Below are 72089 nucleotides of genomic sequence, written 5' to 3'. Positions count from 1 at the left end.
GACAGATTATTTCCATTTTCAATCATCTCAAACTGAAGTTAACTTTTGATAATCTGTATAAAGTGTTAAACTCTATTAGAAATTCCAATCCTTTTCCACCAAGTGCTGCCTACACACTTACTCCTCTTTGGTTTTGCTTTCTCCTCCAAATACTTTGCCTTTGGTTTTATTGAATACGAGCTTGATAATTTTATATCACTTCTCCAAGTTATTAAAATCATATTGAATTTTCACACTGTTTCCCAAAGAGCCTCCTCACTTTCCAGAAACTCCCACAGATTTTTTTAACTACTCCCTAATCAGCCACCTGATTTAAAATTATTAAAGAAAATACTGAACAAGACAAGGAGAAAATCCCAAGGAACATCAACTACAGAACTTGAATACTGACATCAATTCTTTGATATACATCCTTTAAATATATATTTTTAACCAGTAATGACTACATTGATTAGTTTATTCAGATCTTATTCTTTAGTTTTCTAATGACATACAGGGCTGTACCAAAATTGCTACTAATGAAATGACAAGCTAAAATCAAATTATCCATTTGTTCTCACAAACTAAGAAGGCAGGTCTGTTAAAAAAAAAAAAGAAAAAGAAGAAAAAAAACTCCTCTACATTCATTTGAGGTAAGTAGTTCTTGACAAATCCATGTGGGCTGTTTCTTTTTGCATCACCATTTTCTAATAAAAAAACGAGTCAGTTGTAATGAATACCATATGAATCTTATGAAGAGGCAAACAGGATATTGAAGGTTTCTTTCAGGCTTTATAACATTTATACAAATTAAAACTTTCTGGTTTTCACCAATAATGAACTATGGAAAGTCTCATGTGGTCTAACTGCAAATAATAGTTACTTAGAGTATGGTCCAGGATGTTGACAGAGACTGAACAATGAGATGCAGATTCAGTTTTCTACTTCCTTCAAGACCGGATATAGAGCCAGAATTGTCACCCTTATGTTCATAGCAATAGACCAACTCCTTTCTGAAAAAAAAACAAAGTCAACATCATTAAGAAGCTCACGGATTTGCAGCCACATACATTGAGTCCTAACAAAGTTTTTTACTAGATTAATGGAGCTTCATCCAACTTCCCACTATCTCTTCTGGTACTAGTTACTGTTGGCATGTCCAGTTTAAAAAAGAAACCATTCTGTTACTTTTTTAGTACAGTGTAGGATGTGTTCAGGAGCTTGGCCACGTGGTAAGATGTCCAATTTGCAGATTTGTCAAACACCTCATTAAGAAGAGCCATAGAGTAACCCAATTTCTTAATGTACTCAAGACATGTTAAGATGAAAACATAAATGCAAGTCTTTTTTATACTATCCAAAACAGGTGACATTGTCACAAGTGTTTAAAAAGATGTAAGTAAAAAATACAGTAAAAACCGTGCTGAATTTTCTTAGAAAAGGTTATTTTAGAAATCTCTCTCATTCACCTCATTTACTGTTTTCCTTCTGACTAGCTGCTAGTAATAGCTTTTATATCTAACCTTTACTTTGTTCATTGAAGGGGTCCAGACCTGTTTAATATTTGTCCTGAAACTCCTTCTATCAAGTTCTAAATTAAATGTAATTTAGAAATAATTAGAATAAAGGCTATTTTTCTCCACAGATATATAAATGCATTTTAGTTAATTGGGAATAATTTAGCTAGTAAAGTATTCTCTGTTTCAATGAAACGTAACTCTAGCCTCTTTAGTGGTTATTTGGCCTTTTTTCCAGTGGTGAATGTGTATTTCACTGGATCTTTCATTACAGGTCAGCCAATAGAGGTTACAAACACCTTTACTGACTCTTTGTATATAGTTTAGTAGATCCTAGACTGATAGAGACCAAGTGTGAATGCAATCCACCACTGTAGAGAGAACACTAATGACATCTGACTGATATTTTTTTTTTAATCTTTTCTCCAAATTTCGACCTCTTTTAATACTGTTCACAGAATCACAGAATCACAGAATCACAGAATCACAGAATGTTAGGGATTGGAAGGGACCTCGAAAGATCATCTAGTCCAATCCCCCTGCCGGGGCAGGATTGCCTAGACCATATCACACAGGAACGCGTCCAGGCGGCTTTTGAATGTCTCCAGAGAAGGAGACTCCACAACCTCTCTGGGCAGCCTGTTCCAGTGCTCAGTCACCCTCACTGTAAAGAAGTTTTTCCTCATATTTAAGTGGAACCTCCTGTGTTACAGCTTGCACCCATTGCCCCTTGTCCTGTCAAGGGATGTCACTGAGAAGAGCCTGGCTCCATCCTCTTGACACTTGCCCTTTCCATATTTATAAACATTAATGAGGTCACCCCTCAGTCTCCTCTTCTCCAAGCTAAAAAGACCCAGCTCCCTCAGCCTCTCCTCATAAGGGAGATGTTCCACTCCCTTAATCATCTTCGTGGCTCTGCGCTGGACTCTCTCTAGCAGTTCCCTGTCCTTCTTGAACTGAGGGGCCCAGAACTGGACACAATACTCCAGATGCGGCCTCACCAGCGCAGAGTAGAGGGGGAGGAGAACCTCTCTCGACCTGCTGACTACACCCCTTCTAATACAGCCCAGGATGCCATTGGCCTTCTTGGCCACAAGGGCACATTGCTGGCTCATGGTCATCCTGTTGTCCACTAGGACCCCCAGGTACCTTTCCCCTATGCTGCTCTCCAACAGGTCTGCCCCCAACTTGTACTGGTACATGGGGTTGTTCTTGCCCAGATGCAGGACTCTACACTTGCCCTTCTTATATTTCATTAAATTTCTCCCCGCCCAACTCTCCAGCCTGTCCAGGTCCCTCTGAATGGCTGCGCAGCCTTCCAGCGCCTCAGCCACTCCTCCCAGTTTTGTGTCATCAGCGAACTTGCTGACAGTGCACTCTAATCCCTCATCCAAGTCATTAATGAATATATTGAATAGAACTGGTCCCAGAACTGACCCTTGCGGGACTCTGCTAGACACAGGCCTTCAACTGGACTCTGTCCCATTGACCACCACTCTCTGGCTTCTTTCCTTCAGCCAGTTCACAATCCACCTCACTACCCGATCATCCAGACCACACTTCCTCAGTTTAGCTGCGAGGATGCTGTGGGAGACCGTGTCAAATGCTTTACTGAAATCGAGATAGACCACATCCACAGCTTTACCATCATCTATCCACCGGGTAACATCCTCATAAAAGGCTATCAAGTTGGTTGAGCATGACTTCCCGTTGGTGAAGCCATGCTGAGTGCCCCTAACGATCCCCCTATCCTTGATGTGCCTAGAGACAGCATCAAGAACAAGTTGTTCCATCACCTTTCTGGGGATGGAGGTGAGGCTGACCGGTCTATAGTTACCCGGGTCCTCCTTCTTGCCCTTTTTGAAGACTGGAGTGACATTCGCTTTCCTCCAGTCCTCAGGCACCTCTCCCGTTGCCCACGACTTAGCAAAGATGATGGAAAGTGGCCTAGCAATGACTTCCGCCAGCTCCCTCAGCACCCGCGGGTGCATCCCATCAGGGCCCATGGATTTATGGACCTCCAGGTTGCTTAATTGGTCCCTGACCCAGCCCTCATCAACCAAGACAGATTCCTCCTCTATCCTGACTTCTTCTGAGGCCTCAGGGGTCCGGGGCTCCTCAGGACAGCCTCCAACAGTATAGACAGAGGCAAAGAAGGCATTCAGTAACTCCGCCTTCTTTTTATCCTCTGTCTCCAGGGTCCCCACCTCATTCATCAGTGGGCCTACATTGCCTCTAGTGTTGGCTTTACCTGCAATGTATTTGAAGAAGCCCTTTCTGTTGTCCTTGACCTCTCTTGCAAGGTTTAATTGCAAGGAGGCCTTAGCTTTCCTAGTTGCCTTCCTACATCCTCTGACAACAGACTTATATTCCTCCCAAGTGGCCAGCCCCTCCTTTCATGACCTCTACACCCTCTTCTTCCACTTGAGGTTGCCTAGCAGTTCCCTGTTCAACCATGCAGGTCTCCTGGTACCCTTCCTTGACTTCCTACCTGTTGGGATGCTCTGATCTTGAGCTCGGAAGAAGCAGTCCTTGAATGCTAACCAACTATCTTGAGCCCTTACATTCTAGTACCCTGTCCCATGGGATTTCCCCTAGCAATTGCTTGAAAAGGCCGAAGTTGGCCCTCCTGAAGTCCAGGGTTGTGATTCTGCTAACTATTCTGGTTCTGCCACATGAGATCCTGAACTCTACCATCTCATGGTCACTACAACCAAGGCTGCCCTCAACCTTCACCTCTTCAACCAGACCCTCCTTGTTAGTGAGGATAAGATCCAGCAGCGCTCCTCTCCTAGTTGGCTCATCCACCATTTGCATCAGAAAGTCATCATCAACGCATTGGAGGAACCTCCTGGACTGGGGATGGCTGGCTGAGTAGGCCTCCCAGCAAATATCAGGGTAGTTGAAATCCCCCATGACAACCAGGCCCTGTAATTGCGAGACTGCTCTCAGCTGCCTGTAGAAGGCCTCATCACCCTCCTCATCCTGATCCAGTGGCCTGTAATAGACACCCACAACAGTATCACCCCTGCCAGCCTGGGGTTCTTTCACTTGTTTTCACTAGTCAGGGCATGAAAATATTTTCTCCTTAGTCTTTACTCATTTCTTTCTTGCTGATGTTTTAAGATACAAGAAGGAATCAGTTCACAGCCAATAAAGCTACATAGCTAGCTGAACGTCTCTTTGTGAGCCTCATAAGCATTCCCTTTTCACTATTGTCTATGGAGGAAATGGCAGACTGCTTCATTAGGCATCTAATACTTAAGTATACATATGCATCTTATTGTGCATAACCTCTGAATCAGTGGAATTGTAATATGCATAAAGCAAAATCTTTCATTTCTTTTATTAATTTGAAGATGAAATACATCTGTAAGGTTTGGTTAGCTTTTGTTTGGTTTGGTTTGGTTACTTCCAGAAAGCTCCATAAGTAGTTGAAAGCTGATTGACCAGAAAGTTAAGAAGTCAGACAGGATCAGACATTCACATTTCCGTTCACTGTTTTGTAGAACTGCTGAATGCAAAACAAATGTAATTTATGCTTGCTTTTTCTCCTCATATTCAGTTCCCATCTCCTGCCAACCCAAGTATATTTGTTCCTGCTGCTGTTGTTGCTTCCCTCCCCCTGATTGTTGATGTGCTCCTAAATGATGTTACAACACAGATGCCGACAACCGTCCACTGTTATTCCCATTAGAAAGCACTATGCAGCAGATCGTTCAAATGGCCCAGTATACATTTACTGGAAAGAGGTAAAGAAGAGCTGCCAGATTGTTGACTTTTTGGCATTATAGCACATGGTACAAATGACAGGTTGGGGAAACAGAGATTATACAGAAAATAATTTAATTTTTTAGTGATGATTTGCCACTGGACTTGATTGGTTTGTTTGCTTATTCCTTTATCAAGACTATATTGGCAGCATCCTATGTCACAGTCTATTCCTCAATAGATCTAGCTTTCTGATCAGTTCTATGTTTCTTAAGAAATAGAAGGTACACTTAATATCTTCAATTCTATACAAGTGTTTTATGTGGCCTTTAATTAAAGTTATGGATATACTATTTCATCTTAATTAAGTGTCATTGAAACAATGCAGAAACTTAGAATCATGGAATAATTCAGGTTTGAAGTAACCTGAGGACATCTTGAATACAACCTCCTGCTCAAACTTGTCAGTTATGGGTCAGACCCGGTTGCTCAGGGTTTCATCCTCTTGGGTCTTCAACACCTTGAAGGACAGAGACTGCACAACTTCTCTGGGTAACTGGCACCACTGCAGGACTGTCTGGTGAAAAAGGTTTTCCCTATATCCAGTCTAAAACTTTTTTGTTTCGATTTATGCTCATTGTCACTTGTCCATCCACCTTGTACAACTGTGTAAAGATTGGCTCCATCTTCTGAATAACCCTCCTATAAGCACTGGTGGATTCCTATCAGGTCCTTTTTGTTGCAGAGGAGTGTTTAAATAAAAGTGCGACAGAGTTCAACGGCAAGGTTCACTCTATTACTTACTACATGGAGGAAACATACAGAGGGAAAATCGTGTTAGAATCAATTTAGAATGATTGACACAAAGACTGGAGGTAAGGGTGATCCTCCCATTGAATCACAAGGTTCTGGATGGACCCCCTTGCTTTCTAAACTCCCTCTCAGAGAGTAGTCTAGGTGCAGCTAGATCCAAACTTAGTTCCAGACTTGGTCAACAGTTTATATCTAAAAGAGATACAAAGGGTAAGGGTTTATATGTGTTTATAGCTAAAGAGTTATATGTGCACACCTAAGATTTGAAATCTTACCTAAGATTTCAAAGTTTCATCATGTTTACTCCCACTTCACTTACATTCCATCTGGGCATCTGGTGTTAGTTTGCTCCGAAGTTCAAACCCTAGGTTTCCCGAAGCAGACTCTCAGGTATTGGATTTTATATAACAAATAATTTAATAAAGTGGTAGAGTCATCTCGTGTCTCCAGAGAAGGGCTGAAGGGCCGAACAAAGAAATCCCTGGGCAATTATACCTCTACAGGCTATTCACCTGCCCCTCACATAATGGTTTGGTCCAGTAGCAATATTTACGTGTGGGGTCTTCTTGTTCCGCATTGGATTCAATCACTGTCTTCAGACAGGCCATTACCTTGTCTAGTTGCAGCTGCTGTTGGTGGTTTGTAGCTTTGAAGCCTCCGTACCTTCTGATTTATGCTGGCTCAGGAGGCCCAGTTTTGACTAAGTAGGAACATGTTCAGTAAGCCTAAGTGGAAATTTATAGCATGCAACCTAAGGCTTCAGCAAATCTAGATACTCATGCTAAGTAAGTAAAGCTAAGCAAACAGTATACTAAATCACACAATATTATAACTCTAAGTGATTCATTCTATTGAAAACTTATTTATTTAAACAACTAATATCTCTCAACATTGAGAGGTGTCCCTGCTAAAGGGAAGAGTTGCTTGGTGTTCACCCCAGTTGCCATCCTAGGATAATTCAAATTGCGCTCATCCAGCTATCTGTCGTTGGTAAAAGATCTCGTTGCTTCAAGGAGCAGCCTTGAGAGGTGTCCTATCTCAAGAGGAGATCATTGCCATGCAACCACGCTGCCTAGCAGGGTGAGCTCAAAGAAGGCTCACTTAGGCTATCATATTTACGGGACAAAGTAGTTGGCTTTTAGTCAAATTGCATACAATGTGAAATGTGTGCAGGAGACTCCTTGTACCCACAATTTATCAGTGCTCACTTTTTCGCTCTGCTTCTTTATGGGTTTCCTAGAGGAGTTCTTGGCCCAGCTACAGCTCAGGCCTTCAACTCCTCTGGAGCCTGTACCAAACTGCTGCAGGTTTGGTTAAGGGAGGGGTCAAGTGCATCTGTCACACCCCTCAAAGCCCTGTTTTTTCCAGGCTGAACAAGCCCAGCTCTCTCAGCCTTTCTTCACAGAGCATAGTACTTGTGGCAGGAGTGGGGGTGGCTAAAACAACGTTCTAGATGAGATCTAACAAACGATGAGTGGAGGAGGACAATTTATTCCTCAACCTACTGGCTGTGCACCTGCTGAAACAGCCCATGATGCTGCTGGCTGTCTGTGCTGCAGGGCCACTGCTGGCTCACACTCAGGTTGCTGCCCACCAGCACTCTCAGGGCCTTTACTGCAGAACTGCTCCCCAGGCAGGCAGTCCCCAGCCTGTATCGTTGCCATGGGTGCTTCCTTCCCAGGTTCAGGACTTGGCACTTGTCCTTGCTGAATTTCAGGATATTCCTGTTGTCTCCAGCCTATCTAGGTACATCTGAATGATAGACCTGACTTCAAGTTTATTAACTGGTGTGCCCAAAGTCATGGTTAAAAAAATAAAAAATCTGTTCATTTAATACAGGTGAAAAAAAATGTTGTTTTCAAGTTGTTTGAGTGGTTGCCACTGTTTGATTTTCATTAATTGAAAAGCGTACTTGTTTTTAGCAAAGAAAAGAGCTTTTATGAGAATGTTATTGAAATCTTTTCAGTTAAAAAAGAAAGAGATATTTTGGTGTTATTTTTCACTAATCATGTTCTTACAATATGATTGAATGCGTTGCCTACATGTTTTTAAAGTTGAAAGTTCGAGTCTGATGTGCCAGCAGTTTGATTGGGGAATTTGTTCTAGGAGAAGGTATGCTTTTTTCATGCAGCTTTGTTAAGTTTCAAGCAATGGTTGTAAAACTCATATATTGTCCCTGTCTTTCAAATCCCAAATGTGGCAAGATCTTTACCCTTTCTCCAACTGATGTTCTTCACTTACAAAGCTCTCCTTCATAAACGCTACTGCACCATGTATTCTCCCATAGACTAGCACCAGTTGTGTGAGTCTGATGGGCTGACAGCTGCTTCCATCACATCTTGGATCTGGCATCTTCTGCACAGTCATAGAAGTAAATTTTACTTCTGCTTCTTCTATTTCTATTCTGAATACTGACAAACTCCATTCCGCCTCAGAGATACTGTTTCACAGATTGTTTTCACAAGCAGGAAAGGGGAATAAATGGATCTATCACAAAACCACGTTTACATTCTCCAAATAAACACAAAAAAAGGCTGCTATTTCAGGCCAGCATCGGTGTAGTGTCACATGTTATGACTACACTTCAGAATATGTAGCATACCTGAAAGAATCTGTATCTGTCTAATTATCTGTCTACATCTACTAATATAAGGGTCTAAATCCATCAAAGAAAGGTGAGTTTTTAGGAATTATTGGATCTCACTGGAGCACACAGAAAATGAACAATTTGTACTTTTGGTTATTTGGAGTATCAAGATTCATCGTATCACGATTCAACGTATCACGCTTCATCATATCACAAGCATCCTATCCAAGATTGCACCAGTGAGTTTCTGCATAATGGAGATTATAGCTACCTAGCAAAGATATTTTAAAGATGAATATATTCCAGTTATGTACAATCTCCTCAAATTCTGCAATACCCAAAAGCTTATGAGTACATTAGAAAGAGGATATAATGCAAGTGTTGTACCCAAAAGCTTATGAGTACATTAGAAAGAGGATATAATGCAAGTGTTGTTTTATTAATATGTTTAGTGTGCTGGAGAATTTGAACTTTTTGAGGCTTTTTTAAAGGCTTGTAGACAAAATATGTCTTCAAGATGTGTTTGAATAAGGAGAGAGAAGTAAACTTCTTACACATGCCAAACAGATGTGTGGAATGAGAAAGAAAAAAGAGATGTCTTTTGGGTGATACAGGTGAATGTCCACTTAAGACTGCCATCACAAAACAACATTACACGTGTGGTAAGAGTTCTTGAATAGCTAAGGAGTTTTTTTTATTAGTTGAACATTTCTGTCAGGTTTTCACTATGTTATTCATTAATACTTTTTTTTTTGTTATACAAAAAGTTTAGAAGTGGTTGAAAAATGCCCATCAAATAAAATATTGGGGTTTTTTCTTCTAACTGATGTATGTTTTCACTAGTTGTTTACTTCCAAAGTTAAGGATTGTAAGGGTGGTCTTGGTGCCTTGATTTTCCTTTAACTTTTTCTTCAGTTCTGGGTGGAGGTAGATCTTTAACAGTTTACCAGCTTACATCTTATGATCAAATACATAACTACTAAGTACTGATAACTGTAATTCTTCAGTCAGTTCAGTCTCAGACACTTTCATTTCAGTTGCAGCTGTGACGATTCCTCTTCTCAAGCTCTGGAACTGCTCTGCAAGTTGAACTAGTGCATGGTAAATGGGGTTGATGGAGAGATTCACTTCAAAAGCAGGCTGCTCATAGCATTTTATGTTTTGGTTGTTTTAATCCATGTCCTCCTCCAACTGAGGGAAGTGGGGAGGAAAATCTAATTTCTGTATGGCATCATTTTTGCTACGTGAGTGTTCTCCTCAGTGGATACTGGTGGATTTTCCTTCTCTCAGGAGTTCAGGGATTCCTGAAACTGAAAAAATCTTGAGTCTGCTCATGTCAGCAATAAATTTGCCCTTTAGATTCACTGAAGACAGGATTTCACTAAGCATGAGGAAACTTTAGCTCCTAAGTCATATCATATTCTTTACTTATCTTGAGTGCATCTATATCTGTCCTTTACCAAGGAGAGGTGCACTTTAATCCAATCTGGGAGTTAATCTCCCAGTAGTCCTTGCAGACTGTACTTTGGTTCAGAGCTGCTCTTGCTGAATGTATAAACGGGTTGTCTTTTTGAACAAAGCTAGACTGGAAGATGCCTTGAACAACAATGTCTAACATGCTCCAGCTACTTATGGCCATTCAGTCTGCAGGAACAGACTACAGCTAATCTCAAGTAAAAATGCCCAGAAATGTAGTGTGGATGCCTGGTTCTCTGAAATAGCTATCTCACTCTATGGGTATTATGCCACACTATTTGTTAGTATAGACAGAAATATTTCTGGTTAAAATATGATACTGCTTAATTCCAATGGTCAAAAGTCACAGACGATGATACAACTATCACTAGTGTTAAGCTAAATCAATAATTTAATTTGGCTAGAGAAAACTAGAGGTTTTTAATTATACCCATTGTTATTGTATCTTAAATACCTCAATGTGGAATAAACTGCAAACAATGAATTCTCTGCTGATTTCAAGGAGTGCCCAGACCTTATCAGGTTGTAGAAATATCTGTTTGTGGCTTGTTTTTTATTTGTATATACTTTTATATATATACATACTTAATTATAAATTAATACCCACTCAATTACGACTTATTTTCCTTTGCCTGCAGATGGAAACACAGGCAGGAGCAACGTTTTTTTACTTCTACTTATATTTCTTGGCTGTTTTCCCTGAACTAAACCTTAGTAACCTAAGTAATTTTTCACTCTGGTCCATGATTGACAAACTGAGTAAGGGATCGAAGAATTTTATTATTTTCTAGTGCTGACCAGAAAACGATTTTTCAATTCCATAAAAGAAAAGAGAAAGAGTGCAGTTTCAGAATATTTTATTATTGTTCTGATGTAGAATCAAAATGACACTTTTGGAGAAAGTTTTTGTGAGAAGGGTGTGATAGATACTATCTCAGTCTACCCAATGCCCAGACAATAACCCACTGGCTAGAACATTTAACGTCAGTGTGGGAGTTACTGATCTGCTTGTTTATGACAGATTAGGCTCCCACAGACTCCATCCCACATACGAGGCAAGTTTCTTGCTCACCAAATTATAACATCAGCCTCTTTTAAAATGTCAAATTCTACTCTTGCATATCTTCCCTTCTACATAAACAGCTAAATAGAAGACTAATTCTACAGTATGGTGATTATGGGTGATTTGTAAAAAGAGGAGCCATATTCCAATGTCGGTTCTATCTGATTCAAAGCAGAGATTAGATTTTAACCTCTCTATGCCCCTTGAGTATTTTGTGACTTTTTTTTTCCCCTGAAAATGTTCTAGCCTGAAAGAATGAATTGAAACATTTCAATGCAACTGTTCTTACTTTTTTTTTAAAGGTGGTGAAAAATGTCAATTTCCGTAAAGCTACCTCTCCCCTTTGATAGGCCACTGTGATATTTGTCTCATCTCACTGCCTGCCAAAATGGAATCCACAGCCATTATTCCTGCATTATTTTGTAATGTTTCAGCAGTACTAAGTTTATGCACATGAATATAGCAGTGCCATTCTCTCCCGAAGCTAAAGTAGGTCTGAGCTAATAAGGGAAACTAGAAGGTTTATGAAAATGAGCTAGTGATTATTCTAAACATCATTAACTAGTATGTATACCACAACAAATTTCATGTCCTGGAATGTATATTAATAAATGGAAATGTGATTAAAATGTTGAAGCTGTGACTGGATACAGATGCATGTCATTAACAGAACTTTACTGAATGTGGCACTTGTTAGTACAATCTTTTCTTTAATGTTTATAGCAAACATCACTGTGTAGGTTAGCAAAGAGGTATTCCATTGCAAAATAGGAAAGGACATAGGAAAGTCCATTAAAACAGACACTGAACAAATGGTCTTCAAGAGCAAAACATCTGTCTTTGAAAATAAAAATTGCAAAACAATCAAAATGTATTTTTACAAAATATTGTATCAACACTAATCAAAAAACAGAAGAGAAAGACAAAGAAATATCTTACAAATACATAGGTAAACACTGTTGAATAAGTTAATGCCTCATACATAACAGGGTGGTTAAGTGCACAGAGAATACGTAGAACACACAGAATGAAGACAAATTGCATAGTCCTGTGATTGTCATTTCTGGTTTCAGCACACTGGTAACTGGCAGGAGAAAATTAAAAATTAGCAACTAGCAATAGCTAAGGCAAATAAAACTAATAGTAAAGAAAACAGACACTGTATATAATTCTTTCCAAATTACCTGATGTAGAACATGCTGCCTGAAATGGCCTTGAGACAGCTAGCTCAAGCGTGCTTCAAATACAGATATATAATAAAAAAAAAGGAATTACCATCAATTCAAATGCGAAGAAGTATAAGAGAAGCTAGCTTCTGAAGTCAGTTGAATGGCAAAGGAAAAGAAGATGAAAAATTACCATTCAAAGGGAACTAACTGGTATGTTGTTCAGACATTTTTGTCTCCTAACAAGCACAAGGGCCCATTTTCCACCTTTTTTCACGTTGGCTCTGTGTAAGTCTGAAAAACAAGTAGTCCAGTTGTGCTCTCTTTCTCAGGCAATCGACTATCTACAGAATTCAAAGTGGAGCAAAGGGCTAAAGCTGCAAAGCAATAATACTCCTGACATGAGATGTCTTGGCTAACATAGAGGGCTATTTTCAGGAAAGACTGGGGTGCTGAGCACATTATGAAACTGCAATCTAAGATATCGTGATAACAATTCATAGACATACAGTAAGTATCTCTCAATCGTGAAATTTAGTTCCCTGGTATAATGAGGACTGCAAATAAGGCAATTATTTCCTCTTTTAAAAAAAAAAAATCAGGGTGAGGTCTGAGTTCTTCAAAACACAAAGGACTTGCAGTAATTTGTTTAATATTTAATTTTTGTAGGGAACAACATGTTATATTTTTACTTCAGAACACCAAATATTTAAATTAATATTAAGAATTTTTCCATTGATGTGTTTTCTAAAACAGAAAATGCCTTTTTATGAAAGAAATGTCCACAGGAAAATTTCATAGATGCAAAAGTCATCATCATCATTACCATCACTTTTATGCCCAGCTAGGAAAAATACACTGACATCTTCTTGGCTGCCCTCCTGGAATGGTCTTGTCATTTTCACTTTCTGCTAACAGGGAAAAAGCAAAGTGAACACAAGCCTCCAAGGCAGGGAGCCACAAATTCACAACCCACTTTAAGCAAAGGAACCTGGAGGGAAGCCCTGTACTGGCAGTCAGGCTGCTGGCTTGGCAAAGAGGCAGGGAGCCCCTGTGCCTGTCCTGCAACTGTCTGCCTTGGGGGTCCTCCTCAGCCACACTCTCCCTCCCTGACACTAGAGAGGTGCTCACTAGAGTCTTCCAGGATGGTCCTTGTCAAACCAGCAATTCATTTTGGTTTGCTCAGGAGTAAATCTGTTCTGGAAACCCCAGCGTCTGAGGAGAGTTGATTTCCCGCCACCCCCTTCTCTGATTTTAATCTTTGATATGGACTAGGGATATAGTTCATCTCTTTTTTTCCTTCTTCCTAATAAGAGTCCTTAAAATGTCCAAAGTTTTCTGTTTGTCTAGTTTTACTTTGTTTTCGGAAACTTCCTATTTGTGTGGGTCATGTGTGTATACATAACGTGCACATATTAAAATATACATATATGTATGTCCTGGTTTGGCCCAAACCAGGCCAATTAGTCTTAGAGAAACCAAGGTCACTGCTAAATTCCTCACTGCTTATGAGTGAAGAGCCGAAGGGGGTTGTACCTGCAGGGAGGAGTGGACGGGGCAGGTGACCCAGGATTGACCAACGAGGTATTCCATCCCACACATGTCATTCTCACTTTCCTATTTATCACTAACCCACTGCCTCCTGGAGGTGGGGCCCAGGAGGGAGGGGCCCTCCTGTCTCCCACTGATTGCTACCAGCTTTGCCAAATCTCCAGTTAAAAGCCTGCAGGTCTGATGGCAGGGAGAGCTATTGCATTTTCCCCTCTGCCCGTGCTGGGTGGAGCTACTGCATTTTCCCTTCTGTCTGTGCTGGGGGGAGGTACTGCCTTTTCCCCTCTGCCTGTACTGGGGGGAGCAACTCTGCCTGAGGAGGATTTCCAAGCTCTTGATCTTGGTTTTGTACATATTTGTATATATTTGGTTATTTCTATTATTATTGTTATTATATTCTTTTTCATTATTATAGTTTATTAAAACTGTTTTAACTTTCCAACCCATAAATCTCTCTCCCTTTTCCCTTTCCCTTTCCCTTGGTGGGGGGGGGGTGGAGAGGGTTAACAGAGAGCATCTGCCACCTGGTTAATAGCTGGCCCAGCTTTAAACCGTGACAATATAAAAATATATATATTTATTTATAGAAAATAAACTTGTACACTGATGAAGGGTATTATATCCATACACCATATCATGCAGTTTCTACATAGATCTTCTGGTGTAATGCTTGATCCATTACAGTTAGTATGACTTTTACTATTGGTGCAAATGAAGCCAACATCGAGAACTTTATACTAGATCTGAAGAAATTTCTTGATTGATAGCCATCTGAATATGAGCCAGCAGTGTGCCCAGGTGGCCAAGAAGGCCAAAAGCATCCTGGTTTGCGTCAGAAATAGTGTGGCCAGCCGGTCTAGGGAAGTGATTGTACCCCTGTACTCGACACTGGTGAGGCCACACCTCGAATACTGTGTTCAGTTTTGGGCCCCTCACTACAAGAAAGACATTGAGGTGCTGGAGAGAGTCCAAAGAAGGGCAACTGTCACGGTTTAAAGCTGGGCCGGCTATTAAACCTGTGGCAGATGCTCCCTGTTAACCCGCCCCCCCTGCCGAAGGGAAAGGGAAAGGGAAAAGGGAGAGAGACTTACAGGTTGGAAAGTTAAAACAGTTTTAATAACCTATAATAACGAAAAAGAGTATAATAATAATAATAGAAATAATCAAATATATACAAATATGTATAAAACCAAGATCGAGCTCCCCCGATGTCAGCCACGTCACCACCGGCACTGCAGGGCAGGCTCCGGGAAGGCCCAGCCTGGGCCTAGCAAAGGTCGAGAGCTGGATTCAGGGATGCATGGATCGGGATCGGGAGCAGCAGGAAAACGGACAGAGTCCTCTTCGGACACCAGCCATAGCAGAAAGAGAGCGAGACCCTCGTGATCCCCCGCTTTATACTGAGAATGACATGTATGGGATGGAATACCTTCGTTGGTCAATTTTGGGTCACCTGCCCTGTCCGCTCCTCCCTGCAGGTGCAACCTCCCCTTCCGCTCTTCACTTGTAAGCAGTGAGGAATTTAGCAGTGACCTTGGTTTCTCTAAGACTAAGTACAGCAAGAGCCTTTCTGCATAACATCCCTACCGGTGCCTCAGCGATAACTACAAACTTCGAGCGTTATCAGTTCTGGAAGCAGACACTGTCTGCGAAAACATGCAGTTAGTTTCAGAAAGTGCAGTTACTTACTTAAAAGAGACTTAGCTGAAAGTAAAAACCACTGAAAGGAAAATCAGCCTGGTTTAGGCCAAACCAGGACAGGCAACGAAGCTGGTGTAAGGTCTAGAGCACAAGTCTTATGAAGAGCATCTGAGGGAACTGGGGTTATTTAGTCTAGAGAAAAGGAGGCTAGGGGAGACTTATCGCTCTCTACAACTACCTGAAAGGAGGTTGCGGTTATGCAGCTGTTGGTCTCTTCTCCCAGTTAACAAGCAATAGGACTAGAGGAAACGGCCTCAAGTTGCATCAGGGGAGGTTTAGGTTGGATATTAGGAAAAATTTCTTCACAGAAAGGGTTATCAAGCAGTGGAACAGGCTGCCCAGGGAAGTGATTGAGTCACTATCCCTGAAAGCATTTAAAAGACATGTAGATGTGGTGCTTAGGGACATGGTTTAGTGGTGGACTTGCAGTGCTAGGTTAACAGTTGGACACAACTATCTTAAAACTATCTTAAAGGTCTTTTCCAACCAAGACAATTTTATGATTCTATGATTCTATAAATAATATTTTAGTTTAATGAGTTAAACTAAAACTTAGGGAGAGGGCATTGCTTTATGTCAGAATACCTGACACCTTACTTGACAAAATTCAAAATACAAGAATAAGATGACGTGCTTTCCTCATGAAAAAATTGGCCAACTCCAAATATTATCATAGAATAGAATCATAGAATGGTTTAGGTTGGAAGGGACCTTAAAGATTCCAACACCCTTGCCACAGACAGGGATACCTTTCCTCTAGACCAGGTTGCTCAAAGCCTCATCCAGCCTGGCCTTAAACACTGCCACAGAGGGGGCATCCACAACTTCTCTGGGCAACTGGTTCCAGTGTCTCACCACACTCACAGTCAAGAATTTCTTCCTAATATCTAATCTAAATCTACCCTCTTTCAGTTTAAAACCATTCCCCCTCGTCCTGTCACTACTTGCCCTTGGAAAAAGTCCCTCTCCAGCTTTTCTGTAGGCCCCCTTCAGATACTGGAAGGCTGCTATGAGGTCTCCCCAGAGCCTTCTCTTCTCCAGGCTGAACAGACACAACTCTCTCAGCCTGTCTTCATAAGAGAGGTACTCAAGCCCTCTGATCATCTTTGTGACCCTCCTCTGTATTTGCTCGAACAGCTCCATGTCCTTCTTATGTTGGGAGCCCCGGAGCTGAATGCAGTACTCCATGTGGGGTCTCACGAGAGTGGAGTAAAGAGGCAGAATCACAACCCTCGACCTGCCAGCCACGCTTCTTTTGGTGTAGCCCAGGATGAGGTTGGCCTTCTGGGCTGCAAGCACACACTGCCGGCTCATGTTGAGCTTCTCATCTACCATCACCCCTAAGTCCTTCTCCTCACAGCTACTCTCAATCCATTCTCCACCCAGCCTGTATTTGTGCTTGGGATTGCCCCAACCCACATGCGGGACCTTGCACTTGGCCTTGTTGAATTTATTGCGGTTTGCACAAGCCCAGCTCTCAAGCCTGTCAAGGTCCCTCTGGATGGCATCCCTTCCCTCCAACGTGTAGACCACACCGCACAGCTTGGTGTCATTGGCAAACTTGCTGAGGGTGCACTCAATCCCACTGTCCATGTAGCCGACAAAGATGTTAAACAGGACTTGTCCCAATACCAACCCCTGAGGAATGCCACTCGTCACTGGTGTCCACTTGGACATCAAGCCGTTGACCGTAACTCTTTAAGTGCGACCATCCAGCCAATTCTTTATCCACCGAGTGGTCCATCCATCAAGTCCATGTCTCTCCAATTTAGAGACAAGGATGTCATGCGGGACAGTGCCAAATGCTTTGCACAAGTCCAGGTAGATGACATCAGTTGCTCTTCCCCTATCCACCAGTGCTGTAACCCCGTCGTAGAAAGCCATCAAATTTGTCAGGCATGATTTGCCCTTGGTGAAGCCATGTTGGCTGTCACCAATCACCTCCTTGATTTCCGTGTTCCTCAATACAGTTTCCAAGAGGATCTGCTCTGCGATCTTGCCAGGCACAGAGATGAGACTGACTGGCCTGTACTTCCCTGGGTCTTCCTTTTTCCCTTCTTGAAGATGGGGGTTATGTTTCCCTTTTTCCAGTCAGTAGAAACTTCACCAGACTGCCACGACTTCTCAGAAATGATGGATAACGGCTAGCAACTTCATCCGCTAGTTCCCTCAGGACCTGTGGATGTTCTCGGTCTTATTTCACAACTTAAGTATTACTTTCAATATTAGTATTAATAATAACAACACTAAAAATGAAAAAGCAAAAGACACATTTCACAGTAGAAAATAAAATATTTGAGCATTGTTAACATGAAACATTCATTTAGAATATGACAAAATGGAAGATTTTCAGATAAATTTTTTGCTGAGTGTGGCATAATTGCTTCCAAACTCCCAGTGATAAAATTCAGATTGACTGGAGAGGAAAGCTAGATTCAAACTGTGTCCTTTTGAAGGCATATTCATATTTAGCTGTTTACTGTACTAAATATCTGTGCTCTATAGATAAAAAGGATAGCTGTCATCATTATTTTTAGTTTCATTTTTTGTATTGTTGATTTGGGCTTTTTCTGTGGGCAGTTCATTTTGATTATGAGTAATTTTATTCACATACATTATATGAGTAATTTCAGCTTATTTTTAGCTTGATAAGCTAGAAGTGCTTCCATATTTTATATGAAGTGTTAACATCTGATGATACTGTCCCTTTGTTATCTGTAGCTCAGCAGTGGTAAGAAACATTTATCATCATCAAAGTAATAAAAATATATTTCTTCTTACAAAATTCTGTTATTTTGGAAGTGATGGGACTGCTATTTCTACTATTAAGCAAAAGCTGATTTTTGTGCAACTAGCTGTCATGTAACCTCACAAAACCAAGCCAGACCAACTAACAAACTAGAAACAGGATTTATTTTTACAAAATGGTAAGAAAATCAAACTAAGTTTTACTCTAATCAAAATCACTTTGAGACTCCGACAAACATTAACAATCCACAGGTTCAGGATGTCATTTGGGATTTAACACTACACAACCAACTTAAGAATCCTTAAGGTTTACGGCCAATGACCCAAAATGCACAGTCAATCACTCACATAATAAAGGGAGGGCTCTCAACTTTGAGGATTTTCCTTGGGTGGCATCTCCACCCGAGGGGAGAGCTGCCAACTGCAGACCTGCTGCTCAGAGGAGGACCAACTCAAAATGGCTCCCTGGCAGGGCTCAGTTTACACACTAGTCGAATCTGATCTGTGGTCAAATATGGTCATGTAGACCCTGCATTGGCTGAAGACCCCAACTTCCTCAATTTTTGACTGAAATGGGTAGGTGCTGACCACTGCTGTGTGGGTGTGAGAAGCACTGTGGCAGGAAGTTTTCGCAGGCTTTTATCCGGTCACTGTCAGGTCCTTGTCAGGGTGAGTGCATCTGGCACATTAGTCTTCAATATTTAATTACTGAGAGAAGGAACAAAATTAGAAAATTTATAAAGTTTTACCAGCAAAGTCCTTACAGTATAAGGAGTAGCTCTTTCATACAGTAAAGTGATGGAAAAAATTTTATATTTTGTTCTTATTTTCATTATATTGTTTGTTTCTTAGTGTATTAACAGACTAAGGTGGAAAAAGGGAAGGTAAGTCTACACTATATGTCGAACACAGGTTCAGCTCTTTGCTCATTTCCAAATTCCCTCTCCTCTGGAATGTATAGATGGAAGTCTACGCTGCTTGAGATTGCAACATCATATAACAGGATCATAATGGTGCATATGACCAACTATGGACATGCTGAGCACACTATGACAAGCTTGATTATCAATCTGTCATGTCCCACCTACATTTGTAGTGCGGCCCAAGAAGGTCTAGTGTCATTGCTAGAAGAACATATGATTTGTAGGCAGTGGTTCTCATCTGCAGGTACCCTATAACAGCAGTACTAGGATTTGAGCTTTACAACTTTTCTCCAGCAATCTCTTTAGACTATGCTAAAGTGTCAAGTAATTACAAACAAATAATTTGATATATTGTTGGCAGATGACTCAAGCCCTACATTTCAGCACTGTGCTAACACAACTGTTGACATGGCTGTAGACACTAAAAACTTCATTGGAGTAGAGTGGGCTTCAGGGTACTTTCCACCCTGCCCTGGATTCTCAGAAGTCCTTGGGCATAATGTTATCTTTGCTGAGCTGAATGGGAAACACACTGTAAAAACTTGCTTTTTATGTACAATATATATTGTTACTGTTATCAGCATAACACACAGAAAAGCTAAAGCAAGATTTTACAATAAAGTTGTCTTGCTTCATTCATTAAATAGATATACAGGCTGTGATATCCAGAAAGAAACAGGTCAATCTGAGCTATTGTGCTTTCTTCAGACAGAACAATGTGTGGTTGAAGTACTTAGTCTTTTTTTTATTATTTTGGCAACTGTCAAAATTTGACAGGTGGATCCATTGTGCAAGTCCAGAGTGGACCATTTCTTTAGTATTTTTTGTTCAAAAAAGTCTTTTTTCTCTCAGGTAAGTTGAAGTACTTCAAATTCTTGGAGGCAATTTTGCTCAGAGCAGTACTGTATGAGGGAGAATAAGTCAGCCAGCTGAAGAGCAGAAATAAAGGCTAGCAAGCAAGCTAACAAGCAAGCTAAAAAAAAAAAAAGATTTTTGTCTTTCATATTTAGAAAATATGCACCAAACCCATATTTTTCTTATCAAGAAATATTTTATGTGCTTTTTATATGTGTGTATTCATGATCTGTGAAGGATTTTTTTTTTAACTAGGAAAAACAGAAAAAATAAATGGAATTAATTCTTTGGCAAAGTATTTTCATTTTCAACATTCAAAGAGTGTTAGAAAAGTAAATTAATAAGCTGTTTTATTATTAAATGTGAATGGTAGTATAAGGAAATATATGAATGCTAACCTGTATGCTTCATAAGGTAAGAATGCTACAGCTTCATTAATGGTCTGGCTAAGGACTAAAAGGAATGAAAGAACAAATTTCAAAGTGGCATACTAAAAATCAAAATCTAATGATTTTACTTGGACTTTAAAATGCAGGTAGGAATGTTTGTACTTTTGTACAGTTTTAGAAGATTACTTTCTTATTTGAAAAAGTCTCCTAAGAAGAATATATTTCTCCCTTTACTTAAAATAATCTCCTCCTGACTAATATTGTGACATCAGAAAACAGAAGGCTCTTCTCAACACAAGAAGTCAGGAGCATAAAGCTACTGAGCCTTAGCTGGTTGAAAAAAAAAACCCAAACAAATTGAGACCTGAGTTACAGACCATTTCAGAAAAATTGCAATTTAGAAGTTATGGAAAACTCTATATGGGCTCTCTGCAAGGCAAATATGTGCGTGTAGAATCACTAGACTATATTTGTCCAAACACTAAATAAACCAAGAGATCATTTCGGAGGTTAAGTTCTAAAGATTAGTAAAATATTGTCATATCTCAGTGTATCATAAAGTTATTGCCTATGTATCATTTTATGTGTGTTCTCAGAAATACAGAGTCACAGAATCACAGAATGATTGAGGTTGAAAGGGGCCTCTGAATGTCATCTGGTTCAGCCCCCCTGTTCAGACAGGGTCACCTAGAGTAGGTTGAACAGGTCCATGTCCAGATATCTCATGAATATCTTCAAGGATGGAGACTCCACAACCTCCCTGGGCAACCTGTGCCAGTTCTCAGCTACCCTCACAGTGAAAAAGTTTTTCCTGATATTCTGATGTAACCTCCTGTCTTTCACTTTGTGAACATTACCTCTTGTCCTGTCACTGGGCACCACTGAAAGAGCCTGGCTCTTTCTTCTTTACACCTTCCCTTCAAGTATTTGTACACATTGATGAGATTCCCCTTTGAGCCTTTTCCTCTCCGGGATGAACAGTCACAGCTCTCTCAGCCTTTTGTCATAGAACAGATACTCCAGACTCTTAATCATCTTCGTGGTCCTTCACTGGACTGTCTCCTGTGTGTCTTTCTTGTACCGAGGAGGCCAGAACTGGACACAGTACTTCAGGTGTGGCCTCACCAGTGTTGAGTAGAGGGGAAGGATCACTTCCCTCTAACTTCTGGCAATGCTTTTCCTAATGCAGACAAGTATACAATTAGCTGCCTTTGACAAAAAGGCACATTGGTGGCTCATGCTCAGCATGGTGTCCACCAGGATCCCCAGGTCCTTTTCTGCCTTTCCAACTGTGCAGCCCCCAGAATATACTGTGACCTCGGGTTGTTCTCCAGACACACGACTTTACAATTCCCTTTTTTTGAACTTCATGATATTCCTCTCAGCCCATTTCTCCAGCCTGTTGAACTTGATCTGGATGGCAGCACAACTCTCTGGCGTATTTCTTTTTCTGGTGTATATATTTTATTATATATTTGTACAAAAATAATTGATCCAGTCCTTTCATTTCAGGTTATTCGAAAAGTTAATGTACATGGACACTTTTTCATGTGGTATGTAAAAAAAAATAAACGAAAGTATGTTTAAAATCAATTTTTGAATCTTCAAAGTACAAAATTCAAAACTAACACTTGTTATTGTTTCAAGATATTCACAGTGAATATCTTTACAGTGATATATTTAATCATACAGATTTTAAAAAGACTACATAGCTACAGTACAGGAATCTTAAAATTGATTGTGCACAAAAGTCTCTATATTCTAACTTTTGTGATCCTTACTGCTGCAACAGAACTTTCAATATATTATGCTAAGGTCTGGGCTATGCCAATGATAAGTAAAAAAACACAAACAACAAAAAATTATAATATATCATTGAATGCAGCCTGCTACTTTGTTGGAGAAACAGAGCTTAAATTGTTTATTATAATACTTCACAGTATATTAATAAATGTATGGTAGTATATTTTGTACAGGTGATGAAGCCATAATTATATACAGCCTCTTCACAGCACATGCAATTAAATTAGTACTGAGGAAGATATTGTGTAGGCCAGGTTTTGTGTAAGAATTGTGCTTAAAGGTTAGTAAAAAAGAAAAAGAGAAGCTTTTTAAATTTAATTTTCAAAGACTTAATAGATCAACATTCTTTACTGTTTTACAGGTTAAATAGAAATTCTAATATATCATATCATGTAGAAATCTGGACTAGATACCTTATAAAACATTTCTTCAAACCTTTGTTTTAATATAAATTACATAGCATATGTTTGAGCAGTTTCAGTCAAGAACATTTTTTTTAATAATGTTGATGTCATAGTATTCTAAACTTTTTTAACTTCAGTAAAATATTTGGGCTTATCTTATAGTGGCTGACAGCAGCTTTGTTCAGGCATTGAAGAAGAGTTACCTGTCCAAGGCACACACCTACTGTAATGAAGGTTAGTAATTTTTTAATGCATTCATTCTTCTGTGAGCCACTTTTAGAGCTGAAATAATTTATTCAGTTTTACAAGATACATTTGTGTTCGCAAACATAAACTTAACGGCAGTTGCCTTGAAAGCAGTAACATAGTTTGTCATTTTTTAGATCTTCCTTCTGAAATGTTTGTATAGGTTTTCAGTAACTATCCACACAGTTATTTATCACGATGAGAACAGTTAGAATACAAAATGTGATAGACAGAATTTCAGAGTTTTACATAACATACATTCACCCAATAAACTTAAAACTGAGCTGAAAACCCTTTAACTCACTTCAATCTTTATACATTAGCAGTTGAACCCATTCTTATATCAGAACTTACATGAATGAGAAATAAACAGTGAAATACAAAACCCTGAGCCTCGAGACTTAGCAGAACTGATTTGCAATTATTTTGTTTTGAAGATACGTATCAATATTATTTATAACTTTTGTTTCCTCCCCTGTAGACATGGACAGAAAGTAAAATAAATGGAAAAGTATAAAGAACTTATAGCCTATGGAATAAGAGTACTCAGACAAAAAAGAAATAGCTAATTTATTTATTTGTGTTAAAGTCTAGATGTGGGAATTTAGAATAATTCCTAAACACGTGGTGGAAATGGAATGGGGACAAGACAGGCACTGTGTCAAGGTGAACTTGGGAGCTGTGGAAAACAAGACTTGCACTGAGCAAAAGGATTTAGTTGAGGCATGGTCTGCAGGTGCATAAACAGCCCCAAAAGTACACAAATCTCTGAGTGTGGTGAACCATCCCTGGGTTGCAGTCATTCAACCCAGCTGTAGATGTATCTGTAGCCTTTTGGTCTGTAAGGCTCATGCAGTATACACATCAGAAGATGACTAAGACAAATGCCTCTAAATCCACTACTAATTTCCTGTCCCCAGCTTTCCATTGAAATAGGAAATGTTAAGTATGAGGGGAAAAAAAAAAAAAAGATCATTTTGAGATATGAGTGACATGAGTGGAAAGCAGACTTAAGGAAATATTTTCCTAATATAAAGTCAATGCCAATGAAACTCACCCTATGATTTCTTAAGATGCTTGATTTTTTTTTCTGTTCTCATGACGCTGAGCGTTTTCTCTCCCCTCAGACACTAAGATGGATATCTTTGAAGTTTTGAAGTTGCTTCAGATTTTCAGGGGTTTTTTTGTTTTCTTCTGGATTCCACTTTAGCAGAAGAGAAGAAATATTATGTTTCATATGCTGTACACAAAATGATGGTTACATTTATTTGGTCTTCCAGTTACATGCTTTAGATGCCTAATAATTTTACTACATTTGTAAAGACATATGACATACTTAGAAATCAAGCTGCAGATGAGTTTATGTGAATACCACATCATTCATTTTCTTTTGAAGATTATCAGCCACTGATGTAAAGTGAAGCTGAAAAATTCTGCAGTGCACTATGTATCTATGAGAACTTACAGAAAATGTCACAATATCTTATCTGGTATAGTTAGCAGATGAATCAATAATGACAAAGTCAGCATTCTTTTTTCTGCACAGAACATATAATTCAGCACAATATTATTCTAAAATCTAAGCAAGTTTTAGTTGTCAGTAAATTATATTAAAAATAACTATTCTCTGGACTGGTAAGGAGAATAAACTGATTGCCATCACAAATGGAAAAATGCATTATCTTTTTTTTTTTATCTTTACTTACACATATATTTTAAATTCTTCATAAATGAAATATTTTTAATCCAGAGGTTGTATCCGTCTCAATTTCAGCTGCACAGGATGTTTTGAGCAGCCACAGATCTGTTCAGATACAAAAATTAAGGATGGGCACTAGGGAAGCAATCAGTTTATACTTGCAGTCAATTTGATACTGGCTTATTTAAGTTATTACAGAGCAGCTAAGATGAGGCAACCAATGTCTTCTTGGCCCACAACAAATGCAAAATATTATATACTTATTTTAACTGCTTTTCCTTAAAAAAAATCAGAAATACATCTCTTTCATTTCACAGGAGGATGAAGTTTGGAAAAAAAAATCTAAGAGTATCAAATATAATCCCATCTGAAAAAATGCCAAGATTATTTTTAGGAGAGGAAAAACCTGAGAGAAAAAATCTGAGGGAAAAAATCTGAGATTAATGGGGAAAGTTTTTCATTCTGTGTGATGAATGCTAAATCTTGATAAGAATTCAGGAAACTGGTCTATTCTGCTATGGAATTTTACATGATAATCACTGCAGCCTTTTGTGTGTCATTCCCAAGCAGAGGAAATACCATAGACTAACAGGCAGTCCTAGGTAGAGTGTTTATTTCCATAAAATCTTTTCCTGTCAGTATATCTGTAAATCTTAATGAACTTTTAACTTGTTTAGCTTGACCTATCATTGGTGGCACAAGGTTTACATAAAACAACATTGTTGGAAAGACTGTGTAATAGAATAGAGAGAGAGAGAGATGTAGAGCTGTGATCTTCAGTTCGAATTGCCTAAATAAGTTATCATTTTTCCAGCATAGCAATATATAATTTTATATAACAGCTGTTACATGTTCCTAACTGCCAGAATGCATACTCACACACACTTGGATGTCAAGTCAAGATGGCCACCATTTAAATTAGGGAACACCAACAGATAAACAGGAAGCATATGTATTTCTTGTTATACCTTTTTAAATTGCAACATTTTGCAGCCCTGTACTTCACAGCATAATATAAAAAACTGCAATGACTGTACATATCATCACAGGATTTTCACACTTTGAATTCAAGCCCTTTAAAATGTATATATTTCTGCATGTCTTTAAAATACCCCAAAGTAGCATTTTATAAATAAGGTTTTTTAGAAAAATTGAAAGCAAAGTGCACAGAATAACAAGAAAGTGCAGTAAGAAATATAGCATATATTATAAAATACTTAAAGTAATTTGAAAGACTGAATTCAGTAAAGCTTTGTAGTTTTGCTTTTGTACTCTGGAAATATGTCAAAGTGAAAAATTACGTTGCTATAATGTTTTCACTGCTTGGGCTATGCTCTTTTGGTTTATGACAGCAGGATAAAATAGATAAAAAATAGATTTTTATGTGTTTTGCTTTTGTTTTTTATTTTGGTATGTAAGCGATATATTTTTATCTTCCCAGTATGTATTCTATTTTTTATGAATACAGCTGAGATATATATCTAAAGTAATCAAGCCTTCTTAAGTAGAGATATCAAAAGTGGCTTGAATTTTTCAGACTGCTGAACTGATGACAGGCTTGCATAAATATCTCATGCTACAGACCTGTGAGTGGGAGGTTAACATTCATCAATACATCTGAGACCAAGCTTAATGAGGAAAGCCATCAGTAGTCTACAGACAGAGTTTCACAAGTGGAATGTTCTGTTGATTGATTTGTCTTATTTCCTTCTTTTTATGCACTCTGTATTTTCAATCAGTCACTACAGAGTATGAACAATTTTTGTCATGACAATAGGATAGTACAACATGCAGCACATTAAGTCTAGATTGTTGCTCAAAATGTTGCAAAAAAGAGGCACAAAACTAACAATATGAACTAGAATAACTATTTTAGCACACAACAGATTTCTGAAGACAAGGAAAAACATTATAAATATTCGTGGTGTATAAAAACTACTATTATGTCATTTGAGGAAAGAGGATCTGGATTATTTTAAATGTTAGATGTATTTTTGTCCTGGTTTAAGCACATTGCTCTAGAACAAACAAAGCCTACTCAAGAAATACTGCTATATATTTTGTAGCACTTCTGATTTTATTAAAAATCTTCCTTTTATGTTATTCTTAACAAATATAAGATTAAGATAACATCTGTTATTACTGGGGTTTATGTTATTCTTACCAAATATAAGATTAAGATAACATCTGTTATTACTGGGGTTTGTTTGTTTGTTTGTTTTGAGTTTGATGGGATTTTTTTCATCCTGAATGTTCCTATAAATTCTACTAGACTTTGTGAATTCACACTATGCTTTGAATGTCATGAATGGACACCAAAGCCTACTGTTAGGAAATTAGTATTTGCTATGATATAAGATGATGGGTACTACTACTGCCACTGCTACTACTACTACCACTACTACTACTACTACTACTACCACAAGTTCTAACAGTGCTAATACCAACACTACCAGGCTACTAGCATAGCACAGTAAATATGATTTCTGCTCTTAGCAGGGGAGACCCTGTTGGCAGCCTGAGAGAACGAAGGTTAAAATAGTTTGAAAATAAGCCCACAGGGGCTCCAGGTGAAAGAAGGGAGGAAGAAACCCTGACCATGGGCAGGACACTCCTCTCTTGTGGTGAAGGCTGGTGCTTCTGAAGGTTCTCCCTGCTCTCCCCTGCTCTTCCCTGCCCTCCCCTCACCACCCTCCTGGGTTGGAACTTGCCTGGGGCAGCCCAGGCCCCAGGGCCCATGGCAGACTGAAGCCCACACTGAGGAAAGAGGTGGTCGCCATCAGGGGTGTGTGGGTGTTTCTGTATGAAAATGTGAACTGTAGAATTCATGAGGCTTTTCTGTTTTAATTAGGTAGTTTGGACTACCCAACTGTTAAAATATTAGTTAGACTAGTCATAATTTCTTAGCTCCACTGTATGGCACATTTGCTTTTGCACATTACAAGCTTTTGAGCATAAAAATGGTGTTTCCAGACCTGAAGTTAAAGCAGGGGAAGCAAAAGTAACTCGGACACCAGAAAACTGTTAAATCAAGGTAAAACCTACTCAGGCCATGCCGCGTCCTGAGAGCCTGCACTGCCAATGCAAAGCCTATGGTCTTCTACCAGCAATAACAGAATTCAGAATTGCTGAACTAAGTAAAAATAAAAGATGGTCCCTGCCCCAAAGAGATTATTGTCTAAGAAAAGAAGAAATGACAGATGGATACAAACTGATAGATGGGAGGCTAGCAGGTGAACAGTCAAACAGTCAAATTATCCTGTTCAGTGGGGTTCTAAGTGATCCCAGTGCACCATTTGCCTCACAGTTTTCTGCTCAGTTTTTCTTTTGTTTTGGTTCGTCTTGTTCTCTGTGTGGAGGGGGCATAAGGGTCACAACAAACATATATTTTGAAATGAGATATGACAGAGAACTTAGAGTGAGTCCTTGTTCAGCACCAGGTGCTGCAGAAGAGAAAGCATCAACATACTTGAAAATTTAACTGGTGGATGATGGAGGTTGGCATCACTAAAGGATTGGAGGCAAGAGGTGACATCTTAAAGGTCAATGTATTTAGAAAGTGTGGGTTTATGAGGGGAAGATAAGTGTTGAAGGACCTTGAGAGAGAAGAGAGGCAATTTGTTGGATGTTACAGAAAGTGGTGAGTCAAGAATGCAGAGAGGAAGGTGATGTTATCAAAACAAGTGCTAAGTTTACAACAGAAGTCTGATTAAATAAAAACAGGTTCAGCTTGTATTTGTTAATTGATGGCAAAATGGATGTAACAAAAGCTGATGCTAAATTATGCCCATCTAGATTAAAGTTTTATCAGATTAAAGTTTTATCAAAATGCATGTACTGTAGAGTCTGCTTTTCTTCTTCCCATTTTCATGGGGAAACAAATATTAGAGTTTGTTACATAAACCTAGATATCTTGGATAGGAAAATCGACATAGAGGTTCAAACCAAATAGTTAAGAGTCTTGGTGACAGTACTCACACTTCACTCTAGTGAGGAGAAAAGTAAGGAAGCATGCTTGAGAGAAAGAATAGAATCTCTTGTTTAGTTATGTCAGAACTGATGTGATGGCAAAACATCTGCTCAGAGATGCCAGAAAAGCAGGCCAGATTTCAGTTTGGAAGATCTGTGTTTTCAGAAAGCAATTCTGTAATAGAGACATAATACAGATATTAATATGTGTGTCTGATGCTGACGTTAGTTGTAATAATCTATAAAGAAGGGAAACGATGAAATGGATGGTGGTTTGGGAGAGTTTGGTTTTTTTTTTGAAAGAGATAATGGAAGAAGTAATGAGAAAAAAGAACTAGGAGAAAAGAGTGCTTAAATGAGGGCTTTGCTAGATTTTTAATCCCTTATATGTCTATTAGAATAGTAGCCTGAAAACTGAGATGCCTGAGTTCAGTTCCTGAGAAAATCTGAACTATTTCCAGCTCCAGACTGTGGAAGAGAGCTCTCACCCTATGCATGTTGATGCCCTCGTCTGTGCAATGCTCTAGGAAGGAGTACACTTTTGTTTATTGTTAAAGTTAGGTCACAGTATCAAGAACTGCACATTCCTTTTTCTTAGTTCTTCCTTTATTGTGTTGAACTGAAGTACACTGAAGACTAAGCTTCATATCTCCAATTAAAAGATTAAAAATGCACATTAAATTCCAAATACACATACCTATGAAATATATCTTCTGGTTGAAGAGGTTAAGGTTGAGGGCAGCCTTGGTTGTAGTGACCATGAGATGGTAGAGTTCAGGATCTCGTATGGCAGGAACAGAATAGTTAGCAGAATCGCAACCCTGGACTTCAGGAGGGCCAACTTCGGCCTTTTCAAGCAATTGCTAGGGGAAATCCCATGGGACAGGGTACTAGAAGGTAAGGGGACCCAAGATAGTTGGTTAGCATTCAAGGACTGCTTCTTCCGAGCTCAAGATCAGAGCATTCCAACAAGTAGGAAGTCAAGGAAGGGTACCAGGAGACCTGCATGGTTGAACAGGGAACTGCTGGGCAACCTCAAGTGGAAGAAGAGGGTGTAGAGATCATGGAAGGAGGGGCTGGCCACTTGGGAGGAATATAAGTCTGTTGTCAGAGGATGTAGGAAGGCAACTAGGAAAGCTAAGGCCTCCTTGGAATTAAACCTTGCAAGAGAGGTCAAGGACAACAGAAAGGGCTTCTTCAATACATTGCAGGTAAAGCCAACACTAGAGGCAATGTAGGCCCACTGATGAATGAGGTGGGGGCCCTGGAGACAGAGGATAAAAAGAAGGCGGAGTTACTGAATGCCTTCTTTGCCTCTGTCTATACTGTTGGAGCTGTCCTGAGGAGCCCCCGGACCCCTGCGGCCCCAGAAGAAGTCAGGATAGAGGAGGAGTCTGTCTTGGTTGATGAGGGCTGGGTCAGGGACCAATTAAGCAACCTGGACGTCCATAATCCATGGGCCCTGATGGGATGCACCCGCGGGTGCTGAGGGAGCTGGCGGAAGTCATTGCTAGGTCACTCTCCATCATCTTTGCTAAGTCGTGGGCAACGGGAGAGGTGCCTGAGGACTGGAGGAAAGCGAATGTCACTCCAGTCTTCAAAAAGGGCAAGAGGAGGACCCGGGTAACTATAGACCGGTCAGCCTCACCTCCATCCCCGGAAAGGTGATGGAACAACTTGTTCTTGATGCTGTCTCTAGGCACATCAAGGACAGGGGGGATCATTAGGGGCACTCAGCATGGCTTCACCAACGGGAAGTCATGCTCAACCAACTTGATAGCCTTTTATGAGGATGTTACCCGGTGGATAGATGATGGTAAAGCAGTGGATGTGGTCTATCTCGATTTCAGTAAAGCGTTTTGACACAGTCTCCCACAGCATCCTCGCAGCTAAACTGAGGAAGTGTGGTCTGGATGATCGGGTAGTGAGGTGGATTGTGAAGTGGCTGAAGGAAAGAAGCCAGAGAGTGGTGGTCAATGGGACAGAGTCCAGTTGAAGGCCTGTGTCTAGCGGAGTCCCGCAAGAGTCGGTACTGGGACCAGTACTATTCAATATATTCATTAATGACTTGGATGAGGGATTAGAGTGCACTGTCAGCAAGTTCGCTGATGACACAAAACTGGGAGGAGTGGCTGACACACCGGAAGGCTGCGCAGCCATTCAGAGAGACCTGGACAGGCTGGAGAGTTGGGCAGGGAGAAATTTAATGAAATATAACAAGGGCAAGTGTAGAGTCCTGCATCTGGGCAAGAACAACCCCATGTACCAGTACAAGTTGGGGGCAGACCTGTTGGAGAGCAGCGTAGGGGAAAGGGACCTGGGGGTCCTAGTGGACAGCAGGATGACCATGAGGCAGCAGTGTGCCCTTGTGGCCAAGAAGGCCAATGGCATCCTGGGGTGTATTAGAAGGGGTGTGGTCAGCAGGTCGAGAGAGGTTCTCCTCCCCCTCTACTCTGCCCTGGTGAGGCCGCATCTGGAGTACTGTGTCCAGTTCTGGGCCCCTCAGTTCAAGAAGGACAGGGAACTGCTAGAGAGAGTCCAGCGCAGAGCCACGAAGATGATTAAGGGAGTGGAACATCTCCCTTATGAGGAGAGGCTGAGGGAGCTGGGTCTCTTTAGCTTGGAGAAGAGGAGACTGAGGGGTGACCTCATTAATGTTTATAAATATGGAAAGGGCAAGTGTCATGAGGATGGAGCCAGGCTCTTCTCAGTGACATCCCTTGACAGGACAAGGGGCAATGGGTGCAAGCTGGAACACAGGAGGTTCCACTTAAATATGAGGAAAAACTTCTTTACAGTGAGGGTGACTGAGCACTGGAACAGGCTGCCCAGAGAGGTTGTGGAGTCTCCTTCTCTGGAGACATTCAAAACCCGCCTGGACGTGTTCCTGTGTGATATGGTCTAGGCAATCCTGCCCCGGCAGGGGGATTGGACTAGATGATCTTTCGAGGTCCCTTCCAATCCCTAACATTCTGTAATTCTGTGATTCTGTGATTCTGTGATTCTGTGATTTTCCCTTTAGTATGCTCACATTTGATACTATAACATATGCACATGATATCCCATTTTTCCACATGGGAAGACAGAAAACTTTTTTCTCACCTTTAACTTCAAAGAGAGAGGGAAAGATATTGATCTTTTATTAATAAGCAAAAGAAAGTGAAATAAATGTCTGTCATTTAGCTACTTGAACATATAGAATATAAACTATACAGTATAAAAATTAAATATAATATTAAAATAATATTTGGACTTGATTGCTATATTATTCTGATCCTAGTCGTTGCCTGACAATTCCTCTTAGTAAAGCCAGGAATAGTTAGTATTTTTGTCTGTGCTTTGCCTTTGCCTGGAAACATTATGATTATGTCTCACCAGAACCTAGTACTTTCAGTTCTGCCTGCAACGTGAAACTAATTCTCGGCAGGGAGTATGCATCTATGAGAACATTAAGATATAAGGCTGGCTGGATTATTAATTGCAAACTACTTTCCTGATCAGTGACTCTGATCCTATACAGCTGTTACAAACAAATTTTGCCAAATTTTTTTTTTTAAAGGGTGACAGCTCATAGATGGTTAAAGAATTATTCCTTTCTCTGTTTTTCTTAATAGATCTAAAATAAAGAACATCATTAAAACAATGAACTGAAATCAGATTTTTTTTCACTGATATCACTGTAATTTGGATCAGTAGTTAACAACTTGTTTGTTGATAGCCTACATCCCCATGAGGCTAGCTTACAAAATGCTTTCACCTATTGAATTGTCTTTCTGATCTTTTCTCAGGCACCTTGTTCAAAAAAAAAAAAAAAAAAGATCAGGACAAGTTCTAGTACTCCCAGCCCCATTGTTATTGAATTGTTTTATTGGACAGAATGTTCTTTTCTACCATTACTTCACTGTATAGCAGGAGCTAATGCCATCAAGTAAATATTTAAAGGTGAGATTTTGGGAACTGTTCCATAATGAAGTGTTATGATTCAATTACAAAATTGGCAGATATGGATACATTGCTAGATACAATACTTTCATACAAATGTTTTATTTATTTCTCATTAAATGAATTGATTTATGGTTGTTGGGCTTTTAGTTTTGTGTTTTTAAATCACCAGGTGATTATTGTAACTGCCTTGGAAAACAAATCACTGAACTAATTTTTTCTTCATATCTAGATCTATTTGTACAGTCCTGTGTTTGAAAAAAAAGAAATTATTTCTGATACCTGTAGTGATCATTAAAGTCCCTTAAGCATCAGATGTCATTATCTGCATCTGAAAAGTTTTATCGGTATAGAAAATGTAGCTTTAAACCAAATAAATGCTTATGTTTTCAAAAGTAACCATTGAATTTGTGTATATAACTTTACAGATCCTTCAGTGTGATTTCCAAAGATCAAATAAATCCTCACTGAATATTAAATCTGAGCATTGCTTCAGGAAGCTTACCAATTCCTACATTTGTTCCTGCATAGAGAACTATGTGTCAGCAGCTCAATCTGATTGAAGAGTCCTTCCTCTTCCTTACAGTTTTGAACTCTGATATCCACACAGCATAGCTATCTATTTTCAAGTTGATTGATACAAAGAAAGAAAAAGTTAACTGGAGTTTATAAGATGGCTTCTATCTTCAGAGAACAAAGATTCTGAAAGAATGTGGTGGGTTGACCCTGGATAGCCACCAGGTGCTCATCAAGCCACTCTAGCACTCCCTCCATCAACATGACAGGGGAAGAAAGTATAATGAAAAGCCAATTGGTCAAGATAAGGACAGGGATATCACTAACCAATTAGCGGCAAACAGACTTGACTTGGGGAAATTAATTAATTTCTTGCCAAATAAATACCCCAAGCCAGTCTGTGTTTTAAGAGGCATTTGGACAATGCCCTCGATAACATGCTCTAATTTTTAGTCAGCCCTGAATTGGTCAGGCAGTTGGACTAGATGATCATCGTAGGTCCCTTCTAACTGAAATATTCTATTCAATTCTAGTCTACTCCAGTCTACTCCAGTCTACTCTAGTCTACTCTAGTCTAGTCTAGTCTATTCAACACAGTAGGATAATAAGAAATAAGAATAAATCTAAAAACACCTTCCCCCACCTCTCCTTCTTAACCAGGCTCAACTTCACTCCTGACTCTTCTACTGCCTCCCACCAAGCAGCGCAGGGGGACAGAGAATGGGAGTGCAGTCAGTTCTAAACATTTTGTCTCTACCACTCCTTCCTCCTCATACTTGTCCTGCTCCATTATGAGGTCCCTCCCATGGTATACAGTCCTTCGTGAACTTCTCCAACATGGGTCCTTCCCACAGGCTGCAGTTCTTCATGAACTGCTCCAGCATGGATTCTTTCCTTGCGGTAGAGTCGTTCAGGAACAGACAGCTGTAGTGTGGGTCCCCCATGGGGTCGCAGGTCCTTCCAGGATTCTGCTCTGATGTGGGTTCTCGACAGGCTGCAGCCTTATAAAAAAAAAGTTTTACCAAAAAACAGGGCAGGAAAATGTAATTATTTCAAGTTGGAACATTTCAGTTGTATGAAAGTGTTTACTTCCTAGCAACAGTAGGACACTAGATACAGTGGTGCAGATGGTCCCTCACAGTGTATGCTACTAGATTCATTTGTAGAGAAATTTTAGCTTTAATTGTAAACAAGTTTATGTGTGTACGTCAAAATCATTATCCTATGTGTACTTTCTAACGACAAGTATGAATATGCTGTACCCTTTCCTCCACTGTGTAAAGTGTGGAGTTTCTATTTGTTATCTGGCCAGCCATTTTCACAAACAAAACAGAACAAAAAAATTTAACTTCTCCAAAAACTCATACTTAGTTGTAAATGACCATTTGATTTAAAAGTTATTTGGAAGACCATAAAGATGCATTGATAAGTCAGACCACTGGGACTCAACTGTTAACATGGCAGTTTGTTATTTGCAGTTTTGGGCCGTTCCAGTACAAAACAGACATTGACATATTGGAGCAACTTCAGCAAAAACCACCAAGACAGTTGGAGGCTGGAGCACTTGCTAGGTGAGGACATGCTGATGGAACAGTTCTTGCTCATACTGGAAAAGACACAGCTTTGGGAGGGAATTGTAAAGCTGCCTGACAACATAAATGGAGGCAAACTCTTCTCAGAGGTGTAGTGACTAGATGAGAAGCAAGAGACACAAGTTGCAAAGCTGGAAATTTATAGAATCTAACTGGATTTTTTTTTCACTGTGACAGTAATCATACACTGGAACAGCTTGCCCACAGAGGCTGTGGCATCCCATACTCCAAAACTGAACTGGACAAGGCCTTGAGCAGCCTCCTTTGCCTTGGCCCTGCTTCCAGTGAAGGGTTGAACCACACAACTTCCAGAGGTCCCTTCCTGCCTAAGTTTCTCTATGGTTTTAATGTAATCCATTTTCCATCAGGAAATAACTTAAAAATAATGTTTAAATGTAATGTTAATTGTTTCATTTTGTTTTGCTCTCTCTAACTCCACATTACTAAAAAAACACATAAGTACTTTTAAGTTCCAGTGTTGGCATCACAGTTATAAAGATGGTTGTAACTGCTTTTGTATCTGTTGTGGCATCTGTGGATTTATACAACACCTATAAAAGTTTGTTATCTGTATTGCTATGTAGGAAGTTATGTGAGCTAAGACATAATGATATTTCTTTGAATTCCAAACCTAATTTGTTAGGAAAAAAAGTACCAGCTTCTCAGCACCTTTTTTTTCATTCTGAAGTACTTTTCTCCACCATTTACTTCAACAGAAATGTGATACATAAAGTGCAGGGAAGGAAAACTGAATTATGGAAAACCTTGACCTGTTTTCTTGGAGGAATTTTAACATAACTATTCTTTTAATGACTCCTCATCAAAATACAGTATTCTTTCTTAAATGACACTTGGTACAAAGTTCAATTTAATACCACAAAGGTTCATGGGTATTTTTGCATTTGAATTTTGAAATTTAATTTATGGCTATTATGTCACAGAATTTCCAAAAATCACTCTTGTTAATATCATACACTAAATTTGTGCTCTATATTGAGAGAAAAAAAAATCAAACCTGCAAAAATCATGATTAATTTTATTTTCTCTTAAAGATAACACTTTAGCACTTATTTTCTTCCATTTTTTCACTGTTGAAGTTTCTTACCAGTCTTTCTATTCACTACATTGTAATGTACATATAGTAAAAACTAAATGTTTAAGCAAGTAAATATATTTTTTTCTAATAAAATATAAATAAATACTTAAAAGATGATGTAGCTGAAGAGCTAGCAGCTTTAACTTAAAGTCTAACAAAAAAATATTGCAGTTGCACCTGAAATTATGGCTTGACAAATCAGAACATCCCATTCTTTTGTGTCTTTCATTTTTAAAAGGTTTTCAGGATTTCTCAGGGTTTTTGTTAATGCTAACATAGTTTTATACCATAAACATTTTGATTTAAGATAGTCAATACCTTCAGACTTCCTTTATTGCTAACAAGAAGAAATAGATATTTCCCAGATTTTTCACTGGTCAGATGTGAATATGTAGTTTAGGATTAAATTAATCAAAAATGGTGTTATCTCTTTCTGTCCTTTGACTGCAAAGGACTATTTTGTTTCTGTAAAGAATAAGCCCATATTTGATCAGATGACCAAATTTTATGTCTGAATAAAAATTAAAATGTTATGTCTGAATAAAAATAAAAAAGACATTTTGGTAGCAAATCTCCGTCCTTGCTGGATCAGAAACAAATACCTTACAAATCACCTCAAATCAACATCCCAAATCAAGCCATTTCCTAGTTTTGAATTTAGCTATTATAAAACTTACAATTCAGGTTTTCAGGTAGTGTTAGTGAACAGGTTTCTGGTTAGTGTTAACCAGAAGCTTTTCACATCTTAATTTCTCATCAGGTATTCACTGACCCAAAAAGTGTGTTTTAGGTTGAGCTGAATAGCTCTCCATATCCTGCTAATCATATGGAATTCTCCAATGACTAATGAGAGCCTAGATAAACTAGCTTTTTGTGTAGACACCTTATTATGCAAACTGGATCCCACCCATGAGCCTTTCCTTAGCAAATGCCTTTATGAAGAAGTTCCTTACCTCTTACCAAAGTGTAAGAGAAAAAAAAAAAAGCTTTGAGGAATTTGCCATAGCTGAATGTGGCATGTTCAAAAAATCTTTCTCATTAGTTGTGTCTGTGCCCATTTATTAGCTTTATCTATTGATCTTATGAGTAGATTAAATTCTCTTGCATCTTTCTTTATCTATGGTGAGACAACTTTTTAATGATATCTTTTTCAAATCTTCCGTGATTGTTCTTCATCTGAGTTTTTCTTTGTGTCTTAGGATTTGAAAAAGAAACGGTTATCTATCTTACAGTATACTCTAAAACCTTGGTTACTGTACATATCTAGGTTTAGCTTTTTTTTATCTTCAGCATTGATTTCAGCTTTATGCATGGCCAGGGAGCAGAATCTTTCAGTTGATAGCTACCTTATTCACTTTATCCCTGCATATACTGGGGGAAAAAAAAAAAAAAAAGAAGAAACAGGAATCTGACTATACTCTCTAGCTCTGACTACACAACAAATAAATTGATGTCAGTGGAATTCTTCTTTCATAGTGGATTAATTCTTTCTTTACATGCTTGTAAGCATTTCTGAGTTCTCAAGTATTCTCAGATCCAATATTGATGTTTCTGGCCTCAGAATTTATTTCTGCCGTTTTCTTCCTTACATTCCTATTCTGTTTACTCATTCAGAAAGGTGTTCCCAGTTTTGACGCTTCGGGTCAGGGCCTTCTCTTAACTGAGTCACTCCTTTTAGATTGATAACATATCACAGCTTTTATGTTATCTGTGAGTATTTTAATAAGATTTTTAAAGAAGAATTTTATACATCAAAGTAGACAAAGTTGGGACACAATCTAATTTCTTAAATAAGAGGGAGACATCATCCATTAACAGGAGAAGTCTTACCGAGCTGAAAGACTAATTGAAAGCTTCTGTTAGGAATTGTGACAAGTGTTCTTTGCAGCATAGACACAATTAATAGATAAATCCATTACTTGCCCCTAAGAAAATATTTTAGTGCAACACTGACCTCTCTTTCTTTAATTGGCTTCTTCCGCAATTCCCTTCCATTTGTAAAAAGACAGAGAAATTTATTAGATATTTTGTATGTCACCTCTGGGTTATGACCTACATACATTTTAAGGGAAGCTCTTAAAAATTTGACTAGGACGTCTGCTAATGTTGTTATTGGAATAGTGCCCAGGACAACATGTGACTGGCAGTTCTTGGTGCTATAATAATAACAGTAAGTTTTCCTTCTGAAAAATAACTACTACCTGATAATCTGTATCGGTATTGCACTATCGGACTCTGTTGAATTATATTTTATTAAGTCTTTTAGTAGACTCTGGATTTGATGATGTGGTTAAACAAAATCCTATGTTGAATGGTCCTTCCAAATATATTTTGTTTATTGCTCTTGGAACATTGTACTCTCAGTGCTTTTTTTTTTTTCAGACATGTTAGAATTGAAAGGACCAGGAGATGTGATGCCTCTTCTGTTTCACCTAAGATGTGGCAAGAGGGGAGCTCACACAGTGAAGATCTTCATGTGTAACCAGCTGTTAAGCAGTTTTACTTTTAATCCATCTGTATGTTTTCTTCAACAATCAAACATCAGCTAATAACAAAGTAAGTACTCTTTCTACAGTTTCCATCTCTTGGTAAAATTGTCCTACAGATTCTTTATTCTAACCTGTTTTATCAATGGCTGTGCCTCTGTTACATGGCATTTGTGATAAGACAAACTTGTCATAACTTGTGATAAGACAAACTTTTCAAACAGGACAAATGTCAAAGGGAAAATACCTGTCTAGACACCATCCTGGAGAAGGTATGGGGATTTTGGCTGTATCAGCCACTGAACAGTTTCCTCTGGTTTTTATAGGCTCATTCATCTCCTTTAAATACATATATCTCTTTATTTTCAACTTCTTCTCAGTTAATATCTAAGGACAATACAAGAGGGTATTGTATAGTGTGAGATAAGAAGCTTGTCTCTGGTACTCCTCTGACACTCCTCTGGTATTCTTGTCTCCTGGTATAGATTCAGTCTGCCGTTCCTACTTAAGCTCATTGAACGGAAATCAAAGTAATTCCTTATGCAGAGCCTTGGAGCTGAGTAACTCAGGAGATTTGTCTGTCAGTACTTCTGATTCTGGCTTGCAAAATAATCATGGAACTGTCTTTACCATATGGCATTTGAAATCATGCCTACTTCATTTAAAATGCTAATATGCTTTAGTTTTCTATTGCAAATGCAGTTTTAATTTCAGAGGCAATGGGGAGAGACACAATGTAGAAAAGACAGTTTAACTCTCATATGTTGAGATCTGATAATTCATTGTCTAAAATATTTATGTTAAATAGTATTTCAGCTTAAGAATTAAGGTTTTCTTTTCCACCAGTTAGGTACAAGTAATATGGGCCCAATACATCTTTCTTTTACCATTAGTTTAATTTTAATTGTTCTTTATTTATTTTTGAAAACATTTTTTCACAGCAGAGATTTATAGGACTTCTAGTGATGCTAATGTTTCTGATTAAAATTTAGATATCCATATATCTATCGTGAGACCCCACGTGGAGTACTGCGTCCAGCTCTGGGGCCCCCAACATAAGAAGGACATGGAGCTGTTGGAGCGAGTCCAGAGGAGGGTCACAAAGATGATCAGAGGGCTGGAGCACCTCTCCTACGAAGACAGGCTGAGAGAGTTGGGGCTCTTCAGCCTGGAGAAGAGAAGGCTCCGGGGAGACCTTCCAGCACCCTTCCAGGACCTGAAGGGGGCCTACAGGAAAGCTGGAGAGGGACTTCTTACAAGGGCATGTAGTGATAGGATGAGGGGGAATGGTTTTAAAATGAAAGAAGGTAGATTTAGATTAGATCTTAGGAATAAATTCTTGACTGTGAGGATAGTGAGACACTGGAACAGGTTGCCCAGAGAAGTTGTGGATGCCCCCTCCCTGGCAGTGTTCAAGGTCAGGGTGGATGGGGCTTTGAGCAACCTGGTCTAGTGGAAAGGTGTCCCTGCCTGTGGCAGAGTGGTGGAACTAGATGATCTTTAAGGTCCCTTCCAACCCAAACCATTCTATGATTCTATGATTCTATGATATAGACCATCCTTTGAGGAGTGTCATAATCTAATGCAATTTGTCTTCAAACAATTAGATTAGATGCAGTCTCAATGTATTGCAGTTTAATGAGAACTAGCAGTATCTTTAAAGTAATATAATTATTTTATGCTTTAAACAGTCCTTTTCCTTGTTAGTACTTTTAAACTCTTTTTTGAACCTAGTGAAGAGAGGTTAAATCATTGCATCATTAATATTTAAGGCAGACTAAATGGAAAGAGATGCTTATAAAGTCCAGACATTTTTGTCACTGATATAATACTACAAAGAGACAAATTTTTTCATAAGAACAGGAAGATAGTTCTGTCTGTTCCATGTTGGATCATTTATCTCTGTTACATTGATGAATTCATTTTGGTGACAATACTTTGTCTGAATAATGAAAAGCTGTATGAGATAGCCTGATGGTCAAGACGGAATACTTAAATTTTCTCCCAATTACAGAAAAGCTTATTTTTAAGATTCACTGTTCGTGTAATCCATCACATTTTTCTCTATGTTTCTTTCTTTTTCTCTGTACATTCTGTCTCTTTCACCATGCTTCTAGAGAATCCATTATCATAATGTTTATAGCCATTAGTTTACTATTTTGTTAAATGGCAGTTGTCCTCACCCTCATCAACTAATATTTTTACCTATGTTATGAGAAATTATTGAAAATTAGGTATTTTACTGTAGCTTTGGTGCACATTATTTTGTCAGTTACATCAAATTTATCAGTACACCACAGAGCAGAATTCAGTGACATTTTTTTTCTTTTGAAGAAGATAACACTTAGCAGAAGTGCTAACCCTTTGATTTAATGGGATGATAAATAGATTTATATAGTCAATGAGTGTTTAATTCTAGAAGACACAATTGGGTTATCTAATTTGACTTGCTGATTAACATAAACTGTAGAATTGGATGCCTTTAGTCCTGTGCTGAACTCGCTGACTTATGCATAACTAAAGCACTTTCAAAAAAAGATATCCATTCATAAATTAAAGGTGTCAAGAGATATATAATTTGCCACAGTTTGAGTAAATGCTAAATTAGCAACTCAATTAAAAGTTTGCCTCTATGCAAATTTGCCTGATTTTCACTTTGTTATGCTTTTCTCTCATTGGACTCCAGACAATTTCAGTACTCAGATTTGTCTCTGTATAAAGGTATTGAGTGCTAGTAAAGTTATTAAGTGTACTTCTTCACTGAAATGAAGAGTTATCTTGAGAATCTTGTTTTTTCATATACCTAATTGTTTGAATTGCTGGAAGTGAAGACCTAGAATAAAATAGCTTGTATTAAGACATAAGGAAAAAAACCACAAATAACCACAACTCCCTATTTCCATTGATTTAGCTCTTGTGGGGAGCTATTTTCATAGTTTAAAAAAAAAAAAGTTTTCACATTTGGTATTATTTTAAATCCATTGTGTGCTCACTGGTACAAATACATAACTTCTGTAAACCTTAGTAGCCCTATGTAGCATATACCTACATAGATTTACACAGTCTTAGCCTGCTCAGTAATGACAAAAAGAGACTGCCTTGCCTGATGTGGCAGTTCTTCTCCTCTGAATTAAATTTGCAATAATTTTAATTAAAAAGACTCATCATCATGAAGATAAATCTGTTAATGTATATAAAGGGGACAACCATAACTAAAGAGTTGCAAATGAAAGAGAAAGCTATTCATAGACAGAGAAAGAAGATGGAAGAAAGGATGATTTACAGATGCTTATATTCTTCCTGTATTGTTCAAACACTAGTGCTACTAGTGGGATTGAAATGTACAAACTGAAAGATTTCACAAATCTTAGAGCAAATCTTAGTCACCCACAACTGCCTAACTAAATAAAATTATCCATAGAAAACCAGCGACAAAGTTGCTTTTGGAAATTAAAAAAAAGTTCACTCAACCCGGCCATCTTTAACTGAATGTACTTTGTATAGGATTACCACCATTCTTTAGATTTAAATTGAAGTCATTCTCCAAAATAGAATACAACTTATGCTGCTTTTATTTGATCAAATACATAGGGATTATAAGCCTCCCTTTACTGTAACCTGTTGATTTTGTCTTGTCTCTGTATCCAAAAATGTATTTAGTTCATATAGAATGTGAGTTATTAATAGAATGACCCCCTGAAAAGAACTGGACCAAACAATATTCTGTTAAAGGCTGGATTTAGTCAACTGCATCTAAAATACAACACTCACTCTAGGCTATTGCACAGTACTCATGTGGTCAAAAGGACAGTTCAGATTTTCAAGTAGAGGTATGTGCTCTGCCAGACGTGACTCTAAGAGCTCTTTTGTGTTGAGCAATTTATGGTTTCATACAACCGATGTTCTCTCTCACTGCTGACACTTCATAAGAAAGGAATTTGAACGTATGATTGACTGTATGCAGCCTGTTCAGCAACATTTAACCAAATTGACTGAATAGTGTCAGCTTGTGCTTCATAGGCTTTCTAGGGTATATTAAAAAAACAGATAAACTTCACCTCTAGGAACCTGAGCATAAGAGGTATTTTAGATAACATACCAAATAAACTCTAAGTCTTCCCTGTTCAGGAAGATTAATGTGTTCTTGATATTTGTCAAATACCATTGCAGAAAGTTGAAATTTTCTCTTGTGGAACGGTTGCATACAGTGCTTTGAAGAGTAATTTTTTCTTAAGCAGTTAACAGAAGATTCAGACAGACAACCAGAATGCTGTCATTAAAAATTCAGCATAATTACAGACAGGTGTTTTATAGAAAATCCCCTCCTACTCTCACTACAGAACCAGTCTCGAATGAAAAGTGGATCCACATTTAATTTCAGGTAAAAATAGTGATTTAATTCTGGAATAATCACCCTTTTTATTTTTCATAATCCACTGTAACAATGAAAACTTTCTTATCCAAGGGTTTAAGTATAACAATGTTGTCTTTGCTGAAATTCTGTATGACATATATTCCCTTTTTACTGATATTATTACAAATTCTACAATTAAAGCTCATTTTAGAAATATTCATCTGAATTAATTTAGTGGTGATGGTCACGAGAAAGAATAAATCTATTACAAAGCTTAAATTTTTTATTTCCATAATTTGAATGTTTTATGCTTAGAACAATCATTATTAATATCATTCAGAAGTTAAACTTAGCAACATTCTGACTGAAAACCCTTTCAGACTGTCGTCTTAGAGCTGAAACCAGTATCTTCTCAAAATATCAAGAACATAACAGAAGACAGAGTCGAGCTTGATTTGCAGTGATAAATTGCTTTCTTGTTTTGTTTTTTTTTTTATACAAAATGACAGGGGTTTTATGCAATTTAGGGAAAAATAAGATACATGATGACATACTAGTTGTCATATCCTCTTTGTTTTCCAAAATAGTTTAAAAATATTGCGCACATGTTGAAATACATACAAACCCAGTGATGGCTAAAACGAATTTTAGGAAAGGATTCAGAGTGTAACTCGGGCAAGGGCAAATTGGAGGTAGAAAGCAAAACTAGGATTTTTTTAACTTGTGGACAAGTGAGCAACTTATTCTGCAGCAAATCAATGCATATTAATTTTAAAAAAAGTCTGAGCATGGCATAACCTGTACAGTCAGTACTACTGTACCCTGATTCCTGAATTGGTCATGCTTCATGCACATCTGTATGAAGATTGTACTGTACTGTTTGTCACAAACTTAATTTTCTTGTTCATGTGCCTGCCCTGCAGCATAGTCATGTCATTTCTTCCTCAGAGAGACTGAAGTGACTATAGGAGAATTACAGTAGATTTAGTTTTTAAGCTAGAAAATGCTTCTCTCTTCACCAGAAGGAGAGATAATGATACCTATAATAAACTTCCCCCCTTTCCTCCTTTTTTTCCCATGTGAGGACTTTCTGTAGATACATATAGAAGTTGTAATTTGCCTGAATAGCATGAGAATGAAGAGCTGTATTTGGATAGTGTGTATTTTACATGCAGGTCATGCTAGTGACATACATTTCATAGTATTAATAAACCATGTGCTATATATAGCATACACATAAATTGTCATAAAATGGTGTTCCTCTGTCCAAAAATGACATGTCTTTGCAAGAATTTTGTTCTAAATCCTAACAGAAAAAAATAGAAAATATATATTTTTTTTTGGTGGTGGTGGGGTTTCTGTGTTTTTTTTTTTATACTGCTTTCCTTTTGAACCGTCACTCAACACCTCTGACATCACTGAGAGGTATTTTGCCTGTCAGTCTTAACAAATGAAATACACTGTCTCTATCTGCCAATGTACATTTACAAAGGGTCAGTATAGAAAATTATATCAATCCCTTAGATGTCCCTGTTAGGATTGTCTTAATAAAAAAAACCATCAACTTATTGATATCTTCTGCTCAATAGCCATATTTTAAAATCATTTTATAGTATGCCTCATCAAGCTGCAGCTTCATTTCTTACTGCATAATTTTGACAGAACTGTTTGGAAAATCAATGCCTCAGAGCTGTGTTTGGATTTACTGCTGAATCCAATTACAATGTATTATCATAAAAAGCATCAAAGTGAAATTTATTGATGGTGCTTGTTTAGTAAGCATGCAACTGTTAACTCTAAATATAAATATTTTAATGGCATGATTTCTCACCATAACAAAAGAGAAAAGAGAAATAAACTCCATAATGCCGCACGACAAACCACTTACTTTCAGATATAAACAAAGACCTTAGGAGCACTGTAATATACAAAGGTCTACTCTTACCTGACAACATTCCCAGACAGAAGCACAAGCCTTAAAAATGTTATCATTATTATTTTTATTATCACTGATACTGGTTTTGTCTAAGTAAGTATATGATTTATTCATATCATATAAAGTATATGCTATTATATATACTGCTGAAAAATTACTATTTGATATTTATTGGATCAAGAGCACTTGAAGTAATATAATTTGCCTGTCCAAAATCCCAGATGAGACCGATATGTTTCTGCCTCAGACAGCCATCAATCTAACTGCTATTCCAAATTAAAATATAGTTTAAAAGAATCAATCATTTTGTACATTAAGAAATTGGGCTACTGAATTTGTTTTCATGTACCTCTGAGGTGTCTCAGCAGTCTGTGCTATGCTATTTTCAATTCTGTGGATCTTTTCTAAAGGACAAATAATCATCTCTTCATAAGGATACACAATGAGAAGAAACCTTATAGAGCTTCCATGTCATCATTAGAGTGAATGAAGGACCTTGCACAAATAGGTGCTAGAGTAACTTGAGACTTTAGAGAGTAGGAATAACAAAGGAAAAGGAAAACAAAATTGAATGCAAAACTTAAATTACATGATAACGTCTCATCTCTCTTTGCATCTATGAGATACCTTTTTGGATGAGCTTCATACTTAGGATTTTTTTTTTTATTTCTCATAGTAAGAATAAATATGTTTGATGGCTTGTTTTTTTTAAAAATATTTAATAGTCTGCAAAGAACTCTACACACCAGTATGTTATACTGTCACTTCAAAGGGAAATTTAAAAGATATAAATTTATTTTTTAAAAAATCATAGAATCGTTTTGGTTGGAAAGGACCTTTAAGATCATTGAGTCCAACCATTAACCTAGCACTGCAAGTCCAGCACTAAACCATGTCCCTAAGCACCACATCTACACATCTTTTAAATACCTCCAGGGATGGCGAGTCAACCATTTCACTGGGCAGCCTGTTCCAGTGCTTGATAAACCTTTCAGTGAAGAAACTTTTCCTGTTAGCCAATCTAAACCTCCCCTGGCTCAACTTGAGGCCGTTTCCTCTGTCTTATCACTCATTAGCTGGGAGAAGAGTTCGACACCCACCTCCTTATAACCTCCTTTCAGATAGTTGTAGAGAGTGATTAGGTCTCCCCTAAGCCTCCTTTTCTCCAGGCTAGACAACCCCAGTTCCCTCAGCTGCTCCTCATAAGTCTTGTGCTCAAAATCAAACAATAAATTCTGATGTTATGTGATGTTCATACATCTTTCTAATAAAATTTATTTGATATGTTATCAAATGAATAGAATTTAATATATCCTTTGATGACTAGATCATTTCTTAGTTCTACTTAAACATATGTTCATTTCAAGGTTACACTTTTTAAGTTTAATTTTTAATTTTGGGTTTGCTATTCTGCTCCTTAACTGCTGTATTTATTACTTCGAGTCTCTGTTGAAGATTTTAGATTCTTAGATGGAGATGGGAAATAAATTTCTGCTCCAAAATGCTTTTAAACTGCCTGAAAAATCTAAAATCATATAAATATCTAACCTAATAAATGGAACAGTAAGAATAGGATATTTAAAACAATTGATAGTAACTCAGACTGTGATTGCTTATTTATAAAGATAGACATGAAATTGGATGGAATTGTCTCTAGCTTTGAAAGTAAAATTCTCTTCCTTAAGAGTCACTTTTTGACTACAAAACTGCAGTACTTTTCAGAGCATTATGGTAGAGCAACAATGTCATCCAGTGTTTAGGGTTACAAATTCCCTGCTGAATAGTACAGTACATATCTCAGCATATTTTTCCACTTTAAATCTTCCAGTTTAAAGGTCTAAATTTGCATAGAATAAATAGTTTTCCAAGGTTAACACATTTTACAGTGTTTATTGATTAATTTATACTACCACTGTTTGCCTATTGTTAGTTACCAAGGATTACCCGAATTCAAACACAGCTTGCCCACTGTCTGCTTATGTCTATTAAAGTACAAAACTAAACATTCACTTTCTTACAAGTGTTTTAACCGGCTACGTGTTGTCTCTCTGAGGGGACTGTATTGATTAAGAAGCCAGATATTGGAAGTCAGGAATAAAATAGCACTTCTAAATTAAAATAATATGTAACTGCTGATGGTACATAGTTACTTCTTTAGCAAAATCAACATTTAGAGAATTTGAGCAAGTAACTTAAATGGCAGTAACTTAAAAAGCTTCTAAATGCCTTAAACACAAATAATTGAACTCCTCAAATGTACTTTCTAATTTGTGTAGGAGTCTACATCCTCATCCATAACAAACAAAATTTGTATTCAGTCATCTGTTGAGATTTAGAAACTTAAAACAATGCCCACCAGGCAGTATTTATTCATTAAAATTGCACTACAAAACAATTGTACAAGCCAAACAGCTTCTCATTACTTCTTTTGCAGTGTGACATAACAATAACCAGTCAGTGCGAATTTCGCAGAACAAAAGCATTTATCCTCTCCTCAGTTCCACCAAACATAATCAGAAGACTCAGTGTTGACGTCAGCAAATACGAATACTTATAGAATCATAGAATGGTTTGGGTTGGAAGGAACCTTAAAGATCGTCTAGTTCCAACCCCCTGCCGCAGGCAGGGACACCTTTCCACTGGAACAGGTTGCTCAAAGCCTCATCCAACCTGGCCTTAAACACTGCCACAGAGGGGGCATCCACAACTTCTCTGGGCAACCTGTTTCAGTGTCTCACCACACTCACAGTCAAGAATTTCTTCCTAATATCTAATCTAAATCTACCCTCTTTCAGTTTAAAACCATTACCCCTTGTCCTATCACTTCATGCCCTTGTAAAAAGCCCCTCTCCAGCTTTCCTGTAGGCCCCCTTCAGGTCCTGGAAGGGTGCTAGAAGGTCTCCCTGGAGCCTTCTCTTCTCCAGGCTGAAGAGCCCCAACTCTCTCAGCCTGTCTTCATAAGAGAGGTGCTCAAGCCCTCTGATCATCTTTGTGACCCTCCTCTGGACTTGCTTCAACAGTTCCATGTCCTTCTTATGTTGGGGCCCCCCAGAGCTGGACGCAGTACTCCAGGTGGGGTCTCACGAGAGCAGAGTAAAGGGGCAGAATCACCTCCTTTGACCTGCTGGCTACGCTGCTTTTGATGCAGCCCAGGATCTGATTGGTGGCCTGGGCTGCAAGCGGACATTGCCAGCTCACGTTGAGCTTCTCATCAACCATCACCCCCAAGTCCTCCTCATGGCTGCTCTCAATTCATTCTCCACCCAGCCTGTATTTATATAATAATAATAATAATAATGGACACTGAAAACACTCACCACCTCTGGAAAAGGCTCTGCTTTTATTTTCACACCAATGAAAACAGAGGAAGATACTTGGATTTTAAAGGTCTGAGGTCAATGACCTTTCTCTCTCTTTTCACTCTCTAAAGTTCATTTAATTACAGATGTTCTTAGTGATTAAAACAAATGATACCTGTACAGTTGCATACAGTGGAGAGACATGGACTCAAAGGATAGACCACTTGGTGGATAAGGAGTTGGCTGCATGATCATACTCAAAGAGTTGCGGTCAACCCACTTCCCCACTCAGTTTGATACTGAGTGCACCCTCAGCAAGTTTGCTGACAACACCAAGCTGTGTGGTGCGGTCAACACACTGGAGGAAAGGGATGCAATCCAGAGGGACCTCGACAGGCTTGAGAGGTGGCCCCTTGCAAACTGCATGAAGTTCAACAAGGCCAAGTGCAACGTCCTGCACATGAGTCGGCGCAATCCCAAACACAAATACAGGTTTGGTGGAGAATGGATTGAAAGTAGCGGTGAGGAGAAGGACTTAGGGGTGATGGTTGATGAGAAGCTCAACATGAGCCATCAGTGCGTGCTTGCAGCCCAGAAAGCCAACTGTATCCTGGGCTGCATCAAAAGGAACACAACCAGCAGGTTAAGGAAGGTGATTCTCCCCCTCTACTCTGCTCTCGTGAGATCCCACGTGGAGTACTGCGTCTAGCTCTGGGGGCCCCCAACATAAGAAGGACATGGAACTGTTGGAACGAGTCCAGAGGAGGGCCACGAAGATGATCAGAGGGCTGGAGCACCTCTCCTACGAAGACAGGCTGAGAGAGTTGGGGCTCTTCAGCCTGGGGAAGAAAAGGCTCCAGGGAGACCTTCCAGCACCCTTCCAGGACCTGAAGGGGGCCTACAGGAAAGCTGGAGAGGGACTTCTTACAAGGGCATGTAGTGACAGGACAAGGGGGAATAGTTTTAAAATGAAAGAAGGTAGATTTAGATTAGATCTTAGGAATAAATTCTTTACTGTGAGGATAGTGAGACACTGGAACAGGTTGCCCAGAGAAGTTGTGGATGCCCCCTCCCTGGCAGTGTTCAAGGTCAGGGTGGATGGGGTTTTGAGCAACCTGGTCTAGTGGAAAGGTGTCCCTGCCCACGGAAGGGGGTTTGGAACTAGATGATCTTTAAGGTCCCTTCCAACTCAAACCATTCCATTATTCTATGATTCATAGTATACTTGTACTATATGTAGTCTACTAGACTATTGTATATACACTATATAGCATACTATAAGGCATAAAGCAAATCTATTCTAAAGGTGCTGAGGTAAGAATGTCTTATCCTGTGATGTAAAACAGAACTAAATTTTGTGGAACTGGGAAGCATGGCAGTGTGACACACAAGCTTCTTTTGCACAAGTCACTTCAGGAACAGCAAAAATGTACCCGTAGAGGTCTTTGTGTCTGTTCTGAAGTGGAGGAAAAATGTTTATTAGCCAAGTGTTATGTGATAGTATAGGGAAAAGGCAAAGAGAGGACTCATATTTTGCCCAATATTAGTGTAAGGATGGTGTCAGAATGTTAGTAATCTCATTCAGATACCTCTCATTAAAAAATATTCATGTGTTTGCAGAAATATTTGCCCTCTTGATTTACTGCACAGATCCCCAGTTTTGTATGCAGTTATGGCAGATCTTTTTGAAAATACATTCTTAAACATATATATTTTTGTATGTAGCTATTCTGAATTGTAAAATGTCTGTTCTTAAGAAGAAACATCAAGCTACCACTGAAAATTGATGGTATAATTTTGTGCCATACTACCTATTAGAATGTGACTAAGTTGTACAACCTTTTGACCTTTTGACCCTTTGACCCTGACATTAATGATAGTTAAGAAGGCTCTGTATTTTGTAATAGGGGGATAGACAGTACAAAATAAATGTTTGTACGTATCATATTAATTAGTACACATTCTCAGCAACCTCTTTACCACTTTGCATGATGTAATGGTTGAAATACAAAGCATTTACTGCATTCTGTAGGCATGGTAAGGTATAGGAAACATAAGGGAGGGCGCAGGAACAGGAATCCCCCAGATCACGATAGATACATCCCCTGGGTTCCACATATTTTTAGCACATACAGATAAGATGCAAAGCTAAAGATTCTTTGCTGTATGAGAAACTTGTGCAGTAGGAATTTGTGGCTTTAGCATAGAGTAAGAGCCAAAGCACATCACTGGATGTTGACTAGTCTTTTTCACACTACACCAGTCAACGAGTAGCAATTTAGGTACCTAAAAAACTATGATTGTGGCTGATTTCACCAGGGGCTAAATGATGATTTTTGATAAATCCAGAGGTGCCTTAGTAATGCCTAATATATATCATGATCTGAGGTTTAGGATCAATCTTGTCTGACTTATAATGATCAAGACAAAATCCCCCAGTGGCTTGCACATTAGTATTGTTCAGGACATCGTGATAATGACATATCAGAGATGACATACTGAGGTTGAAATGCAGATTGATCTGTTAGTACTACTTCAGTAATGAATATATTTATTACTTACCTTTGCTACAGCAGTTCCAGAACTGTACAGGCCAATCATAAACTACAGAGAGCAGAAATGAACAGATATCACACAGTTCTGTCTCAAACTTTGCCTCAGCACCACCTTTTTCCAAAACATGATAAGAGGTCATATCTGAGATTTTGCTGTCTAGAAGGACTCCAGTTTCAAAAACATTTCTGGGTAACTTAATATTTGCTTTCTTCAGTAGCTCAATAAATGCTGTGTCTGGCAGTGATTGTTTGCAAATCAAACAACACAAGAGTGTTTTAATGAACAACTTGAGTTCAGTAAGAGTAATTAATGGGAAAATCTCAATATTATCTGAAAGATTCTTTTTTCTTTAATTTGATGAATCTATGGATTGAACCACTGTAATTTAGTTTGAATCATACACAAGAACTGATGCACTGTAAAATGAAAGAGTTAAAAGATATTCTGAAAACAATGGCTAATAAAGAGTACTCCAACAGCCAAAAAAAAAAGACATAAATGTTTAACTGTTTATGATACCATTCTCAGTTCTAGAAATCTGGTTTACTTTTATCGAACCCCAGAACACTTTGTGCATAATACTGTATAGTTATTACATATTTATTTATTTATGTGTTTCTAATTTATTAAGAAACAACAGGCTTTATTGATAGTTTCTTAAAAAGTGAAAGCTGTACCTTTAGAAGAGTCCTTGCTTGTGAGAAATATATTAAAGTCTCAGCACATGAACAGATATCCAGATAAGCCTGTTTAATAACACATTAAAATAAATAAGCTAGCAGTTATATAAAATATGCCAATAAAATATTATTTTATTTATCTAGGAATCTTACTCCCGCACTCCACATATATAGACCCCCGAGTTCCTTGGTTGCTCTTCCAATTTGCTTTCGGTTCTTTTGACATGCATATTATTAGGAATTCTAGGTTGTATAAATAAAAAGTTTTATGCTGTAAAATTTATGATACAGTAAAAACTTCCTCAGTATCTAAACCAACTATTTCAATTCTTTTAGGTACTGCTATCTTGGTATATTTTTTTGAACTTCATAGAGAAGCTTTAGAAAGGGAATACAATAAATTGTTCAGGGTATGTGTAGCTAGGTCAAAGAGCAAAACTCTGAGCTAACAAAGTGTTATGGTCAGTTTGTAACCCAAGGTCTGTTTATGTCTCAGTTGGTCTATGTTTAAACAGAGGAATTATAAGCATGCATCAAACTATTGCCATTATTGTCAGTACTGTAGAAGTAACTGCCAAATATTTGAGTACACTGTTGCACAGTAATTGGTATTCAACTGTCATTCTTCACCTAATGCAGATGAACAACTGTTGACGTAGTTCAAATGATGAGCTTTGATGATGGAGGCAACCCACATGGAAGGGGAGGGTGAAGAGTAGCGCGGAATGAAACTTGAAAGGAAGGCAGCTGGTGCAAGTAACAAAATTTGTAAACAACCTCTCTTTGTAAGGTCTTAATTCTCAATGCCATTCTCAAGGCCATAGTAAGGAATATTACAGCTAATTTTCGGAGGTCTCCTACCATTTAATTTAAAGCTCCACAGATGCTTTGTTTTTGAGTAATATTTCAACAGTTTTTTGGAATGACAGATGAATACTGTAAAGAATGAGCTAGCAGCTGTCCAAGGGAAAGCGCAAAAGAGAGGAATGGGAAGTACTGCTTATGAATGGGAAGCAGAAGCAAAATAAGTCACTGCAAAAGCAGTTTAAGTTAGCTTATTCCAGTTGTAAAGTAAACCAAAGAGCTTTGTACAAGTTTGGCCAGTCTGGCATGGTTCCTCACTCTGAAGAAATAGAAAGTTTTGAAATCCATTGTCATGATTGTGACTCAAGTCCTAGATTGTGAGCTGGGCATAAATAGCTCTACTGGGATGAGAATGACTATGGGACTGCTTCCTTGAATATGTTTACACTGTACTTTCCTATTTCCCTGTTTAAATGAATAAAAAAGCCTGGCAAGAGGTTATACACGCTGCAAGCTAACTGTGAAGCAGGTAGAAATGACTGGAAAGCAATAACAAGCTATTGTTGTTAAACTTTTTATCAGGTAAAATATATGTTTTCTATTTAAATGTCAAATTTTCAAAAGATTTTATTCTTTGCAACTATGGCACGCAGATCAAAGGATGGCTGTCCTGTGATAAAATTCATATTTATTTGTTAATCTTCATTATATTAAGTCAAACAGTTGTAAAATAGTTTAGATGCCTTGCATACTTTTCCCATCATATGTTCAGTGTTGTAGAGCCTGCATGTTAAAATACACTGATGGATAGAAAAGTGCCTGGACTCTGAAAACAGAAAAGGTGTATTTGGACAGACCTTCATGGATGTGAAACTTTGTGCCTAAAAAAAATGTTAATTCAAGAAGATTTTTATGGGTTTGTTCTATTTTTATTTTATATTATTATTTTATCTTTTTTAATGTATCCTACCTGCATTATGTCTACTGAGAATGTGTAGAGGCATGCACAAAACACACAGCAACAGATGTCTTCTGTATCAAATCACCACCTGTCTAATTAGACAAGAGCTGCACAAGCCAAAATAATAGAACTTGCAACCAGAATGAAGAAAGTAAGTGATGTACTTTTTTTATTAGTCTAGATTTTTATATCTGCTAACTCAAATCTTTTTGTCCACACTGGCCATGAGATTCAAAACCAGGAAAAGACAGAAGAGTTGACAGTTAGGAAGGGGAGCAGAGCATCACCAGAACTTGTTCACCCTTATTTTGGTACTTTCTTCAGTTCCTTTTAGATATTTCTTGAAATGTTACCTGGTTCCCCCCAACATTGTTCTCACTGATAGAGAATTAGGGTAAAAAGAGAAACCCTACCTGAGAACAGGCTAATAAAGTACATTTTCTTAGTGCTACAGTCCAATGAATGCTATTCTAATATAAACATAATCTTGCAAAGAATCCTTCTACTCTCAGATAGTCACGTAAAATCAGGTTCTCTGCAAGATCAGGGACATAGATTATAATTCATTAAAACCACATTAATAAGCTTGGAATATAGGATATCTGCTTTATTTTATTATGTCCTTTTTGTAACAGGAAAAAATATTTGTTATAGAGAAAGAGGTTGTTTTTAAGTGAATACCATCAAACTCATTATTTGTCTTTTCATGTATTCTCACAACCTTGCCTTTCTGAGTTATTTGGACAACTTTTTACTGTGAACCAAAAGGCTTTACAAGTAGAACGTATGCAACCTTTAAAGACCAAAACAATTATTTATTGACTAATACACATGACAGTGGGGATTAACAGGTTAAGCATTAATACGCTTGCCATCCATGGTAGGACACCTAATAAATCTTTGTTGGCCAGGCACTCACCAAGCAGATGAGTAAAGGTTGGCTGCTGTTACTTTTTTGAACTGTGCTGCTCCTTTTACTTCAGCTGAGTGGTTATTTTCCAATTGCCTGTTTTTTCTTAGGATTTCATACCTTTTCATGTCAGCATTTTTACCCCTGAATCCTTGAGATGCTAGCAATCCAGTCTCAACAGTCTTCTCTGCCTAAAATTTTACCTTTCTTACCTTGAATGGCTATGGTTTATGAACTTTCTCATGGCTCCTTCCCACAACTTAGCAGTTTTTCTCGGAAATCTAAGCCACGGTTGCACAGCTGTGGTCTAACAAAACCAGGCCTTGTACGACAGCCAACTGAATCCCTGGAAGGAGTATTATATACAGGTTACACCTATGCTGTTTTATTTAACTGGGTCAGGGACCATCACAAGGCACTGTAAGACAGCTGACTGTTTGTCCTGGTTTGGCCTAAACCAGGCTAATTTTCCCTTCAGTTATTTTTACTTTCAGCTAGGTCTCTTCTAAGTAATTGCATTTTCTGAAACTAACTGCATGTTTTGCAGACAGTCTCTGATTCCAGAACTGATAACGCTCAAAGTTTGTAGTTATCACTGAGGCACCGCTAGGGATGCTATGCAGAAAGGCTCTTACTGTACTTAGTCTTAGAGAAACCAAAGTCACTGCTAAATTCTCACTGCTTACTAGTGAAAAGCCAAAGGGGGGACGCACCTGCAGGGAGGAGCAGACAGGGCAGGTGACCCAAAATTGACCAACGAAGGTATTCCATCCCATACTCATCATTCTCAGTATAAAGCGGGGGGATCACGAGGATCTTGCTCTCTTTCTGCTATGGCTGGTGTCCGAAGAGGACTCTGTCCATTTTCCTGCTGCTCCCGATCCCGATCCGTGCATCCCTGAATCCAGCTCTCGACCGTTGCTAGGCCCAGCCTGGGCCTTCCCGGAGCCTGCCCTGCAGTGCCGGTGGGGACGTGGCTGACATCGGGAGAGCTCGATTTTGGTTTTGTATATATTTGTATATATTTGATTATTTCTATTATTATTATTATACTCTTTTTCATTATTAAAGATTATTAAAACTGTTTTAACTTTCCAACCTGTAAGTCTCTCTCTCTTTTCCCTTTCCCTTTCCCTTCGGGTGAGGGGGGAGGGTTAACAGAGAGCATCTGCCACAGGTTTAATAACTGGCCCAGCTTTAAACCGCGACACTGTTATTAAATTGCTGCCACACTTCTCAGCACAGTTTGATCCAGGCCAACTAGCACTCCCCAGATAGTGTCTGGGCATGTTTTGAGGGGTTAATATTGCACAGAAACTGTTAACATCAGATAGTTTTGATGTGGCTTTCTAGTAGTGGGGTGTGAGACAGTTTAATAATTCAGGCTTGTGCTGTTTTTGGCTGGAGTAGAGTTAATTTTCTTCATAGTAGCTAGTATGGGGCTAAGTTTTGTATTTGTGCTGGAAACAGTGTTGATAATAGAGGGATGTTTTCGTTATTGCTGAGCAGTGCTGACACAACATCAAGACCTTTTCTGCTTCTCATACTGTCCTACCAGCTAGTAGGCTGGGGGTGCACAAAAAGTTAGGAGGGCATACAGCTGGGACAGCTGACCCCAACTGATCAAAGAGATATTCCATACCATATGACATCATGCTCAGCATATAAAGCTGGGGAAAGAAGAAGGCAGGAGGGACGTTCGGAGTGATGGCATTTGTCTTTCCAAGTAACCGTTACATGTGATGTAGCCCTGCAGTCCTGGAGATGGCTGAACACCTGACTGCTGATGGCAAGTAGTGAATGAATTCCCTGTTTTGCTTTGCTTGTGTGTGCAGCTTTTGCTTTACCTAATAAACTGTCTTTGTCTCAAGCCACAAGTTTTCTCACTTTTACTCTTCCGATTCTCTCCCCCATCCCACGGGTAGGGAGTGAGCGAGAGGCTGTGTGGTGCTTAGTTGCTGGCTGGGGTTAAACCATGACAAGGCTCTAACACCAGAGAGTAAATACAGGCATGTTTAATTTATTAGTGCCGATTCAGTTTATCATTCCACCAATCTGGCATCAGCAACAATGTCAAGAAAGAGGCATAGAATCATAGAATCGTTTTGGTTGGAAAAGACCTTTAAGATCATCAAGTCCAACTGTTAACCTAGCACTGCCAAGTCCACCACTAAACCATGTCCCTAAGCACCACATCTACATGTTTTTTAAATACCTCCAGGGATGGTTACTCAACAACTTCCCTGGGCAGCCTGTTCCAATGTTTCATAACCCTTTTAGTGAAGAAATTTTTCCTGATAGCCAATCTAAACCTCTTCTGGTACAACTTCAGGCTGTTTCCTCTTGTCCTATCATTTGTTACTTGGAAGAAGAGACCAACACCATACAACCTGAAATCAGGACTAATAGAGTGTTCTTGATGCCAGCTAAAGGAAAAGGAAAAGGAAAAGCAAAAGGAAAAGGAAAAGGAAAAGGAAAAGGAAAAGGAAAAGGAAAAGGAAAAGGAAAAGGAAGAAAAAGAAGAAGAAAAAGAAGAAAAATAAGCAGAAAAAGGAGAAAAATAAGAAGAAAAAGAAAGAAAAAGAAAAAGAAAAAGAAAAAGAAAAAGAAAAAGAAAAAGAAAAAGAGAAAGAGAAAGAGAAAGAGAAAGAGAAAGAGAAAGAGAAAGAGAAAGAGAAAGAGAAAGAGAAAGAGAAAGAGAAAGAGAAAGAGAAAGAGAAAGAGAAAGAAAAGAAAAAGAAAAAGAAAAAGAAAAAGAAAAAGAAAAAGAAAAAGAAAAAGAAAAAGAAAAAGAAAAAGAAAAAGAAAAAGAAAAAGAAAAAGAAAAAGAAAAAGAAAAAGAAAAAGAAAAAGAAAAAGAAAAAAGAAAAAGAAAAAGAAAAAGAAAAAGAAAGAAAAAGAAAAGAACTTTTTTTTTAACTGTTTCATTTTTACTCAAAGGGAATCTAGATAATGTATATCACAATGCAGTTTACAGAGGCAGGAACAGAAGTAAATTAAAGCCAAAGTGTAGAAACTCCATATGCCACAGATTGTTGAACACCTGTTTTTCTCTAATACCCTGGTATCTAACAGGAGGGCAACTTTAAAGTTGTGGTGGAGAAGCTGGTGACGTATTTTAATCTAAAGACAACAGCAGTTAAAACCACAAAATTTATTTCATAAACATTTTGTTTTTAAGGCTAAAACTGACACTTCATCCTATTACGAGAGAACAGAGCAGAAATGCTGAAGTTGCACAGGTCTATGATGGCTGGTTGCTTATTATTGTTATTGTTCTTACAGTTGCTATTGTTGTTGTTGGTTTTTTTATACATTTCCTTATTTTGATTCCAGGAAGTTTCTCCACCAGTGTCTTTATTATGCTTTCATACACAGCAATCAATGATCTTGCTACCTTATCTAGCCCTACAGGAAAGCTATGTTCTCTCACTCCATCTGCCATCAGCCTCTCTCAGGTAATAAATGAGAGAGACTATGAGCACTCTGCTTGCCTCCCTCTGGTGCTGTGACTCACCCTGCTGGAAGGGCCTTTTGCTTGAGGGATCCTGGCTGCTAGTATTTTCCTCCTTCCTTCTCTTTCCTGCACCAATGAATAGCCAAAAGCAGACCATAGGACCATAACTGCCGGCCATCTGCTTTCTCTGCAGAATAGAAAGAGCAGCAAAAAATTAGAAATAATTCATTCAGATTGTGTCTTGGTTTATTAAAAGTGCTACACTGATTGTGCACAAAAAAAGGGAAGCAGGGGAGAAATAGAGAACAGTTATTCATCACTGCCATTTTCCAACCATAAAGGAATTAGAAAATAGAAAGAAAAATTATGTAATCTAAGCAAATTCACTAGGTTTTTTTCAAATGTACACTCTGTCAGCTACTGTGATCACTGCTGTTATCAACATTATTTTACACATACATGAGTACGCATCTTTTAAAAGGTACAAAAGGTATCTTTGAAAGGTATCCGCAAAGGATTCTGTTTTATTGTTATAGATATTTCACATGTAGAAAGTTTTAAGAAATAACGAACAATACAGAAACATATTAGAAGGCAAACATTTTGCTCACAAGGTGTCCTTGGAGTACACATTGTTGGCTAACCTTCATATGAGGGGCAACACATGCCTTGTGGTTGATAGCTCAGCCTCAGCTGAACCACTCATTTAGCTATATTAGTAAATCAAAATGGCCAAAGAACCTTTTGTGTAACTGATAACTATTTCAAAATGTTAAAAGTTATCTGTCTGTGAAAAAGCCTAAGAGGTAAAATGAGACAAACAAGGTGGAATTTCTAGAGTAAATTCAATATTATGGAAGCATTTTGATTCAGATGTATTAAAAGGGAATTTAAAGGTAAATTTCAAGTCTATTTTCTAAAAAATGCAGTAACTGTAGATATGTTTTCTAATTTTTAAAGTTTTCTCAGAGGAAGAAATCTAGAATGCATTTTTTTTTTGAGGAATATGTGGAGGTGACTGTTGGAAAACAGACTTAGAACAAGAACTAACTTCACCTTCAATACCATGCTATATACACGTTTCTTTTATGAATAGATAAAAAAAAGATAAACACATCCAAGGAAGATTAGAGGACAAAAAATTGAAAACAATTGTTTTTAGCAGAAAAAATTTTGCATTCTAAAATTGAGGACAGACCCAAAGGAATACATAAGCAGGTATTTACAATAATTGGAACTGATTTGTCAGTGCTTTGGAGTGCTATAAAAGTACTTCAGGTGACAGCTTACTTTGTTTGGTCTTCCACCAATTCTCCCACCACATAGCTAACTTCATAGTTGCCTATAACCCAGGAAGTAGCTAGAAGCTGGGGTAGAAAAGGGTAGAGGTGGACTGAAATCTTTTAATAGGAATTGTGATATTGGTGCTTGCTAGCTGGTGAAAGAAATCTTTATTTCATTGAGAACAATTATCACTTAAAAGTCATTTCCTCTTTACAATATTTTAAAGGAAGTATAAGAAGACAGATCAGTTTTTATATCATTTGTAGCTGGCTGTACCTATGAAAAAATTAAACGTTTTAATTGCCTGTTACTTTAAAATGCCGATGATGTTTTGGAAACAAAAAAATGATTCAGAAATAAAATGCAGAATTGTTAGTAGTGTTTCCTTGTTCTTGTTCAATTTTTATATAATCAACAGTTAATCTTGTTTCTGAGAAAATGACAGAACAGTTTGAAAATAAGGACTATTTATTATAAATAATTTAGAATATACATTTGTTGGGGAGTAATTAATAATAATGAATTTTTAAGTATTTACAGAAATATAGCCAATCAAATTATCTATCAATAGAACATTTCTAAATCTGTAATTTTTCTGCATTTTTCATGCTGTGCCAAAAAAACCTGCTATTCAGTTGCTCTTAGCTTTTGAATGCTTTCAATAAAGGCTTGCAACTGCAGGAGTTAAAATGTAGCTTTATGTATTGGATTATTGTGGCAAGGTTTTAGTAGCAGGGGAGATACAGGGGTGACTTTCTGTGAGAAGATGCTAGAAGCTTCTCCTAGGTCTGATAGAGCCAATGCCAGCCGACTGCAAGACAGACCCACCGCTGGCCAAGGCTGAGCCAATCAGCAACAGTGGTAGTGTCTCTGTGATAACCTAATTAAGAAGGGGGGGAAAGAACTGCGCAACACCAGCAGGAGTCAGAAGAGAGGAGTGAGAATATGTGAGAAAAACAACTCTGCAGACACGAAGGTCAGTGAAGAAGGAGGGGAGGAGGTGCTCCAGATGCTGAAGCAGCAGGTTGTCCTTCTGCAGCCCATGGAGGTTAATGATGGAGCAGATCCCCACCTGCAGCCTGTGGAGGACTCCACACTAGAGCAGGTGGATGCCTGAAGGAGGCTGTGATCCCATGGAGAGCCTGTGCTGGAGCAGGCTCATGTCAGGACCTGTGGCCCTGTAGAGAGAGGAGCCCATGCTGGAGCAGTTTGCTGGCAGGACTTGTGACCTCATGGGGGACCCATGCTGGAGCAGTCTGTTCCTAAAGGAGTGCACCCCATGGAAGGGACTCTCACTGGAGCAGTTTGTGAGGAACTTAAGCCCATGTGAGGGACTCACTTTGGAGAAGTTAATGGAGGACTGTCTCCAATGGGAAGGACCCCACACTGGAGCAGGGGAAGAGTGTGAGGAGTCCTCCCCCTGAGGATGAAGGAGCGGCAGAAACAATGTGTGATGAACTGACCACAACCCCCATTCCCCGTCCCTCTGTGCCACTTAGCAGAAGGAGGCAAAGAAAATCTGGAGGGAAGTTAAGCTTGTGAAGAAGGGAGGAGTGAGGGCAAGGTGTTTTAAGATTTAGTTTTTATTTCTCATTACCCTACTTTGATTTGATTGGTAAAAAAGTAAATTAATTTTTCCCCAAGTCGAGTCTGTCTTGCCTGTGGTTGTAGTTGCTGAGTGATCTCCCTGTCCTTATCTTGACCCACAAGCCTTTCGTTATATTTTCTCTCCCCTGTCCAGCTGAGGAGGGCATTGGTAGAGCGGCTTTGGTGGGCATCTGACATTTAGCCAGGGTCAACACACCACACCTGTATTTCATTATAGTATTTATTAACCATCATCTTTCTCTGCTGGCATTCCTTACAAAACACAGAAAGAGTAAATAAACATTTATGTGTAAAATTTTTGAAATATTATGTCAAATTAGGTTGGTTATTCTGAAGAAAATCAGTCATTTCAAAATTTGCTTCAGCTTTAACTAAGCAAAGAATCTTTCTGTCAACAGTTTCCCCTCCTCCAGTCTTTTGGCATGTAGAACAAATTGCATGTTTGGGCTTTAAAAGTAAATTTGATCTTGATTTCGGCAAAGAATTTGGAATATCTCTATTTTTTTTAACCTAAAATTGTTGTTCTTTGTATTACTTACTGTAAATAAACATTTTCTTCCTCTGCCTCCAGATCCCCTCACAGAAAAAGCTGCTTCTCACACTTATCAGATAACAAAGGGGTGGCTGGGAAACTTCCAGAGATCATCTGGTTCTCAGCGGATCTCACACCAAAGCAAGCTCATATGTATGATGTGCTATTTTGTTTCAAAACAACTGTCCGAGTGTTTGAGAGGCAGGACTAAGAGAGAGTGATTAGCAGCTACTTATGAAAGACTAGAGCAGGATATTGCTGCATGAGCATTTATCTCTGAAATTCTGCTTGATATTCCATTGGGATAAAAGTGCTGATCTGCACCTTTGGCCTCTGGAGGGGCAACAGCACAGTAATAGCTTATTGGTCAGAGTGGGAGTCCCTTGTTGAGATAATTATAATGAAATGAGGCAAAACATCAGAATATTGTGTCTCTCACTGGCAGGAAAAAAACTGAACTGCTTTTTCCAATTTCTAGTTTCATTGATTATACAAAGATGAAAACAAGTATGTTCAAAAATGTCTAATACTCTGGAATAAAAACCCCACCCTTTTTGCAGAGTAATTATCACATCATTGTGTAATAGTACTTAAAATAAGAGGGATTTTATCTCCCATTCTTTTGAGGAAATAACTGAAGTTAAGATATGTGATTTTGTTAAAAATGACAAGAGGAACATGTAAAATACTACAGTGGAATGACCAATTAAACTGAACATGTTTGCTTGTTTTAATATCGTGGTCTGAAAATGAGTTTTGGTGCTATGTGCCTAAACCGATTTTGTAATATTCCACACTTCAAAAGTTTCATTTCCCTTCATTGCAATTAATGCTTTTGAATTGCTATAAATAGTTTCTCAAACATTTTAGGCTAATCAGTTCTGAATGATTTGTACTACCTAATGATTTTACCTGTGTGCATAGATATATACACATGCATACAACCCCTTCATACACTTTTCAATATATTGTCTAGTAATGGACAGAGGACGGAATAAACAGGAAACAAAAAAATTGCAAAAGTAAGCATGACAGTATAAGTTGTTAAGAGTTTCTACAGCAATACAATGCACTTGTCATTAAAGGTATAACCTTAAGAAAACTGCAGCTTGCAGTGAATATATCTGTATGCTGAAATGAGACAGCTTACCATTAATTTATCAAGTGTTTAATTTACTCATAGATTTGTCAATTCAAAAAAACTAAGGCCATAAGAAATTATTAATACATCCAGTTTGACCAGTACATCACAAGCCATTACTTTTGCTTCACTAATTCTGTATTCAAAACGGTACTTTTTCTTCCTCTGAAGTGTATTTTCTAGAACAGTAACTTGCTTGTATCTGAAGTCATTAAGATATTTTAAATATCTTGCTATCTTCTTAAATGTTTCCATTAGTGTTTCAATGTTTTCCATTCGTCCTGTTTAAGCCTTCAAGCATCTTGTTTCCTTCATTCTAATAAAGTATTGTTTGTCCTTTTATTCTTCATTGCTTTTGCTGCTATGAAGCATTACATGGAAAGTCAAGTGCCTAGGTTCAAAGTGTACACTTATAAACAACATCAGAGCATGAACCTGATCACTGACATGTGGTTGTGCTTTCTGTTGCTATTAACATAGTCTCTGGAAGGCTTTCAACTGAGGACAGCTAATATTCTCTAATACAATCATAGAATCATAGAATCATTTTGGTTAGAAAGGACCTTTAAGATCATCAAGTCCAACCGTTAACCTAGCACTGCCAAGTCCACCACTAAACCATGTCCCTAAGCACCACATCTACATGTCTTTTAAATACCTCCAGGGATGGTGACTCAACCACTTCCCTGGGCAGCCCATTCCAATGTTTGGTAACCCTTTCAGTGAAGAAATTTTTCCTGATAGCCAATCTAAACCTCTCCTGGTACAACTTGAGGTTTCTTCCTCTTGTCCTATCATTTATTACCTGGGAGAAGAGACCGACATCCACCTTGCTACAACCTCCTTTCAGGTAGCTGTAGAGAGCAATAAGGTCTCCCCTGAGCATCCTTTTGTCCAGACTAAACAACCCCAGTTTCCTCAGCCGCTCCTCATAAGACTTGTGTTCTAGACCCTTCACCAGCTTCATTCCCCTTCTTTGGACTTGCTCCAGCACCTCAGTGACTTTCTGGCTCATATCTAGCTGGCCATCAATCAACACCCCCAGGTCCTTTTCCACCAGGCAGCTTTCCAGCCACTCTTCCCCAAGCCTGTAGCATTGCATCGGGTTGCTGTGCCCCAAGTCCAGGACCCAACCCTTAGCCTTCTTGAACCTCATACAATTGGTCTCGGCCCATAAATACAGCCTGTCCAGATCCCTCTACAGAGCCTTCCTACCCTCAAGCAGATCAACAGTGTCGTCTGCAAACTTAACTGAGGGTGCACTCGATCCCCTCATCCAGATCATTTATAAAGATATTAAAGAGAACAGGCCTCAATACTGAGCCCTGGAGAACACCACTTGTGACCGGCTGGATTTAACTCCATTCACCACAACTCTTTAGGCTCGACCATCCAGCTAGTTTTTTACCCAGAGAAGCGTGCGCCCATTCAGGCCATGAGCAGTCTGTTTCTCCAGGAAACAGTGGGAAACAGTGGGAAACAGTGTCAATGCCTGAGTATAGTCCAAGGATAAAAGGCGTCAACAAAGGAACATTTCTAGTGCCTGGTTTGCATGCAGTCATCCTGTCCAAGAAGGGAAAGACAGTGTGATTGTATGAGTCATGCCTTGCCCAGTGATATGAATTATCAATAACCTCCTTTTGCGATAAAGTGTACTTCTGTGCGTGTGAAGTTAGTTTATAAAAATTATGAGGACAAATTAGAATTGGGTTAAAAACAGTTAGGAAAGCAAATGCTAGATGTTTTTATAAAAAATTAAAGAATAATATTTTTCACTTGAGTTACACTCAGCATATAATGAGATATTGTGTGGTTAATTTCTCTGCCATTTGAAATATGATTTTCAAGGATATCTACAAAATATAGGATGTAAGTGAAGAAAAGGGGAAGTCAAGGGCGCGGCTCCTGGATGCTGGGCGATGGTTCCGGAGAGTAACGACACAATCCCAATATGAGTATGGAAGCTCTCCGTTTAATGATTACACGTACAGGATATACATAGACTGTAAGCAGAGAGCACGCTGATCACGCACCAAAGCCCGCGTTTCCATTGGTAAAGCCTTGCTGTCCACGCATACTAGTAGCATATATGATTGGTCTATATATTTAGATACACAGGGCGATGAGCACTCCCTCCCCTTTTCCTGTTTCTCTTATCTGTTTGTTACAACTGCCAAGTCCTTGTTTTGTTGCATTTTTGCAGTGTTCAAGGAGAGTCCAAGGTGACTCGCTCTGGGCCTAACTCTTGCTCAGAGCCTGGATTGCTCAGAATGCTCAGTGGCGTGAAATCATGCCCCTTCTCACTTAACCAAGCCTCCACATGTAAGTGTTGCTGATGGCCCAGCAGGACACCACTGTTTAGAAGCCAAGACAACAACATTAACAGTAAAGTATTCAGGAGAGAGAATGCTTTTGACTGAAGTCATGTTTAATGAGATTATTAGTATAAAAGGGTTTCCAGATGTAGCATACAGGAGGATTATACACAAATTTAGGATAGCAAGAGCCCAAAAAAAGAAAAATATAAGGCATGACTACATGAATCTGATTTCTGTCAAAGAATAAACAGATATATTTTGAGCCACGTATATGTGAGCTCCAAACAGGGCTAAATCTAAAAAGACCCCTACGGTTGAAAGGCTTCAAGCCGAAGTAGAAAGGCTTAGGAGCATTCGGGAGGCTGAAATGGAGATAGACGGGTGGAGCCAGGCTCTGCCCTCCCTGCAACAAAAATGGGAGCACCTGCCGGAGAGCTCCCAGGATCGAGGACCCCTGTACTCTGCCCCTCTCAGGTGGAAAACAATAACCTAGAGGAAAGGAGTGAGTGGAGGCAAGTTAATGGCCGTGGCTAAAGGCGAGTGCCCTTCTTGCCTACCTTGCCTCCACAGGTGCCTCTGAGCAATAGATATGAAGCCCTAGTGGAATACAGCTGGTCCAATGGGGATGTGGTGGAGAGGCAACCTATATCAGAGGTCCCACCACAGTCAGAAAAACCTGACAGGCATATAGCTACCTCCTCCACAAGGAAGAAGAGAAGAGTTTTTAGTGGTTGGAGACTCCTTCCTAAAGGGAAACTGAGGGCCCAATATGCAGAGCTGACCCCCCATCACAGGGAGGTCTGCAGTCTGCCTGGAGCCTGAATCAGGGATATCACCAGGCAACTCCCCAACCTGGTGAATGGCCACAGACTACTACCCCCTGCTGATCTTCCAGACAGGTGGGGAAGAAGCTGCATCCCGTAGTCTGAGGGGGATGAAGAAAGACTACAAGGCCCTAGGGCGGTTGGTGAAAGAGTCTGGGGCACAAGTTGTTTTCTCCTCTCTCCTTCCATTTTCAGGTGATGACATGGGATGGAACAGTAGTATTCTCTCTATTAACGCCTGGCTACGAGACTGGTGCTACAGGCAGGGCTTTGGGTTCTTTGATAATGGCTGGTTTTATAAGACAACAGGCGTGACAGTGATACATGGGAAAGGTTTATGTCGTAGGGGCAAAAGGGTCTGGGACAGGAATAGCAGGGCTCATTCGGAGAGCTTTAAACTAGATTCGAAGGGGGATGGGGTGGTAGCAGGGCTTGCACCACTGGGGCAACGCTCTAGTGTTGAGGTAGACCAGGAGGCCTCCCATCCCCCTGGGGTGAATTCAGGGGGTGAATCTGGGATGAAACCGGTGTGCCCAGCTCGCTCCCTGAAATGCCTGTACACCAATGCACGCAGCATGGGGAATAAGCAGGAGGAGTTAGAAATCCGTGTTCGGTCGGGGGGCTATGATCTAGTGGCAATTACAGAGACTTGGTGGGACGCCTCGCATGACTGGAATGTGGTCATGGATGGCTATGTCCTGTTCAGGAAAGACAGGCCACTAAGGAGAGGTGGTGGAGTTGCTCTTTATGTGAGTGAGCAGCTAGAATGTATTGAGTTCTGTCCAGGGGCGGATCAGGAGCGAGTTGAGAGTTTGTGGGTGCGAATTAAGGGGCAGGCTGGCAGGGGTGATACTGTTGTGGGTGTCTATAACAGGCCACTGGATCAGGATGAGGAGGGTGATGAGGCCTTCTACAGGCAGCTGAGAGCAGTCTCGCAATTACAGGGCCTGGTTGTCGTGGGGGATTTCAACTACCCTGATATTTGCTGGGAGGCCTACTCAGCCAGCCATCCTCAGTCCAGGAGGTTCCTCCAGTGCATTGATGATAACTTTCTGATGCAAATGGTGGATGAGCCAACTAGGAGAGGAGCGCTGCTGGATCTTATCCTCACTAACAAGGAGGGTCTGGTTGAAGAGGTGAAGGTTGAGGGTAGCCTTGGTTGTAGTGACCATGAGATGGTAGAGTTCAGGATGTCATGTGGCAGGAACAGAATAGCTAGCAGAATCACAACCCTGGACTTCAGGAGGGCTAACTTTGGCCTTTTCAAGCAATTGCTAGGGGAAATCCCATGGGACAGGGTACTAGAAGGTAAGGGGGCCCAAGATAGTTGGTTAGCATTCAAGGACTGCTTCTTCCGAGCTCAAGATCAGAGCATCCCAACAGGTAGGAAGTCAAGGAAGGGTACCAGGAGACCTGCATGGTTGAACAGGGAACTGCTGGGCAACCTCAAGTGGAAGAAGAGGGTGTAGAGATCATGGAAGGAGGGGCTGGCCACTTGGGAGGAATATAAGTCTGTTGTCAGAGGATGTAGGGAGGCAACTAGGAAAGCTAAGGCCTCCTTGCAATTAAACCTTGCAAGAGAGGTCAAGGACAACAGAAAGGGCTTCTTCAAATACATTGCAGGTAAAGCCAACACTAGAGGCAATGTAGGCCCACTGATGAATGAGGTGGGGGTCCTGGAGACAGAGGATAAAAAGAAGGCAGAGTTACTGAATGCCTTCTTTGCCTCTGTCTATACTGTTGGAGGCTGTCCTGAGGAGCCCCGGACCTCTGTGGCCCCAGAAGAAGTCAGGATAGAGGAGGAATCTGTCTTGGTTGATGAGGGCTGGGTCAGGGACCAATTAAGCAACCTGGACGTCCATAAATCCATGGGCCCTGATGGGATGCACCCGCGGGTGCTGAGGGAGCTGGCGGAAGTCATTGCTAGGCCACTCTCCATCATCTTTGCTAAGTCGTGGGCAACGGGAGAGGTGCCTGAGGACTGGAGGAAAGCGAATGTCACTCCAGTCTTCAAAAAGGGCAAGAAGGAGGACCCGGGTAACTATAGACCGGTCAGCCTCACCTCCATCCCCGGAAAGGTGATGGAGCAACTTGTTCTTGGTGCTGTCTCTAGGCACATCAAGGACAGGGGGATCATTAGGGGCACTCAGCATGGCTTCACCAACGGGAAGTCTTGCTCAACCAACTTGATAGCCTTTTATGAGGATGTTACCCGGTGGATAGATGATGGTAAAGCTGTGGATGTGGTCTGTCTCGATTTCAGTAAAGCGTTTTGACACTGTCTCCCACAGCATCCTCACAGCTAAACTGGGGAAGTGTGGTCTGGATGATCGGGTAGTGAGGTGGATTGTGAACTGGCTGAAGGAAAGAAGCCAGAGAGTAGTGGTCAGCGGGACAGAGTCCAGTTGGAGGTCTGTGTCTAGCAGGGTCCCTCAAGGATCGGTTCTGGGACCAGTTCTATTCAATATATTCATTAATGACTTGGATGAGGGATTAGAGTGCGCTGTCAGCAAGTTCGCTGATGACACAAAACTGGGAGGAGTGTCTGATGTGCCGGAAGGCTGCGCAGCCATTCAGAGAGACCTGGACAGGCTGGAGAGTTGGGCGGGGAGAAATTTAATGAAATATAAGAAGGGCAAGTGTAGAGTCCTGCATCTGGGCAAGAACAACCCCATGTACCAGTACAAGTTGGGGGACAGACCTGTTGGAGAGCAGCGGAGGGGAAAGGTACCTGGGGGTCCTAGTGGACAACAGGATGACCATGAGCCAGCAGTGTGCCCTTGTGGCCAAGAAGGCCAATGGCATCCTGAGGTGTATTAGAAGGGGTGTGGTTAGCAGGTCGAGAGAGGTTCTCCTCCCCCTCTACTCTGCCCTGGTGAGCGCCGCATCTGGAGTATTGTGTCCAGTTCTGGGCCCCTCAGTTCAAGAAGGACAGGGAACTGCTAGAGAGAGTCCAGCGCAGAGCCACGAAGATGATTAAGGGAGTGGAACATCTCCCTTATGAGGAGAGGCTGAGGGAGCTGGGTCTCTTTAGCTTAGAGAAGAGGAGACTGAGGGGTGACCTCATTCATGTTTATAAATATGTAAAGGGCAAGTGTCAAGAGGATGGAGCCAGGCTCTTCTCAGTGACATCCCTTGACAGGACAAGGGCAATGGGTGCAAGCTGGAACACAGGAGGTTCCACTTAAATTTGAGGAAAAAACTTCTTTACAGTGAGGGTGACCGAACACTGGAACAGGCTGCCCAGAGAGGTTGTGGAGTCTCCTTCTCTGGAGACATTCAAAAGCCGCCTGGATGCGTTCCTGTGTGATATGGTCTAGGCAATCCTGCCCCGGCAGGGGGATTGGACTAGATGATCTTTCGAGGTCCCTTCCAATCCCTAACATTCTGTGATTCTGTGATTCTGTGATTCACTCAATGTTGTCATAAGTATCAGGACTGACTGTAGAAATTTAAGAAGTACAGGAGTAGAAATTCATGAAAATTCAGGAGCTTTTATCTCTCATTGTGTTCCTAGAAGTATAAAAATGTGATTAAAAATGTATGCATAACATACATCAATAATGTATCAAGGTTAAAAAGAAAGACATAAATTAACAAAGTTTTTCTATATGTGTGAAACTCTTGTTAAACCAATTTCTGCACTGCAAGCTTATATCTGCAACTATGCAGTAAGTCTTCTCTAGCTACACAATGATGTTACACAAAAACACATCAGAAAGCTGAAACAGTGAAAACACACATAAAATGAAGGTTACCATGTTTTAAAGACTGAAGGTTATGGCACAGGTCAGTGTTTTTTTTTTCCTGTACATGGTTGATGATAGAAGTCAAAGTTTCATTCTCCTTCAGCTACCTACTGTTTGTTAGCGGTAAGAAGTCCCTGAATCATTGCCCCAGAAGGTTTTCCATTGCAGAAGGAAAGTCCTCTATTTTTAAGTTATTAGAGATGAATCTCTGACAGGGGATAGGAGGAGGAAATGGCTCTGTCCTGCTTTCATAAAGACAGAAGCAACCATCTCTTTTAGTTCTTTCTGAAAATATGCAGGATATTGGGATAAATCTGTATGCAAACACTGTAGAGAAAAGTTTTAGTAATAAACCCTGAAAACGCATTCACCCATCTCTGTGTTTTGGTATGAAAATTGCTGGGAACAAGGAAGTTCATCTGAATCATAAAATCATAGAAAGTTTTGGGTGGGAAGGCACCGTTGAAGATCATCTAGTTTCAAACCCCCTGACACGGACAGGGATATCTTCCACTTAGATCAGTCTGATCAAAGCCCTGTCCAACCTGACCTTGAACACTTCCAATGACGGGGCATCCAAAGCTTCTCTGGACAACTCATTTCAGTGTCTCAGCATTTTCATTGTAAAAAATTTCTTCCTTATATCCAGTCTAAATCTAACTTCTTTCAGTTTAAAACTGTTTCCCTTTGCCCAATCACTACAGGCTTTGGTAAAAAGTCTATCTATCTATCTTTCTTACTACCATGTAAGGTAACTTGCTTCAACGTTTTTGACTGAACAACAACCTGATTCACCATCTTGATATGGCTTTGTCCTTAAAAATGGCAAATTTTTTTCTTAAAACCTTGAGCTGATGATAAACAAATAGATAAGTCAAAAGTTCTCCCATAGTCCCATAAACATGTGCTGTAGGCATAGCAACATAGTTTCAAGAAAAGAGTATTCATAAGTACGACCATCTCATTTCAGGTGTCTTTCGTTCTGACTACAATATTTTCACATCTTTACATTTCTAAAATATAAATTTAATGGAAGTTGTCAGACTTCATAAAAGGGAGATTGTGTGTGCTTTAATTTCAAATAAAACATTTTGCAAAGATTTAATGAGAATTTAATCTCTTTAAACTGGGGATGGGATATAGAGCTAAATTTAAAGGGTAAAGACTTGCTGGGCCAAGTGACCTTTTCTTGTCCAAAATTTTTAAATGTCCTTATAAAATACAGCTTTTGTTTATATAATTTCAGCAAAAGCCACACTGGGAGACCTGCTGAACTCACAACATAAGTGACATTTCCAGCTGACAGGTTTGAAGGTTAAATGACACCTGAAGAAACCACAAAGAATGTAGACCCCTATTACAGTTTGAGTCTATGAGACCTTAGCATGTCTAGATTTAAGTTTCCTCTTATCAAATATGTTAACATGATTGACAGTAAGGGAAAAATATTTATGAAGTCTTTGAACAAAAATGAAACAGAATATACAATTTAATTGACTTTAAATAGATGTACAAACTTCTATGTATGCTTATATGTATACAAATGTATTTACATATGTATACAAAGAAATATTTTTCAGAAATCTCTTTGATAATGTACCTCATCATTAGTTATTGGAATGTGGTAGATTCCCATTAAGATCTAAGCATTTTTTGGTGAATTTTCCACTGAACTTTAAAATTATACCAACTCCTACTGTTCATCATCTATCCAGATTACAAGTAACTAACTTATTTGAAATAAATATGTATATACATATATAAAATACAAAATACAAAAAAAAACCCCACCAAGCTTTTTTTTTAAATGCATACAATTTTCAAAAGATTGATTCACCTTGCATGTTGTTTTTTAACAAAGAAACTTCTAAAAGAAAATTAAGGACACACATACTGTTATAACTTTGTACAATCAGTTCTTTATGAATTGTTCTCATAAATGTTTGGAAAGAAAACATGACACATTGCTGAACAGTTTTTCTGCATTTCTTTCTTTTACAGATTTCTTTGGTTAATAATTAGGTCAGTAAGTTAATCTGTTAACATTTTAACAGCACGTTTTTGAATATCAGTCATTCTTTGGAATAATTTCTTCCATTAAATTTAAAAAAGTACAGAATGGTTATTTTTTTTCCTTAAGAAAAATAGCAGTCAATCTTGAGGTTTGATATGGTTAAGATATATAAAAGTAATGTGACTCTGAATTTTATTACAGTGATCAAGGAGAGCAGAATATGAACGACACTCAGTCTGAAGTTTCTATTTCTATCTCCGTGAATTGTAATGATTTGAAAGTTATTGTTGGGTCATATTTTGGACAAACTCTTCCAGATCCAAATTTAAAAGTTTCTTCATTAATGCTTTAGATTATCAAGAGAGCTAGAAAATGGAATTTTTGATACTGTGAAAAAGTAGTTTTAATGCATCGAGTTTGACAACAATGTTACATTTTAAATTATATATCTGCGCAAGCCTAGTGCATCACTATAGCTACAAATGACCTCTCCTTAAAAGCTGAAACTTAATTTAATCTGCAAATATAATACTTCATTTACTATCCTATCATTTCAGACCTAGCTCAGGATCGTTTGTAGGACTACATTGTTATTTCATTGCTGCGTCAAAAGCTGAATGAACGTTATGAATTAGTTGCTGCTACTCTTACGAAATTAACACAATTTCCTTTTAGCAAAATCTGCCCATCAAAAGAAAGACATAATTTCTGAAGAACAGTAAAACTTTCAGCTTCTTGAGTGATATATACTAGCATTTTGTCCTCTAAAAATTTTTTTATAGGAATTAATTAACAGGTGGATGTCATCTAAAAACCAGATAGTTTCAAAAGGCAAGTTGCGATTACCAATGGATAGCAAAGGAGAATGGAGCATGCTCATACTCCAAAATCTAAAGAGACAGGTAAGCAGCACATGAGTTTGTATGAGAGAATCACTTTGCTTAATGACTGTGTTTGTTCCCCTCCACATATTGTTTTTTTTCTTATATGTGGAAGAGATGAATGTGAGATGATATAATTTCATGGATGCATGTGTATCATCTTTATACTTCCTTGTAGCCTTAATGCTTCTCCATTTTCACGTTTTTTTATATCCTTCATATGCTCACTTATCTCCTTCTCCTTTCTTCCTTGTCCACGTGGGGTCTTAGTAACGAAAAGTGTACAAGATGGAATAGACAATAAGGGAAAAATATCAATCAAAAGATTACTTGCGTATAGGCTTCAAATGGTCAATAAAGATATTTTTCCTGGACTCAGAATAGCAGTTACATTAGTTAAAAACAATGCTATGGAAATTATGATTAAGATGGTTTGATAAAGACTCTTGTTAGGAAAGGGAATGGTTTGAAGAGTTGGATTCAGAAGTGTGGATTAGGCAGTATTAATCTATGAGGAAATTTATAAGAATAGCACAGAGATTTTATGAG

This window comes from Nyctibius grandis, chromosome 1 (genome assembly GCF_013368605.1).
Source record: "Nyctibius grandis isolate bNycGra1 chromosome 1, bNycGra1.pri, whole genome shotgun sequence".
In the NCBI taxonomy this organism is placed as follows: domain Eukaryota; kingdom Metazoa; phylum Chordata; class Aves; order Nyctibiiformes; family Nyctibiidae; genus Nyctibius; species Nyctibius grandis.
This window is presented reverse-complemented; position numbering follows the sequence as displayed.